This window comes from Centroberyx gerrardi, chromosome 1 (assembly GCF_048128805.1).
Source record: "Centroberyx gerrardi isolate f3 chromosome 1, fCenGer3.hap1.cur.20231027, whole genome shotgun sequence".
NCBI classification, from domain to species: Eukaryota; Metazoa; Chordata; class Actinopteri; order Beryciformes; family Berycidae; genus Centroberyx; species Centroberyx gerrardi.
Genome location: NC_135997.1, coordinates 21907815 through 21975351, shown reverse-complemented (window position 1 = coordinate 21975351; position 67537 = coordinate 21907815). Strand labels below are relative to the sequence as shown.

General features: G+C 41.0%; 3 protein-coding genes across 3 annotated transcripts in view; all 3 read right to left on the bottom strand.

Annotated features, from left to right (window-relative positions):
* Positions 1-5199: 5199 nt before the first annotated feature.
* On the bottom strand, positions 5200-11090 carry LOC139929182 (uncharacterized). Its single transcript, XM_071921987.2, has 7 exons — positions 11058-11090; positions 9952-10077; positions 9539-9652; positions 8902-8958; positions 8425-8598; positions 7440-7553; positions 5200-6406 (listed from the first exon to the last, which is right to left on the bottom strand). The coding sequence occupies exons 2-7, from the start codon at positions 10072-10074 to the stop codon at positions 6368-6370; spliced, it is 621 nt and encodes a 206-aa protein (XP_071778088.1). The 5' UTR covers positions 10075-10077; positions 11058-11090; the 3' UTR covers positions 5200-6367.
* An 11795-nt stretch (positions 11091-22885) lies between these two features.
* lpin1a (lipin 1a) lies at positions 22886-49844 on the bottom strand. Its single transcript, XM_078284103.1, has 23 exons — positions 49713-49844; positions 45133-45333; positions 44806-44901; positions 39744-39840; positions 39416-39632; positions 37845-37925; positions 37372-37464; positions 36945-37053; positions 36325-36553; positions 35219-35371; positions 34879-34972; positions 33741-33940; positions 33336-33429; positions 32422-32491; positions 30187-30279; positions 29898-29962; positions 29585-29723; positions 29062-29210; positions 28658-28744; positions 28198-28350; positions 27948-28062; positions 27445-27548; positions 22886-27298 (listed from the first exon to the last, which is right to left on the bottom strand). The coding sequence occupies exons 2-23, from the start codon at positions 45322-45324 to the stop codon at positions 27130-27132; spliced, it is 2799 nt and encodes a 932-aa protein (XP_078140229.1). The 5' UTR covers positions 45325-45333; positions 49713-49844; the 3' UTR covers positions 22886-27129.
* Positions 49845-61284: 11440 nt separating this feature from the next.
* The window catches only part of greb1 (growth regulating estrogen receptor binding 1), a 21750-nt gene continuing 15497 nt past the window's right edge, over positions 61285-67537 (bottom strand). The window contains exons 23-33 of the mRNA XM_071921979.2: positions 67362-67464; positions 66151-66306; positions 65620-65756; positions 65171-65332; positions 64012-64216; positions 63725-63887; positions 63484-63602; positions 63101-63333; positions 62583-62783; positions 62262-62400; positions 61285-61448 (exon numbers count right to left, since the gene is read on the bottom strand). Of these exons, the coding sequence (XP_071778080.1) occupies positions 61285-61448; positions 62262-62400; positions 62583-62783; positions 63101-63333; positions 63484-63602; positions 63725-63887; positions 64012-64216; positions 65171-65332; positions 65620-65756; positions 66151-66306; positions 67362-67464 (1782 nt within the window). The remainder of the gene's footprint in view (positions 61449-62261; positions 62401-62582; positions 62784-63100; positions 63334-63483; positions 63603-63724; positions 63888-64011; positions 64217-65170; positions 65333-65619; positions 65757-66150; positions 66307-67361; positions 67465-67537) is intronic.

The following is a 67537-nucleotide window of genomic DNA, read 5'->3' as shown; positions in this document are numbered from 1 at the left end:
GGGGTTTGTGCTGAGGGAGGGGAGATGACTGAGTCACCTCCGCTCCTTCTGAGCCTTGCCCTATATGGAGATTGTTTTTATATTTGTATAACACTGTGTCATATAATCTCATGTGGAATGGGCAATTAATTTGGCATGACACAAAAATAAAATTTTATTGATTCATTGATTCACTGAGTCATTCATATAACAGTGTGAAAGTAAACCAACCAGTTGGATGTTTAGCTAGTTTTTTCATTGTTGGGAAAAAAAGATATAAAGTATTTTTAACAGATTTTACTTGCTTTTAATTTAGATCCAAATACTGAATATTTGTTGAGTAACTGTATCTAAGTTAAAGGGGAAGACCTGGTAACAGGGTGGGAAATTGACGCCCGCCACCTACCAAAAATCAAGAAAAAGGGAGACCTTTTACTCCCACAGTGACACTCATGCCCTCTGTCTACATCCCATATGCCATTAACCAACAGCCTCACCGCCCTCTTGTCTAGCCTGAGGCTGATAACTGTCACACTGGCAGCAAGGTGTGGCAACATGTTGGAATTCAGAGCCAGCATACAAGAGAGGAGGTGCGCTGCAGCGAGCGAAGGTTGAGACCTCAGGGCCAAAGAAACATAAAAACAATGTGTCAAGTGATGACATGACGAACAGGGCAAGCTGCGCGGCTGGCTGGTTTTCAAACCGTCAAGCCAAACCATGCATCAGATTTATCCTTTAACACTGATTTTAAAAAGTGGCTGGTGAAAAGTGTGAGTGGCTCGTAGAATTGAGGAATCTACCAGACACAGTGGCTAGTAGATCAAAAAAATAAATTTCCCACCCTAATTAATATTATTTATGAGAGAGTAAACGTTTGTATGTTAGAAAACACCTTGGCCGTGTCTCATTCAGAAGGAAGGCTCTTTTTGCCTTGATACCTAAGGAGATCCTTAGGCAAGTGAACAACGTCATGACAAACAAAAATGTTGAATATACACTATATTTCTATATTTTGTTGATGTGCAATAAGTAGTATGAGAGCTCCGTGGTGTTCGGACTACACAAGCCTCATTTTTAATCCACACACTGACTGCATGGAGTGAGTCCTCTTTCCAGGAATAATTTAATGGTACATAAAAGAAAGCAGAAGCTGTGCTTGTGTCAGTAGTGTTAGAATAGATTCTCTTTGTGGGACAGTAAACCCTTTTTTTTATTTATTTTTTGACGTTGACCACTTTTTCTACAACCACTTTGGATTCCCAGGCTTCTTTGAATGAGTTTTTGATTTTTATTCACAAGCCAAGCATCTTCACCAAGGCTTTGTTCCTGTTATTAATTTGCTGTCATGACCTCAACTTAATTTGGTCTACTTGATATTATACAGTTGTTGGTTTCAACCAAACAATTTGACTGGCGGAAGGTCATTCACCTGTGATGCTATTTGGACAGAAGTACATTTTTTCATCTTCGTAGCAAATCAGTCTTTTCTTTCAATCATTTTATTTATTATTACAGTAATATACAGAAAAAACAACAACAACAACAACAACAAAAAACAAATTAACATCACATCACGGCATATATGGGTGGTCAAAACAATAGCGCACAAAGTACTAACAGAAAAGAGCACTATACAATTATTTCCAATAGAACACACCCACATGCGGACCGAAACGCCCACAAACTCATAAACAGACAATCTGACCCAACGTGCTAAGTATGCATGCATGCATACACACACCTACAATACACACATATATAGCACACAACTTAAATGGGTGGTCACATCAATAGCGCACAAGATACTAATAGAATAGAGCAGCATACATAAAAAATACTTTTCAAAGAAACACACCCATATGCCAACCGTGACGCCCACAAGCGCATAGACAGACACACACACCCCGACCCAACGTGCTGAGTATGCACGTGTGCATGCATGCCTATACACACCTACACTACACATATACATACACATATGCTAACATATACTCACCCACTAACAAGCAACAAAAATAAAAATACTACAAAACAAAAAAGATACCCGTGAAGGGGCTCAAAACCAGGGGTAAGGGCTATTAGCTGGAGGGAGGGAACACAAAAAATAAAATAAGAAAAATAGAAATAAAAATAAAATAAAATAAAAAATTCCAAACTCTACAGTCTTCTCTATACAATTGTATTCTCTACAGTCTTCCCAATACAATCATATCTGTGGTAATATAACCATTATCATATCACTAAGTTTTACAAAGCTGATGCTGTCTCTGTTACCTGGTGCAAGCATGAGTATTTATTGTTTACCAAAAGTGTACATAAACCAAATATATATTTATACATACAACATTATAAGAGTTCTTGCTATTCATTTGATATTAGTTCATATTTACAAATCCTCTGGTAATTATTTGATGATTTTCTTTACCTAGATATTTCAAAAAGGGGCACCATGTATTGAAAAACAAATCAATATTTCCTTTAAGTACATAAGTGAGCCTTTCCAAGGGTAGAATATTCATTATATTATTAAACCAGCTAGAAATTGTTGGTCTAGTATCATCCAACCAACATTGCAGAATGGAAAGCCGTGCACAATACCAGAGTATGCTCAGGATCTTTTTGTAAGATACCAGATTTAAAGTATTTGATTGCAACCCAAGTATACACTGTAGCGGATTGAGTTTTTGACTATGGAGCAGATATGGGTAACTACTTCAGACCAAAACTTTTGGATTACTGGACATGACCACATAAGGTGTACATAGGTTCCAGTGTGCTGTTTATACTTTGGGCAGACTCCCGAGCATCCCACATCATATTTGCTCCTAATGTACGGGGTAGTTTGTAATCTATGAATGATCTTGAACTGGGTTTCATGTATTTTATAATTACAACATATCTTTTTAGCATTAATAACAATATGTTTCCATTGTGAAGCATCAATACAGACTCCCAAGTCTCGTTCCCAAGCCAGCCTACTATTGCATGTTGAGACATTACTGAGTGACATCAGCCTTTGATATATGCTTACCCCCGATATATGCCAGCCCCTTACTGCTTCCTATAATAAGATGTAGAGTTTACATAACTTCGAAGCTGTAAAAACCTGAAAAAGTGTGAATTTGAAATACCATACTCCTCATGTAGTTGTTTAAAAGATTTCATATTGCCCTCATGAAAAAGATCATTTATAACCCGAATACCCATTGTATCCCATTCTTTAAAACCCGCATCTATACAAGAGGGAATAAAGTTGGGATTGTTAAGGATCGGTGCATAAAAAGAATATTGTATTGACCTTTTGAGTTTTTTCTTAGCACTGTACCATGATTTAATGGTGTTTGTGACTAGAAAATTCTGGTTAATGCCTTGGATTCCTTTAACATTTCCCAAGAAAGGGAGACTAGAGAGAGAGACAGAAGTACATCCTAGTGTTTCTAAGTCCAACCATGTAGAGTTGGGATCCTGAGCCACCCACTCAGATATAAACTTCAATTGTGTTGACCAATGATAATACTGAAAATTGGGAACTGCCAGACCTCCCCCTTGAATTGGAAGATTGAGTTTTTCCAGTTTCATCTTGGGATGTTTATTTTTCCAAATGAAATTTGATATGGCTTTATGCAAATCACTAAAGATCTTACTAGGTATAAAATTAGGTCTCATTTGCATTTTATATAAAATTCGAGGGAGTATATTCATTTTGACAACAGCTATACGTCCCAACCATGAAAGTGGTAGCGATGACCATCTACACAGGTCAGTTTTAACCTGCTGTATAACGGGGTACAAGTTGGTTTTCAGCATGTCATTCAAATGGTAAGGAATATGTACTCCTAGGTATTTAAATCCATTGAATGACATTTTAAAAACTGAATTTAGACCAATCAGTCTTTTCTACTTTCAAACTGGAACAAGAAGACAGGTTTTTCCTGAAAGATTATAGCTTTGGGTGTCCTGGTGGCTCAGTATCAGGTTTTTCTTATTATTATTATTGATAGAATTGAGGAAAAAAAGTTGTTGGTGGTATATTTATATTGTAAGCTGTAACAGTCAGCCAATCTGGTTGGGGATATGGCTAGAGCAGCTTCCAACAGATCTCAGACATTTAGCCAGTCCTAAATACTACCAGTCAATCCAGAATATCATCCAGAAAATTATACTGCTACAAAAATCAAAGCCCTTTTTCTAAAAATGAATTGTAAAAACAATTGGAAGCATGCTGTGGGCAGAACATGCACTATATCTGAACCATACAGCTGCTACTGAATGTAATGTTATAGTCCTGCAACTGCAATTGCAACTGAGTTTAAGGTTAGGATGAATACACATTGCAAAGGTAAGATTTTGATGAGCTTTAGACTCAATTAAGCCATCCAAAAAATGTTTGAAGACTGGAGTTCAAATCCCAGTTTTTCTCAGACACTGTGATCCCAAAAGAATTGGCTTGGAGTAACCATTATGTTTAATTAGTTCTATGGAATTGGGAAGATGTTACCACTGTAAATTGTATCGATCACTTGGTTGTTTTTAATTTATACCATATGCAATACCTTATGCAATATGTAGTTTTGAGAAGAAAAGTGACTCATTCAACTTTCCTCTACAGTTGCTAAAGACTTGCTTCCTAGCAAAATTTCCAAAACTGCTACCAAAGTCGGCCAAAAGTGAGCCCATGTATAAATGTGCTGGGAGGATACGGCCAGCACACTGATACAGCTGATTGTTAGCTTTAAAGAGTGACGAATATTTGTCTTTATTTATTTTAAAGAACATATTGCAGGGTTAACAAAGAATTATTTTAGATGTAGATTTTGGGGCTTCAAAAAACAGTAGTATGAATAACAATATGATCAGTGGTTCTCAAATTCTCTGGTGCTGAGGAACAAGCGAACAAATGCCTTGAGAGAGGCATATTGGAGAAAATCATTGTCAAACAGGCATTTTAAATCAATGTTAATATTCAAGCTGCTTTTGTAATATTTTCCCACTCAGCTCAAGTTGTCTATTGTAATATTTCTGCACTCAGATGTTTTTCTCCTCGGTGCATTTTTTGTATTATTTTTTGCTACCTGCTCTTGTGTCCTACACAACATTAGATCTGGTATCCAGATCTAGTGTTGTCCAGACATGGTTGCTGGTTGGTTCAATGGTTAGAAATAGACACTCTAAAATCAATTCTTGCCCCAACCCCCAAACACAGACACAGAAAACTGGATGTAAAAAGTTATACATATATACGATTTATTAGTTTTGTCTTATGTGTGACAGACAAGTATTTATTGTGGTGACCTTGATTATAATCAGAACATGGTAACATATACTTCATTAAGGAGCAAAACTTTTGCACACCTGTAGATCGACAGGTGCGTAGGAGACGACCATGGGCCGACTGTAGTAGAACAAAGGACTCCCGCACACTGTCTACTTCACTTGCAATTAGAAAAGATTTATTGGGAACAACATTTCGGTATACAGACCTTCATCAGGTTATATGATACATAACCTGATGAAGGTCTGATGAAGGTCTGTGTACCGAAATGTTGTTCCCAATAAATCTTTTCTAATTGCAAGTGCAGTAGACAACATATACTTCATTGCAAGTTGTGTTTCATTCATTAATTAACACAGATAGCTCGTGTGTCACCACTCTCATTTCATGACGCTGAACTGGATGCATTGATCCAACCATTTGAACAACACATCACTGCTCTTTTTTTTCGGTCCACCCACCTTTACTATTTTTATTCATTTTTACTTATTTCCAAATCGTAAAAACAAGGAAGTAACCAGGAAAGGGCACTTAACAGTCAAATAACTGCAATCCCATTACACGTTATCTGTCTTATAATTTGGGTGGCAGGGTGGCCTAACATCTAGAGAGAGCATCCTTCAACCAGTAGACTGTGTTCAAGCCCCCATCTTAGCTCCCCTGTATTAAAGACACAGGAGCATTATTTTGTAGACTATCAATAAAAGTAACACCGTTTGTCTGCAGCCCTGTACACAGAACTGTTGATGGGGGGTGTAGTCATGAGGAGGCGAGTACTACTAGTGGATGGGTACACTTCAATGGAAGTAATATACTGTGGGTATACTCCTGGGGAGGTAGGTAGAGTGCTGAGGTGCTGGGTAGTGGGAGTAGTAGTAGGGAGTGGTGCTGCTTTATTGATCCTACAGTGGAAAATGTCCCTTTTCACAGAAACACCACAAGACAATACGTAATTATCTGTATTATCTGTATTGCACTGTATAGCGTGACCCCAACATGCTATTGGGAATTGGTTAGTAAGTAACTGTGCCCAGAGAGAGATATGCTTTGTTGTCTTAAGCTCCAAACATTCTCTCTGCTCCACTCCTCACAGTTCACACCTTCTCTCTCTGCTCCTCATTCAGTCGGTGGCGTGGCGGTCATCACTACAAGTGCCTGAAGAGAGAGAGAAAGGAAGAGGAGTCTTATGCTGCCTTAGTCCATAGACATGTCAGGAATCACACCGAACCATAATGCTGCCACACAAATCCTGTTTTCACTGTATTGTGTAACACTCATTTTACAGCCCATGCCCATGTAGAGCCCTTATTTAAGCTCAGCAAATGCTTATTCTATCTTATATTTAATTATTAATATTTTTAAACTTAATTACTTAAATCATTATATAAATAATACTTATTGTTATAGTTATTATTATACCACTACTATTATTATTTTTATTCTTTTTGTATAATTATAAGATTTTATTGGGTCAGTCCCCCAGAATAATTTTAGTTCCTATCTGTAACTGTTGTGTTGGGGACGTTTTGGAGAGACCCACAAATTCTCTGTGCACATGTGACAAGCTAACGCAGAGTTGTATTACCTGCTACTGATATTGCTGTTTTGGCCCGGAATTAAAAGAAGATAAAAGAACCACTGTTGCCCGATTGTTACCCACAGCCCCGAGTGACTGGAGTCATTATTAACACACCTACAACTTGGGGCTCCCACTGCTGCCGTGCGATAATTAAAAATCTGTTTGAAGTACAGCCTCCTTTTGATGAAGATGTAATGTTTTTAATTTTCAGCTCCTGAGTGGTGAAAGCATGCTCAGATCTCAGCACTGTCTGGAATGTGCAAAAGTGGTTTGGGAATATTCTCAACAAGGCCAAAAGAGTTTGCAGTAAAAAAAAAGAGTTCCATGGCACTCATGAAAAGTTAAAAAGCCTATATGAAATTAGCTAGAACATGACGTAGCAGTTTTTAATATGTTGTAGCCCATTTAATAAAGTTAACTATTTTCTGTTTCTGTTAAACCTGTTTCCAAAAGGCACCACTAGTCATGTTTTCACACTTTGTCAACTCTTTTGCTAAGGTCAAAAGTGTTTAAGGAATGGCTAAAAACATATTCCCAGCATACACACTGCTTTACTCCGGTATTTCCTTTATCTTGTCAGTTTCCTGTTTGTATGTGTGTTATCATCACCTGAGTCTTGCTGGAACGCAGGGCGGCCCCGGCCAGTGATGACATCACAATGAAGATAACTGCACCCACAAAGATATAGAACTCGAAGATCGCCTCCAGAGTGAATATCATGGCCTGGAGACACACACGCACACACACACAGACACACACACACACACACACACACACACACACAGAATATAATGTAGTTTCTAAGCTGAATCGTCAGGTTCTCTCTCCAGGCTTTTTGTATTTCAGTGTATCTATATGAGGTTTCAGATGTGATTATCCTCGTTATAATTATTACCTCTGCCAAAAATCGTATGTTTTCGCCCGTTAGTTTGTCTGTGTGTTTGTCAGCAGGATATCTCAAAAATGTATGAATGGATGGAATGCATTTCCATGAAATTTGGTGGACAGATTGACCTTAGGCCAAGGAACAATTGATTATAGTGGTGATCCAGATCTGGGGTTTCCACCATTAGACGATTATAATTTTTTGGCCATAAATATGAAACTAATGGAGATAGAAACCTGATTCAAAGTCCTAAAGGTATGTTTGCAGAGTCAAGAAATCAATTTCACTTAAAATTTAAGTGATAGGAATGATGTCTTTGGATGTAACAGCAAGTTGGAGAATTGTTCAGCATTGGCAGAGGTTTGCACTCTCCGAATGCCTTCTAGTTTCATAGTTTGCACATTCCTTTATGTGCTGATAAGTTCTATGACCCAAGAATAAGTGAAACTGATTTAAAAATGCATGTTTGTCAATCTGAGTTTGTTTCACAACACCAAATGTACAAATACTGTATATAAGGTTTCCTGTTCCTGAATTTCCTGAATTTTGATAATGACACTGAGTTTTTGGAGATATCAAAAGTTTTCACAATGCTTTGAAATACATAGATTATTGAAAATCATATAATGAAACTGGAATACTGGGTGTCAGTGTCAGTAATGAACACTGCTACGAATACTACTAATAATAAACAATTCATACTCCTACCTCATAATGTGCTGACCAATCAACCTCCACAATCTCTGTGCCGTTGTCGTCATGGTGAATAATTTCATAACTCCTCAAGTAGGAGCTGTGGGCCATGCTGGGAAGGATGCTCATGAAAGCCGCCCAAAATGCCCCCAGCAAGGCCACGATGCTTAGAGCCAAAGATATGGTTACCTGGAGACAGAGAGCAAGATGGAGACACAAAGACAACAGGAGAGAGAGACAGAGAGAAACTCACAGGTGTGGGTATTTATTTATGCACCACATCCATAATGGCGATCCATAATTTTTACAAAGGATTGTTGAGGATTTTTTTCTGCAACAAGATTTGGGATTGACAGCCGGGATAAAAGCAATGTGGATAACAGAATGGGTTATGTAGGGAACAAATATATCAATAAAAATAAATGTTGTTGGTCACAGACCCTGGCAAAATTGCCAATCTCCATTGCTTCAAAATGTTACAGCAGAACTTACTGTTTTCTTGGTTGGGTTGTGCTCTGTCAAAATATATAGAATCCCACATGTGATGAACTACAAGAGGAGAGGAGGAAACGTTGTTTTAATGTATTTTAATAATATCAAACCACTTTTGCACATTCCAGACAGCGCTGAGAGCTGAGCATGCTTTAATAAACTGGATTTGTTTTGGATTTGACTTGATTTGAAAAGACAAAAGGCTTGCCGCACTTGGCTCTCTGAAACTTAAGTATTTGAATGTAGTATATCCACCATATCTAATCTATCAAAGTATTTTCCTAGCCCTAAAATAGATAAGATCTTGGAAAAGGTACATAATCTATTAAAGAGGAGGAAAACATTAATTGTTGGTCTTACAACCTAATACCCAGCATACCTGACAAAGGTTGCAGGACCTCTGGATTGAATGGAGCTATATTTTCAAGCTAAAGACAATGTTTGTCTTTAGTCTTCTCAGCCACCAACCAAATCTTAAATTCATTTTGGGTATGGCTGGTAAATCTCTTGATTGTACTGTAGCCATTTCTATTCTAAAATCTAATTTAATTTCTAATTTTAGAAATGAAATTGGCTGGTGAAATTCTGAATGCACGAGCCACTGTGATCAGTTGATGAAAAAGTTTCTGCTACCAACCAGTGCTCCCAGCCAGAAGCCAGGTGCGAAGCTTCTCCACACGTTGTGAAAAGATCCCTCCGCCATGGAGATGGAGAGGATGAAGAAAGACGAGCCCAAGACCAGCAGAACAATCTAAGAGAGAATCAAAAACAACTCACATCAGCATCTCTAAAACTCCTAAACTATGGGCTGTGGCCCAAAATGGGTCTCAAATTTGTGACCCAGGTTGAACAGGAACCCCTGACTGCTAGAATAGAATAGAATAGAATAGAATAATTTTATAATGCTAGAAAATACTGCTCATATAGCTTTTTAACAAATAAACCATAATGACCTGAAAATTGATATCTGTGTGTGTGTGTGTGTGTGTGTGTGTGTGTGTGTGTGTGTGTGTGTATGTGTGTGTGTGTGTGTACTAGTGTGTGTCTCACTCCAATAATTTTGGGCTGCCCCCGAATGAAGCGGTGTAGAGGTTTGCTGCCCCCCACTGCAGTGCTGTGGAGATTTGCATTATTCCCATGCGGTCCACTCGCAGAATACAGCTCAGCAGACATCTTCTGGACAAACAGACAGGGACCAAAATATTCAAACTAGCAACATACATTTGGGACACTGTTGGGACAGGGGCCTTAAGTTATTTGCATATTTGCTGTTTTCATTGTTTCTACACATCACATCACATTTTTATGTTGAATCCATATTACACTATAGATTATGCTAACAGTAAGATGAAGTTGTTCTTATTTGCGTTTTTTTTCTGTGTGCTTTCACATGAACTCCAGTAAAGAGCTGGCAGTCTGATATGGACTCACATTCACATTTTTATGTTGAATCCATATTACAGTATAGATAAGTCAACATCATAAAACTACTCACTAAAAATTCTCTCTAACAACTCATTGCTCCAATATTTGTTGTATTGACTGCATCCAATTTAGATTTGGTTTCAAATATTGTAGCATTACATTGTAAATATTGGCAGACTTAAAAAGCTTCAAAAGTGGAAACATCTTTTGACATTAAGGTGAATAGTTTTTCTCTCAAGAAAATATACAATTCTAGATGCAGCTTTATAACTGACCTTGTCCCCAACATGTAGAACAATATTTAATGACCGTGGGACTGAGCCAATCCATTGATAATGCACTGACAAAATGTCATAAATCATCATCGAACTGTTTTTCTCAACTCCACAAAAGTTGACTGTGGAGATTCAATGGTTTAGAAGGACATGAATCATATAATTTGGCATGAATGAACCAGTCAAGATGACAAGATTCATGATGTCAGACACGTAGGCAGCTTGATGGATGGACAGATACTCACATCTGATATATATATAAAGTTTAGTTTAGATTAGTGTATATAAAACAAAAGCCACTCTCAAATCCAGAAACAAGATATACTGTTGCTAATGTCAGCAAGGGAGAAATGTCAGAGCTGCTCTTGGACAACTAGTTATTCATCTTAAAGTGTCAAATCCTGAACAAAGACAAACGACAGAAATGTTAGAAAACAAAGGAAAAGAGTTCCAGACCTTGAATGCGGTTGAGTGCTGCCTTAGCTGTTGTAATCTCTCCCAACTGGAGCATAGCAGCGTAGAAGTGATGTGTGACTTGTGAACGATTTGTTCATTTTGAACTATCCTAGAATTTGGGGATGAGTGAATTGGATTTGTCACAAAAAAATAAATAAGAGGTTTTAGGATTGTTGATTGCTTGAAATCGTCATATCATTAGTGGTTCATTGCTTGACATCATGTAAAATGGGCAATGGAAACATACAGTTAATTATTGCTTGACTGTATCTGGTGTATGTGTGTGGTAGTGGTGGGGGTGGTGGGGATAGTAAGGGGTCATTTTCCTTTCACAAAGAAAGTAAGGTGCTGCTTGAAATTGGACATATTGTCCCTTTTAATGAATGAGAACAATGACGAAGCAACAACTTCTTGTTTAAGCGTTTTGAAAGGGTTGACTCCCAAAAAAAGAGTCAAACTTTCCTCCACTCCAGCACAAACACAGGGGAGAGGAAGTTGGAGAGTGGGCTGTGTGTGTATGTGTGTGTGTGTGTGTGTGTGTGTGTGTGTGTAGGGGGGCGGGGGGATTACATGGGGTTACAAGGGGTGGAGCTGAACTGGAAGTTTGGTCACAGAAGGAATGTGATGGAAACATAGTTGGAGGGAAAGAGAAAAGGAAGGAGAGAGAAGATTTGACCTCTGGGTTGCTGTTCTTCAAATTCCACAACTGACAGCTGTCTGCCCTTGTGTCGCTCCACCCAACTGGATAGAGAGAATGAGATAGGAAGAAGGAGAGGAGGGGAGAGGAGTGAATGAGGAGAGGAAGGAGGGATGGACATGAGGCGAGATAGAAGGGGGTCACTGAACACAGGAAGTGGGGATGAGAAAAAAGAGGTAGAGAGCAGCAAAGAAAAGGGGTGTGAGAGAAGAAAGGAAGAGGAGAAAGACACGGGGGGGGGGGGGGGGGGGGGAGAAGAGAAAGCAGAGAGATAGAGGGAAAAGAGAGGAGGAGGGGACAGAAGTTTTACCAGGAAAATGTCCAATTGCTTGGCTGAGATTGGTTTCAGAGGAGTGCTTAGTTTGAAAACTAAGAAACAACTGCTGTTTATTAGGTTTATTTGACACAACAGCAGCAACATGTTTCTTCCATTGCCTCACCTTTGCCCCAATCCTCCTCTCCTTTCTTCCTAAAAGCAAAATGTGCCAAAGGATCCCTGCATCAACAGGGTGAAGAGGTTCCGGGGCTATAAATTACAAGCTGGGGTCATGATTTGGGGAAGTAAACAATTTACTTGCTGTGGCTAAAACAAGTCCAGCTTGTCTGCTGAAACAATTCCACTTCCAGTGTTGGAAGTGGAATTGTTTATTATATTGTTATTTTAAACACCTAACGTTACTCAGAAATTGTATGACATTCTGTTGAGCTAAAGCTTTATGTTACTCGGCCTGGTACAAAAACAGTCAGTGAAAAAGTAACATTAAGAAAGAAAGAAAGAAAGAAAGAAAGAAAATACATGTTTAAACCATGTCCAAGTGTTGTGTCGTTTCACCTTAGACCCAGCAGGTTTTGGGTGTATCTTGACTGATTTTAATGTGTCTTGAATATTCATCCCACATGGGTCAGGTCGGTGGTGGGGTGGACCCTGGACCCAGCGCCCGTGTCGTCAGTTCCTCCAACCCAGCTTTGGGTTACCGGTCTCGTCGCTAGCAGCAGCAGCAGAAACAAGAGTGGAGCAAGACGCCGTGGCTGATCAAATCGAAAAGGTAACCGAAATGTATCTGTAATGACATGGAATGTTGTGTTCACTGACGTTTTTGTCCACTTTCTGAATTCAGTGGCTTTACATTAGCAAGCACCTGGACCCTGAAGTCGCCGTTTTCTAGCGCTGTGTGTGGTAACGCTAACGTAAAGTTAGCTAGCTTAACTATACGAGCGTGCTAGCCTGCTAGCTAACCTTGCTAGGTATTTAAGCGAACGTAACCTCCATAAAGTTAAACTCTGGCTGTGGTTAGTTTATTCCTTAGTCCCTCGCCCTCACCGAGTCAACTTTAGCCTTCTCCCTCGGTTACCCAATATCATACTGGGTACTTAAGATTGCTATTGGGCTAACGCTAATAACCCTGAGCATTAGCACATAAGCACGTAGGCAAGCCAGTAAATTTACTAGCTACCCAGTTATCATTATGCAGCTAGCGACGCTAGAACCAGCTAAATTAGCTAACGTTATTTAACTCAAGGCCGTGCGACTGTGCCTATGCGCATATTGTTGCTGTCTTGTGTTTTGGGAGGTCAGAAGTGACTCGCGGTAAAATAATATTTAAAAATCAATGGTACAGCCAATATTCCTTTTCACTGTATCTCCACATTTGTTTGATACTGGAGTGACGCTACGATACCGTAACACTAGCACGCCCAACTTTAGTAGCATCAGAGACAGTGTTGGTTAACATGCCGTTCTCTATAGTATTGAGAAATCGTCGCGCCAAACCCCATTCAAAAATGTCGCAATTCAACGCGGACTTGTTTAGCGGCGAACGTACATAACTCACACAACACGACTGACGAGCTTTTCTGAATCGGCAAGGTGTAACGTTACTAGGAAGTAAGGCATAATGTAATCTAAGAAGCGCTTAATGTCAATAAGTTCTCAATTTGTAGAGTTGGTTCATACTGCCACCGCCTTCCACTGTCTGATTTGTTAGAATACGATCGATTATAAGGGGAAAAATACAGAAGAAAGCATTATTGGCATCATGTCGCTTTGTAAACATTGTTATTGCGAGTCATCGATTACACGTGATCGCTTAATGTGCTTGTTATTGCAAATGCGCATCAGAAATTAATGGGGGTGGGGCAGCACAAATTATGGGCTATTACTAACCGACAACAGATCTATGGGGTTCTATCATGGCCAGGAAGTTACGGTACTACCAAAGTTCAACATCACTTTAGCATTACTTAGGAGGCCCTGTGTGTGTGTGTGTGTGTGTGTGTGCGCGCACGCGCGCATATGTGTTTTTGTATGGGTGCATAAGAGAGAAACGGGATGATTAACCAGTTTTAGTTTTTTCTATTAGAGATCCCATGGACAATTTTGTGCGCGAGACGCTGTCAGCATGGAAGCTTGACCAACTCATCTCGAGGTTTAAAGGTGAGTTTGTGTTTAATCAAGGTGGGGAGATAAGTTGTTCTACAGTTAAACCACAATATCGGTCTCTAATTTTGAACCTGTGTTTCACAACTTAAATAATTTAACTTATTGCGACTTAAATAATTAAGCATGTGTAGTTTTTTTCTTTGAAACATGAAGACCTGGTCCCCAATGCCATCCATAAGTGAACCTCACATTCCACACGATACTCATGTTTTCTGAGATTGAATCCATCCCACACCCTGAAATCCATTGAGACCTGTTGTCAGCTTTTGTTGGCTAAAAAGGCAGAATAACTACTATTTTGAATGGTAAATAATGTTTAAAATCTATAGGTACAACCTGAATAAGACATATGAGCAGCATAAGATATGAAATGTTGATCAAATATTTGTCAGGGACACAATTTAGCTCTAATGAAACAAGGGGTGTACTTACTTTTGCACACCCTATTTTTCATTTATTTGAATTATGTAAAAATATCTAGAATTTTCTTATTACTTTGGTAAAACTTTGTATAGGTCTCACACAAGAAAAAACAAATAATTTAATTTTAAAATCATTTTGTAGCCCAACAAATTGTGCAAAAACTCAAGGGGTGTACTAACTTTTTCACGGCACTGTAAATCTTCTCAATTTAAAGCTGAGCACTGTTTTCATTTGTTGGCATTGGAGCTTAAGAAAAAAAAGAGCTTACCCACCTCTTAGACTTGCATTCCATATTTTTATTTACTGTTTTTCAGATGAGGAGATAGATGAAGAGGCCTTCAGACTACTAGATCGCCCCACAATCGCAAGTCTGATCCCAAAGATTGGCATCAGGCTCAAATTTGAGAAGTATCACAAAGAGCTTTTAGGTGTAAGTACCTAATCAGGATGAGAATGGGTTGTATTTTCTGTTTAATATGTTTGTTTCTGTGTAAATAAACTGTTCATATATCATCCCGTCCCTACAGTCAGGCCAAATTAATTGCCATAGGACAATGCAGGAGATGTGAAAAGCCTATACAATCTTTGTAATTATTTAATTTCCATGTACCCACCCAGTCACCAAAGCCTAAAGCACTGCACAAAGGGTTTTTGCCACACATTCAACCTATTCTGATGCACTCCCAACTGCTTTTGGCCCCTTCTGCCTGCACAATGTCTCTTTGAAGTGTCCCCTCTGCTCCGCTGCACTTGATTGAAAGTTTGTCTGTATTATCATAGTTTGTATGCATAACATAACCATTTAAAATGGACTAACATATTATTGGTCTACAAGGATCAAGATCATGAACAAGCTTACAACAATCATGTTATCACACCGCCATTAAGAGACAAAGCTGCGGAGAGTGAAGTGCCGCCAAAGTCAGATTCTGGACATGAGATGACATTTGTAAGTTATCATACTTGGCAGTCATTTTCAGAGTTCTTATTGTTTACAGATAGTCATAATCTGCATTTTTGTTTCAGAATATAAGACGGGTGCTCATGGGTACGCACAAAGGACAATCAATTCTGTCCAGCCTAGACAGAGATAGCTACATCTCTATAAAGCAGCGAAGACTCATGCAGCGTATCCTTGTGTCGCACCTCATAGAGAGGTTTGGAGAATAGTAAGTGGACAAGTTACATCAATTGTGTTATCACTTGTTTGTGTTTTAATGCCTGTTGCACTTTGAACAGTGCCCGTGTCTCTTGGATGACTGTTCTGGGGATTGTCCATTTCCTGAGCTGTCCTGTGTAATATTGTTACAATGACTGGACATATGGTAAACGCATTGTGTGCATTACATATGTTGTCTTTTGTGTATCTCTGCTTTCAGCCCAACATCTGATACTAAAAGAAAGTTGGCAATGGCTGTTGTTGAGCAGTTACCTTGCCTCAGAGACAACAGGGGAAACGGCTATGTAAGCTGAGTTGATTTTGCTACTCATATCACTATCTACCATGCATCCATATTCATGTAACTATATGTAAATATCTTTGACAGTCTTTTTGTGATTCTTCCAAATCCTAACTATTTTGAAAACTTTTTACTCTTGAAAAATAACTCATAACTTATTTCTAGGAGGCTTGGTACAGCCTAGGCATTCAGCAACGTCCTTCCACCGGCTTCTTGGAGGAGTGCCTCAGGAATCGACGAAAGCGGGCCCATAAACCAAGGCGACGCGACACTTGTCCAGTGCAAGAAATTCAACCAGTCATGGGTGCAGTCTTGAGTAAGTCCCACAATAAGGATGCTGTCACGATTACTAGGGAAGCTGGTTTTGACCAGGGGAGTGAAACTGGCAAAGTGCTGGTACAACAGTTTGAAACTGTGTACTGTGTACATGGTTCCTACACAGGTCTGGAAATGTATAGAAAAAGAATTTGGTAATTTCCAAGTCTTGACAAGTTTAAATTGTCTCCTCTTTAATGGTTGAATTGGATCCTTTTTATTTGATGGATCAACAAAGACCGTGCATATTCAACTCACACATGGACACCTGGTGCTGGTTTGAGTGAGGCTAGCACATACTGAATGCTAACCACCAGCCAGTGGCCACTGACCGTCAGTCACATGGGCCTAAAATCTGTAGAACTTTGTTATCTGACACCACATCATGCTTGATGTAAATTAATGCATGTGTACTGACAAGTTAACTTTGTGGCCATTTAATTTACACCAACTGATGACAAACAGAGTGCTCTATATTAGTTTTCTTACATTTGGTGGCTTGAACAAATTGTACTTCCATGCATCACAGAGCAAGTGTTCTTCTCTTTTTATCACTTGCAGCTACAACGGAGTGCCTCTCTCATGCTTATTCATACACACACAATCCATTCCTTACCTTTTTCCCATAGCCTTCCCTTTACTGACTTGCTGGCTGATACATTTGATGCTTTTCTCAACAGAGTCAGAACCCACCTCTGGTGACAGTGCCACAGACATGACAGAATGGCTGAAGATTAATGTTTTTCCTCTTGACCAAGTAGCAGATTACATGAAAGAGACAGCCTTTCATAGAGCTAAATGGATGAGAGATGGCCCCAAAAGTGTGGCAGAAGTAATGACAGAGTATCCACGTTTACTGGATACCCCAGGCATGGTAGGTCCCATTCATTTTGGAATAATATGAAGAGTAGACACTTCTCTACACTAGACCTCACACTGACCAGCTGTAGTTGTCTTCATCTTTCATTGTCATTTTGTATCCATTTTGCAGATTGCCCAAGACTTTTTCATAATGCACCCAGAAGCGTCATCAAAACTGACCATTAACTGGGTTCCAGTTTACAGTGAGAAGATGCTTAGGCTCGCCGACAAAGAAAAAAGTGCCCGGGACTTTCTCTGGGACTTCCACGGAGATACTGCCTCCACAGGTGCATAATTATTCAGGACTCATTTAGACATGGTGATTAGATTACAAAAAGGGACATTGCAATCTCATGACGTCACATTGCATCCCTGTTATTTTTAAGTAAGTAGTTTTCAGTGCCCTATTTAAAACTTGCTTTTCTGTTCCGATTGGAATCGCCTGGTCTTTTTCATTGCTCAGGCTGTCTTTGTGCATCCCATAACATTTAAAATGGATCAGCCAACATTGATAAAATAAATATGAATGGAAAAATATTTACTCATCTTGACCCCTTCCCTCATAATTTTGCCTTTGTTTTTCAGATATGAAAGGCGACATGGCCTTAAGGGTCCTGCCGTTTCTCCTCCCATCACCATTGTACAAAGTGACCAATAAGACAATTCGACCATCTGTGCATGATGCCTTAGAGGCGTTTATTGACTGGCAACCTGTGAGTATAGACATTAACCTTTCCTGAACTGTAAGACATAGTTTAAGTGTTGGAGAAGACATAGTAATGGAGTATGTTATGGTTGCATGCAACAGAACAGGTGACAGTTTGTGAGTGTTTTTTTGAGTGTAATGTTGTTGGTGTGCCTTATTTGTCTGAAGTGATTTATATTCTGTATTCCAAAGTAATCTTTCTAATTCACAGGTTGGAACAAACATGGCAGAGTACCTGGAACAGGTCAAGACGACTAGACCAGAACCTTTTGTCCTCATTCTGGGGGACAAATATGTCTACTCCCAGGCATTTACTGTGATCGGTGGACAGGCTCTGCAGCACTGGACATTGCTTGGGGCAGTTGACGTATGTTTTAAATCTTTTCATGTGTTTGGTATCAGCTACCCTAAGAAATGTTCCCCTGTGTGGGAATTCTTGCAGTCTGTTGTTTACCAACTACCTGGTACAGAGTCCGCTGGTGTCAGGTTTCTTAGAACGTCAATTACATACACCTCAAATGCTGTTGTGTAAGTGTGAACACATTCAACTTGTGTTGTATTGACACTTAACTTTTAGGGTTCTGCAGTCAAGGCGGGGTGTCCTGTCAAGGTGGCTCGCCTTGATTACAAAGCAGTACGGTAAACCCTGGGGTTCATCAGAATTATTTATCTAGCACAAACTCTGTAAGTTGCTATGCATCATCACTGGAAAAAAGTGCACATCTAGCACATCCCTGTTTGTTTTTTGTTTTTTTAAAGACACCTGTTGCTATTGCTACATATTGGATAGGTCTTTTGTAGCTGCCTTGGAAAAAAAAAAAAAATAGGTTAGCCTATATTGACTGTCATAAGTTGTGCTACCATTAATATTATAATTCAGGGTTTCCTCAATATTCATTCAGTAGTGGTGGGCCACCAAAGAAATTCAAATTTAAAATGCATTACAATATCATCCAGTCTCCCGTAAAACACATACAAGAATATGGCAAAGATTTAGAAATTACACTTTATCACAATAAAATACCCAAATAAGAACAGTTTCAACATACTGTATACTCTAATACTGCAACCTGCAATAGAATCATATTTTTAAAAAATTTGAATGGACGTGAGAACCAAACCCTGACCACCACAGCAACAAAAACTATAGCAAAAGCAGTCATAAATACTGCCACTATAATGAATAATGCTAAATGAATTTATTTTACTGTGAATTAGACATATTTCACCTTGCAAGTGAGAAATCTCAATATTAGAATTTAGGCAAAAAGCATTTGATTGATGGGCCTAATGTGGACTAATGTCCTGCTTGACTTTGGTTATGATCATGCAGGACGTCTAAACAGCTCTTTTGATATTTTATGACTGGTTAGGTCAGGTTTATAATGGACTTGTGTTTTGCATTAGTTGCATGAGTTTCTTATTATCACTGTAATGTTATTTTTATAATATGTAGATGGCTCTCTTATATGCCATTCTTAATATGGCTTTGACCAAAGAACAAACTGAAAACAATATTTGAATATTTTATTTTGAGCTAGTTTTGGAGGCATTCTTTATAGTTTTAGTTATGTTTTTTTATACACTATTTTTATACACTAGTTTTTTACAGTGTTTTTCCTGCTTGGTTGTAGTTTTACTCAGTTATACTAACCTTCTATTTGGATGAACAGGATGCAGCCTAATATAAATTTCACATGGAAAAAATAATGCTGACATTTTCAGTGTCTCATGACTGATCAAGATGTAGCCAACACATTAACCAAATACAACATGGATTCAAAGAATTACGGCCTATTGGTTAATAAGGCTGGGTATTGGCAAGGACCTCACGATACGATACGTATCACGATACATGGGTCACGATACGATTGTATCACGATACATTGCGATACGATACATATTGCGATACATTGCAATACTCAATAATAATAATAATTTACTGAATTTAAAAATAGAGCTGAAAATACAACTTGCTGTGTACCACCTGCAGGCCTGGAATTAAGTCATTTTTAGGGCAAGGCCACTTTTGCCTTTGATAAATACAAATTTATTGGGACATCAAGGCCAAAATGTAGGGCACCAAGGCCAAAACCAATGGTTATTAAAATCCTTTTTTCAGTCCTTTTTCCTCAACAAATAAATATCCTAATAGAAAAATAAAGTGCTGCAGTGTGATACAGCACATATGTAAGATGGCTCAGACTGCAAAGTTAGTTACATGTCCAGTAACACAGGATAACGTAAGTGTAACCCAGGTTATTTTCTGTACCTACAAATTACAGATGTCCCCTAAACGCCTCATGCAGACTATCTGTAGACACTACAATTTGCCGATGTTCCCTAAACGCCTCATGCAGGCTACCGCTACTGATAGCGTTTTTGCTGCTCTCAACCCGGTTAATTTAGCTATATTCTTAATTACAGCAGCTACCCGCTGTACATTTAAACTTACACTAGTTCTGCTCAAGCACTCATAGCTCTCTCCTTCTTTTAGCGACTTTCTCGCTAATCCCACAGTTGTTTACACGCTTTTCAGATCTGCTAGTTACTTAGTTTAGCAGTTAGCGATGGCTTCTCTCTCTCCCTCTCAGTTTAATTAATAATTAGCTGTTAATGTTTACGTTAACGTTACACATATATCTGCGGGAGTGGGAGAAATCTCGCGCTACTGTTGATGTCCAGCGTGATGACGGAGACACTGGGAAACGTGAGTTTGTTTATTTGCTGCGTTGCATGTAAATGAGGAAATCCGCAACTTTCTTTTAAGGGCACAACCTGGGCACAACAGCCAGTTCAAAACAGGGCATGCCAAACTGGCCGTTTGGCCGTGGTATACGTTAATTCCTGCCCTGCACCTGGGTAGTCTAATATGTACATCACATTATATTGATAACTCAGCGGACAAATTGAGTCAAAACTATTTAATTCAAAGGGATTTGAGGGAAATTTAAGGACATTTTAAATCCGTTTAAAACATGAATTTTTTTTTTTTTAATGTATCGATATGAGGGGCTGGAAAATCGATACAGTATCGTGGAAAAAAATATTGCAATACTCAGCTGTATCGATTTTTTTGCACAGCCCTATTAGTTAATGTTCTCATCAGCTTCTGTGTCTTGTTCTTTGTTTACTTGTCTGGATAGTCTGGCAACTGGCAACTATTTGTAAAAATTTTCACTTTTTAAAAGTTTTTTGTAAACCCAGTGTAAAATTCAGTGTCTTGAAGTGCAGTGGATTAACATTTTATATTTCAGTTTTAGGACCATTTCATGAATGTTTAAGGGTATTTTGGCCCAGGGTCCCTATTCAAATCCCACATTGCACCATAACATTGTAGTTTGAACACATTTATTGAAACATTAATACTTTATATATTGAAATGGGAATAATTTGACCTTATTTGTGGTTTGAATTTTGATTTTCATATTGTACAAATTTACTGATTTCTTGACCAAATTGATATACTAAGTGAAGCTTGCTTTGCTTTTTGATCTCACTGACTTCAATAAAAATTGATAAAATGATATGCGGGCATAATTTGTTTTCAGTGTTGTGCATGTTTATATTTAAGTTTCATGTTGATGCAACTATAAAATAAGGTAGTGGTATTTACAGGTTCTTTACAATCTACAATTCTTTACAATGATATTTAGTCGAGGCAGAGTTGTATAGTAAGGCAAATGCTATGAATTGCTATGAATGCTATGAACCAAAATATGTGAATGGGACTTGCAATGGCGTTGGTTTTATTATTTTGTATTAAATTGCTTGCACCTACAGTTGGTCACATTAAGTTTGATCCACATACATCTACTCTTCAATTAATACAGGACAGGGTTAATACAATATGCCAAACATGTTGAATTTAATGTCTCTAAATATTTAATTTCCTGCTGTCCTTCTTATACTGCTCATATTCTTACACTGCTCATTATAGTTTCAGAACTTTCAGTAGCTATTTTCAAATGTAGTAAAAGTTCTACATAGTTTATCTCCGTAAACTATGGCAGTAGTCTGTTTTTACTAGCATTTGCTAGAGCTGCTTCTCTCTCTTCATTTCTCATCCTCCTAGGCTTATCTGCTACCTTTGACACCGTCATCCAGTTGCTCCTCACCATCCTTGCTGACCTGGGGATGTGCAGGTTTATGCTCAGGGTTTGTCTTCTACTTATCAGATCGCATTTATGCATTGTTGAGAGGAACTGTTTTCATTCCATACTGGGAGACCCTGGCGTCCCCCAGGGCTCAGTCCTGGGCCCCCTGCTGTTCTCTCTACTCAAGATTGTTGTCCTTTACATTAAGTAAATAAGCGGCGCGAATAAGCGGCCAATATCTATGAATCGCTTTGTGTCCTGTGTGCATGGGAAAAAATTTCACCACTTCTCTAAAAGGAGAAGCAAATTTTTCTCAAAAGTTGAGGTGATCTCAACTCTGGCGAAACTCGCTGCTGGGAGAAAAACGGATATGAATACACCCTCACTTCTGCCTGCAGCTCAATACAATCTATATCACATAACTATTATTTGATACCATGATGTTGTGGAGGAAATTTACCCGGAAAAATTAAGTTTGTATTGTGATTGTGAGGAAAGTTCTCTAAGAAATCAAATCTACTGATGAAGAGAGTTTCCAATTTGTAATTACCTGGAAGATAATGTTAAACTTTACAAAAAGTGGGAACTCATAATTCCCCTACATCATGTGCTCAAACCTTAAAGACCCTTTCTGTCCAGACTAACACAGACACTTTACCAGTCAAACTTATGTAGGAAAGGGACCTCAAACACTGGTTGTTTACCTGCCAACGTGCCATGAAGAGAAGACAAACTTACCAGCTGCAGCCTACATTTACCAGTGTTTGGTTTGTGGCTGGTGTTAAGTTCTCAGCTTAAGCCAGGATAAATAAAACAGTGCAATACAAAATAGCAATCAGCTTTGAGTTTATTGAAAGATGTGTTCATTGTACATATTTTTCAAACTAGATTGTTAACAATAGCTTACATTGCACACTGCTTGGTAGGCTGCAGCTAAGTTTCAAAAACAACCCTATACCTGTACACAGCATACTGTATCAACCTCCATGTCAGGACAGAGACAGACTGCATAATTAGCCAAGCACTTTGACACATCTTTCACAGAAAGAATAAAGTGACATTATAATCATGAGAAAGATGGTTTACTCTAACATAGTTGGTAGAGATCTGGTGACAAGACATTGATGATTAGACCCATGTGAATATACATCTTAACATTTGAACAGTATGCTTCCTATTCCTTTTCTATATCCAAACTACTCAGGACTGGAGCATCCCCAAGAGCATCATAACATCTTAATGGTTTAAACTTTTTTCCTTTAAGCAAAGGCAATGGTGCTCAAAGGTGGTCATAAATACAATTTTCCTGTTGCCTAGGTCAAATACACTTTCTAATTGTAATGCTTTATTTCAGTATATATTTCACATATATATTGAGATGCCATTTTGCAATGGCACTGCATCATCTTTAAAAAAGTGGGATGTCTTTCTTGATATTATCTGTTTCCCTGTTGGCTAGGGAGAATTACAAATTGAAATTACGACACAAATACAAATTCAAAGCTCTGTATGTTATTTCTTATATCTTATTTACATCCTTCTTGCCGCTGCTGCAATGACCCAGTTTCCCAAAGGAGATCATTTCAGCTTCATCTTATAGTCTTGGTACCAAGATACTTTTGGGAAACTGGGCTCGATCACTGGAAGCGGAACATACAGTAACAACATAATCAGTGCTATGACCACCACATTGTGATAAATACTATTTTGCATTGCATTCCAAGATTTAGACCCATCCATGCCAATCACAATATAGCATCAGACATCTTCCTATGTACATATACAATACAGACTTGGTGAGAATCAATCAGAGAACCTTTAATAGTCTCTTGTGCTCTGGGGTTTTGATTTGACTGCTCCTATATAGGACAAAATTAATATAAGAGCACAAATATCACTGTCCAATTCTAACTGAATTACTTTAATTACTTTGAGAATTTGCTAGATCCTATCTAAGGGACCTGTTGGTGCAATTTGTGCGGTTTGTCACAAGGTAGAATTAGAAGGCAAAACACAATTCATCTAATGAACAGTTCTCTCAAAGACATTTCAACGTCTTATTTTTTACTTTCCTTGCCCATTTCTCTGTATTCTTGAAGCTATAATCTCTTAAGTGCTATGCATTCAAGGCTGCCTTCAAACATACCATTTTGCATCTCTAATTGAATATTTGGGTCGCTGATGCCCTCTTGTGGGTCATAGGGAGGACAAGTATTCTAAAACAGTTTTCACCTACAGTCATGTAACTAGCTGCCTTGTGGCCCATGATGGATCAAAGGCAGCAAGCTGTTCAGAAACAGTTGACATTACATCAGGAAAGAGGCAGTCGATAAATCTATTGGTTTTATAAAATATGCTGATCTATTGCTTTAGTGGTTACATGGTGAAAATACCATCTGTTCGTGCAAAATATGACAGCTGGTTCAGATGAGATTTCCACTGAAAAACGATGTTTCCTCTGGCTTTTAAAGCATGAAATGGCTGCAAGTGCATCTGAATGAGCACCATAATACATACAACACATAAGTTCTCAAAAGATTAACACGGCTCATTAGCAAAAGGCTCACTTCACATGCTTGCAAATTAATCTTATTCACTAATCAAAGTGGTTTTCCCCATCTTGATGTTACACAGGTAGTATAATAAACTGACAGACTGCCATCTTCCATAGTACACAATATGACTGCAATCCAGTAGATGTTTGATTTTCTACTACTTGATTAATGAAAGGAAAACATGAACATTTGAGAACTGAATGAAAAAATAAACAACATAAATTAGATCTGTTTGAATAGACCCAGTATCAGAAGAGAAAACCTAACATCTACAAATACTGTATTCAATTTTCCACCACAGGACAGATCAGTGCTGCACAGAAAAGTATATTGATTAATCCCTGCAGTGGAATTTGCCAAACTGACAACACGCCAAACTGTACTTCTGTTCGAGCTTATAATTGCTAATTGCATTGATGAGCATTAGTCATTGGAATAACATACACAGTGAGTGAATTACAATCTATTCTACCATATCTATTTAGAGTTAAGTTATTTGCACATATAAAAATGATAAATGGAAAGAACAGAGAAAAAAAATCGGATTAAACGTAATTGCATTGTTCTGCATTAATAATGAATATTAGTTTCTGAACACCAAGTAGAGAATGTTTCACAGTAGTACGGTCACAGACCACACACACGTTTAGCTAGCCTTGCACAGCCAGCTAGGAGTTTGGCACAGATGATGATACTGGATACACTATCTGTGCTATTTTTGCATGATCTGGATGGTTGTACAGTAATGTAATGTAACGTACTGTTCCTAGTACAATTCGTTCCAAGTGTTGTGCTGCATCTGTTGTGCTTGAGGTCAGAAAAGTCAAAAACCTTGGCCATCTCCAAAGGTTCCCTCACTATTTAGTAAACCTTTAACCAAGATACTGAGTCACTACTTTCTATTTGGTGGATATTTTGCATGTGATAGTTGTTAAATTTTTTTTAGCTTCTTACAGAAGCTAAAAAATGAGTGATGCACAAACATATCAGTAGACAATCGGTATCAGCCGATTTGGGCTCACAATCGGAATCAGTCTGGTTATATTTTTACAGTCGATTGTTGGAACTGATTGTGTATAAGTGACCTGGAAGTGCCACTGTGCGTGTGTCCATATGTGTGTGTGTGTGTGTGTGTGCAAGTTCTGCTTGTGTCACTGAGCCAGTGACTTCCAAGAGGAGGCAGCCTTTCATCTAGCCTTGCAGTGAGTGTGTTAACTTTGTACGAAAGCCTAGAAAATGTCGGTGTGGGATTTCTACAAACTGTCCGAGGAAGACAAAAAAAGTTAATTTCTTCTTTCATTTACATGGTTGAGTCACGGTAACACTTGATTGTTTGAAGATGTCTGAAAAGCTTATCCTGTTTTGTACTAGCCTTGCGAGCTAGACCTCCCATCCAGCTGGGTCAAACAGTCTTGTTGGGACCAGGCTGGTTTTGTACATGTATTTGTACAATCCGTATTGGACAATATGAGTGGAGAAAAATCAGATAGCGGTGAACAATCTTCACCCTTCTGTGTATGAGCAGTGTGTGATTGCTGCTGTGCGTTTCCTCCCCTCTCCACCAGTCCAAATGGAGAGCGACGTGGCATGCAGGAGAGAATGGTGGACTGTCCGCCTGTGAACGTTCAGAGGAATCTCTTGGGGAACTCGGATGCATACACACTCCGCTTGTGCTTCTAAATGTTTTATATATGGAATGTCTTTGCATGTCTGACTCATCTTTGTGTGTGTGTCTGTGCACTTGCCAACATGTGGTATGAAATGTGATGTTTTGCTCAGGCTATTTCCTCCCATCAGGTCCTGCGTTTTTGAGTTATAATGCTCCCATCCCTGAAAGTTAGGCTACATGAAAGAGTTGTTCTGACTGCAAGCATCCTCGTCTCTTCTCATTTCTCTGTCTGCAGCTTCCTTACAGTATGGGTGGATTTCCTCATGACTCTCCACAGTGGGGGAAATGATTTCAGGTAGAACACTGAAAAATGTTCCTTGGAGGTTTCTGCTGAACTTAAGCACATTTTTCTTTCTTCTGAGCACCTGTATAGATTTTTCCTCGGGGCTTCCTACCTTGGGGAATTATTGTGTATTGGGTTTTCCTGGACTGCTTGTGTTCTTCCTGATTGGCGACTGCAGGCTGAAGTGGACACATCACTTACAAGGTAAAAGGGAAGGTAAATCAAGTGCTTCCAATGCGGCAGGTTTTGTTTTTTTTTGCTGATTTTCAAAACACGTTCAGCTACACTGGACAAGGTAGTCGTAGTTATCTTAAGTACTGTCTTTGAGTCAAAGAAAGCTCCATCCATTTATCATGTATAGTGATGGGAGGAGGTGGATGACTGTCTCCCACACCTCACTGTCTGGATTCTAACCTCAATCAATCAACTGCTACATCATCACTCCTACACTTGCTGCCTGGTTCACGATGAATCACGAAAACCACGGAGCAAAGTGTCGTGCCTGACTGCAATGTAGGCTAAAGCTGGATCGCAGCGGCCTCAGTGTCAGGTCTGGCGGGGTTTCCTCAGCTGGTCTCCAGGGGCTGTGGGTCGTCCTCCTGGTCGGTGACATCAGGAAGTTGTTCCCTCCAGTAGGTGAACTGGCTGAAGGTGTCTGAACAGGGGAAGTCTGATCCCTCACCGCGGATTAGGAGCGGGAAGACATGGTCCACCACCTCGCACAGGCGCCCATAGCTGACAGGGAGACACACACACACATATACAGTATTATATATAAAACATAGAATCCAGGCAATCGGACATTAGTGACATACAGTCATACAGCAGAGTCACATTACGTGGATGAAAAGCTGGAGAGAGAAACAGAAAGTATGGCTTACGAGGAGATGTTGGTCTTGGCGTGTTCCTGTATCAGCTCCCCCTTTGGATTGACAGTGAATATTCTGTTCAGAGGAACTCCCACCTCCTTATAGGAATACACATCCTGGAGACACACACACACACACACACACACACACAATCATAATCATCACCAACAACAGTAACAGCCAGTGTTATTGAAACTTGATTCAAGAACATACACATAATCATCATTACAGTCACCATCAACGTTTAAAAAATAATTACTGATACATACTTGATGACACAAAAATGACATCAAGACCAAAATGCCAGATAATTATTCAGTGCATTTTTCCATAGATTATGTTACAATCCCTTATATCATGACACATAAAATTAGAATTTTTAATTGTTTTTTTCAGCTGCGTTAACAATTTTGACACCTATCACATAATTATTTTTATGGCAGCTGGGAATCACAGGCGATGTGAGTACATGCTTTGTATGTGTGTGTGTGTGTGTGTGTGTGTAGTGGCCTCACCGTAGCCCTGTTGCCAAAGGCGGCGTAGAAGGGTTCAGTGTTTGGGTAGAACAGGTGCTTGATGTCTGTCAGACACTCGATCTTAAACTTCTCTGGTTTCTTCTCAATCACCTCCCTACACAACAAGGAGGCACGTTTTATATATTTATAGCCTTTTCTGTCATTGTGTACATATATGTATGTATATATGTGAGTATACTGTATATAATGTAATGAAATGCATCAAGATTTATGAGTGTGTGTGTGTGACCTGTGCAAGGCAGAGAACAGACTGCTGGGGCTGAGCAGCACTGGGCCCATGGGCAGCATGGTTCCCCTCTCGTTGACCCAGTGCAGGTAGCCTCGCGTCATATCAGCCATGCCAATGGCCCTCGCCGAGCAGTACATGAACTTATAGCCGTTCCTGCAAGAGAGAGAGAGATTTTACACTTAGCTGTGCACCTTGGTTTTATTCAGAAATCCTTAGAATGCTAACAAGCCATGGAGGATAAATGTAGGAACTTCTTCTCACAATATGTTTCGGGTGAAGAAAAATAATGAAGTACAAATTCAAAACGTCAAGGTATTCCTTTTAGTAGAGACAAAAAAACAAATATTTGTGGTGTTTTTGTGATTTTTAGAAGTGATTTTGACTTTGCGGCTTAGCCAGATTTGAGCCTGTTAGTGTTAAGACTGGACTCAGTATATGCAGGGTGTGAGGCAGCACTCACTGGCTGACTCTGTGGTAGAGCTGTGCGATGCCCTGGTGGGTCCAGTCTTTACCCAGGGTGGGGAGGATGTGGCCCAGGGTGTCTGACCTACAGAGAGACAACATTACACCATTTCATACACATGCACACACACATCCTGTCCCTACATGGATTACAATCCCATCTACGACATACCTAATGCATGTATTTAATGCATGTAGTTACACTGTGGACTAGGTGTAAGACTAAATGATAATTGAAGCCACATGACATAAAAGCTCTCAGCTGCCCCCTTGTCCTCTAACATCCAAGCTAGGTTCTGCACAGGCACTCACACTAAATAGTGCAAGGAAAGGTTACATGAGATTCTGTGTATTGGTAAATAACCCCAAATAATCCCCATCCACACACACGCCCCTCCCAACCTGGTGATGGTTCCATCTATATCGGAGATGACTATCTTGTCGTCCCAGCTCCAGAGGTAGATGGTGCCATTGCAACGACAGGTGCCCTGATACTGGGTGGTCACACTGAACACCACATCATTAGGACCCTCCTTCAACTGTAGGCTGGCCTGTAGACACACACACACACACACACACACAGAGAGAACAGAACAGAATAACTCTCAATTCAGAAACATCTTCAGACTCTTGACAGCTAGTTGTCAGGTTCTCTCTCCATGGATTTTGCAGTTCAGCGTAAATCTGAATCAGCTGTATCAGATTTCAGCAGTGAATATGCCTGGCTCTGAATTACTCTGCAGCAGCATGCAGTCCATGTTTGGGGTGAATCAGTACAAATAAACTTGAATAGACTTGAGCAATATTTTCACAGTTCAACAAAAGTTCAACAGAAAAAAAATGTAGGAATAAAGAAAGAAGAAAGAAAAGGAAGAAAATGAGTAAGAAAGAATGAAACAGTAAGCAAAATGTTTTTGATGAATACCAGTTGCTCTGAGGTGAGTCGAAGGGTCTTCTTGTAATAGACACTGCTAGGGGTCATGAGGGGCTCCGGCTGGCAGGATCCTGACACCTGATTGGACGATCTGTGCTCCTCATCGCTGGAGGACGACTCATCCTTCATCCTGACAAATCAAACACAGCAGCTTTGGTAAAAGAAACAGATGGTGTGTGTGTGTGTGTGTGTATGTGAATGAGAGCATGGGTGTGTGTGAGAGAAACAAACAAAGAGGGAGAGCAGAAATAAGTGACGAAAAGAGACAGAAAGAAAGAAATAAACAAAGTCTGTCTTAAGTCACCTGTTCACTGAGCCCATACTGAGTGAACTCTCTCCTCTCTCTCCTCCTGCCTCTGTCGCAGATTCCTGAAAGACACAAAGGTCAAAGGTCAAAAGACAACGCTTCCTAGTTGGCCTAATGAACTAAGGTGTTTATTATGTGCTGATGTTGTGGGTTGAAATGTGGCTCCCAACCTTTGCCACTTGCTATACCTTCTCTCCCCTCATCTTTCCTGTCACTCTCTACTGTGTACTGTCTAGTAATGTATAAATGCTGGAAAATTATCTCACTAAAAAGTGTGTGTGCTTACGGATTTGGAGTCGCTGTTCCTGCCTCTCCACGAGAACCACCAGCGTCCTCCTTTCCTTGGCATCTTCTCCTTCATGATGTTCTCCACTGAGGCCTGGAGACAACCGCGCACATACAACTCAAAACTGACTGAAAAATGTAACTCAAAATTGACCAAAGAAATAACTCAAAGCAATTAACAAAGCTGAAAACACAGATAAAAAAAACCCATCAAAACTGCAAATCAACCAAAAACTACAAATCAGGTGAACAGTCACAACTGTAACTTAAAACGTAGCGTAAAAAACACATCTCAAACCACACTGAACGCCAACCAACTAACCAAACGAAAATGCAATTACAGGTGAAAACATAATGGCATGCAAATAAAAGGCCAAAAGGATGCAGTGTAAAACCTGAAAAGAAAAGACTTGAAAGTATGTGAGTGGATAGCAATGAATCTTGGGACAGATGCAGGGGAAGACAGGGAGACGCACCAGAGAGAGAGACAGAGACAATATCGACTTGGAGAGAGGCAGACAGACACATAAAGAGGCAGAGAGAAAGGCAGACAGACAGACAGCATCATGCTCTGACCGACACCCAACAAGTTAAGCCAGAAAACAACATACAGGTTGGGGCAGACTGGAGCCAAACAGAGCAGGGAGGCAGTAAGAGAAGAGGCCAAAGGCGGAGAACACATAACTCAAACACCAACACTTAAAAACACACAGCAGACAACGGGGGGATGGTGAGATGGATAGACAGAGAGAAAGAAAATATATATAAAAAGGGGAAAAAATTAGGTGGGGGGGAAAAGACATGTTATTTGAGTGTTAGGAGAACAGTTAGATTTAAAGCAACATTCCACTGTGGTCGTTTTGATGCGAGTTTCCCCATGTGTGTTCATAAACAGTCAATTACCATTACTGGCTTTGTGTCCATGCTGGGTATCCATAACAAAATCACACATCGAATACACACAAAAACTAAAGTGGGCGTCTTCTTGTTTGGAAACATTGATTTAGAGAACCAGAGGAAAAGTGCCGTGGTGAATACACATTCTGTGGCAGCGTTTGAGAGGAAAATGACGATGTTGTAACAAATTGAAACATCACTTTAAGGAGAACTAATTCCAAAGTGCACAGGAGAAACTGATGATGTAGGGGATTGCAGAACACAAAAACACACCAAACAAAGTGTCAAACTTGGCCTTGTTATTTCTTTTTGAGCCACTCATCCTATGCTCTATCTCATTTATCTGAAAGACAGTTTTGTTATAGATATAAAGTGATAAATTGTAATCCCAACATAAACAAAGGGGAGCTCCATAGCAGGGTGAAAAACCAGGACAGGAGACATTGTTTCAGACAAAAGTGGAGTGGATTAAAGTCAGTATTTAATGCATAAATATTAATTTGAATTTTAATATTTTAACAGTCTACTAGGCTTGTCAAGGTTTGCTTTGTTTTTATATATTTTGGTGTTAAATAGATTCATTTTATGTGGTAAGAAAAGTTCCATACAGTTAAAGCTGCACTAGGCAAGTTTGTAGGTTGGCAGCCTCACATGACAGCGAGAGGTAACTGTTTGAACTCTAATATCCAGACATCATGTAACATGATGTGAATAAACTGCACACAGCACGCTCATGTTCACCAACCCGGCGGCCTGTGATGCTTTATACCAAAGGAAACCAAAGGGACAAGAGAGGGAAAAGATCTAATGAGTCCAGCTTTCTGAGCGCTGCTCACTTCTGTTTAGGAGACACTTTGTATTTCACTCTGAAGTTTTAATTTGTTTCTTCCTGTGGGTAGAGAAGTGTAAATACCTGAAAGAGAACTTCATTCGGGAAGATAGGGTGAATTTTTGGGCTCTCAATTGGTGGGCAAGGGATGCTCTTCTTTATTGCAGCCCCACTTTGTGATTTTGGCTGCTAAGGCAGCTGCATTTTTACATAACAATCTTGCCTAGTACAGCTTTGACAGTTCTGAACAATACTTTTCTACAGTTGATAATTTTATCATTTGTATAATCTATACATCTGACCTTTTTTCTATCTGCAAGTTCTATGCTGGAAATATTTTATCTGTTGACGATACATCACAGACTTTACACCACAGTAAGATAACTTTCATGACTGTTGGAGAACATGCAAAAATAGAAAAAAAAACAAAAAAAACAAATACAACATATAGCCCACTGTAAACAAAGCAGAGACAATCAGGTATCAATGGATGAATCAGTGTGGTCTTACCTGCGGCAGGGGCTTCTGGTAGACCTGCATGGCCAGCATGAGAGGAGCCGCAGTGCTCCAGTTGTAATACCTAAGACCGACAGAGAGAGAGAGCGCTCTAAACATCTTCACACCCAAAACTCAAAACACTGACAATTTTTACTGAAAATCTAAATAACATTGAAAAAGACAGCAGACTTTCTTTGATGAAAAAGGAGGAATTATGACTGCTGTATTGTAGATATCTGTTATTCATGGTTCTCCCTGCTAAAACACTGTCACCCCATTAACAGTGATTTATTGGATTGAATATATTTTTTACTTTTTACTTTTACTAAAATGTATTGCCTTAGCTTTTGATAGAGGGACTGACAGTATGTTAATGTTAATGAACACTGGAGTACAACAGACCTGTATTTTGAGCTATAATAGACTACAAACTATCTTAAAAGCATATTACTCACCAATATATAAAACTCTTCATGAACATTGGTGGTAATACTGAAACTTTAGTTGTTTTATTACATTTTGCACGATATCTTGAAGGCAGGCAGGGATATAAGTAATGACAGTCACTGGTGCCCATAAATATTATTTTAATGTGCAACTTAAGTATGGATGTGTCCTCTTACCTCTATGAATCTGGCACTAAAGCTAGTATTTAGCGTTTACAAATATGAGGACCACCTTCCATTTATTGAGTAGCACCTCGTTTTGCACAAATTCATGTCTAAGTTGTCTCAAGGCTAAAAAATCCTTCTTCGACCTGTCTCCTCCCTTTCATCTACATCTCTCCTTGAACACCGAAGGGGGTGCACATGGATTAACGTAGTCGGTCTATTTCAAGAGAAAGAGCAGATGGTTCTCACATTGTGTTCACTCAGTGCCAATGTGTAACACACTTCCATATTAAATACTTATGTAACAGCACATACTTGGTTCCTATCTTGACCACCAGGTTGGGGTCATCGATGACGGACGGGTTGTCAGAGAACTGCTGGTAGGAGATGGCCTTCTCCTGGAACTGCTCTGTGGCAGCCAACACACACACACACACACACCCACACACACACACACACACACACACACACACACACACACACACACACACAAGCAAGCACAGATGCACAAGAGAAAGTTTAAAGAGAGTTCTTGAGGCCAAAATTCTTTTTTATGTTTTGTTTTTTTCCTTACACATGTAAGTTGAATAGTTAAAACAAGGAAACATATCTAATTATTATCACCATTTCAGGTGATATATAACATTGTCATAGAGGTATGGAGTCAAAAAACAAAAAAACAAAAACAAGATATATCAAATGGGCTCCTCATCGCTGTACCTCTTGTGATCTCCCTGTTGTCAGTGAGTCCTCCACACAGAGAGATGGCGACGTGCGGCAGGTCTCCCAGCTGGTCTGACAGGCTGTCCACGCCGCTGTCCATCCCACTGCTGCCCACTGACTGTGGGGACTGGTTGGCGCTCCGCACGCCCATCATCATCATCTCTGAGCCCCCCCGCATCGAGCTGCCCCCACCATCACTGAGGAGAGAGAGCCACACACACTCACGTACACATACAGGGTGTATAGAGGCTTGCAGTTGTGTCACAAATCTCCTAGCCACCACAGCGGGCGCCATGATGGAGGTCCATTAGAGAATTTGGTGAGTGCAAACAATGGCTAAATAAAATGGTTAACAACCAATCTGGGAAAAAGTGATGTGATGAAGAAATCCAAATTTCAGACAAGTGTTGTAGAAAAAGTGAACTACTTGTAGCTAACTCACTAAAAGGTTTCCCATTATATTTACAAACGGAATTTGCCTAAACTGGCAGGTGTGCCAATATGTTGGTAGCATAACACAGTCAGCTGACAGCTAGGAAGTTAGCTATCTAGCTAGCTGCAGCTGCTAAGGTGGTTGATCAATACTAATGACTCAACAATTAGTTCACCAGGTTCTGAGATTTGTGGCTTTCAAAATTCACTTTCCAGCCCATACTCTCTGTTTCTGAACAAAAGCTCTGCACCTATGGGATTTCAATTTCAATTTAGCCAAGCAACCAGAACTTAAAGTTAACATGCAAATACTAGCCACCACTAACACCAGGTTCCACAAGATACATTAGCTGGGGTGCAAATCAGATGTGTTTACAACAAGACAGTAGCAGACCAGATACTATGGTTAGCTAGCTAACAAGCTAACATCTTAACACAGGGTTACAAAAACAACCAGGTGAAATGATCAGTTCCCAATCAAAAACAGCACAAAAGTAAACTATGTCTATTTAACTCTGTTGAGACTGCCAAGTCGACCAGCTGTTCACAGCTGTTGCCTAAGTGTTGAGGACTTCCAATATGGCCGCCAGAGGGCCCACCTGAAAGCCCTCTATAGGGGTTCTGTACCTGTATGAGGGCATGCACAGATATGTGTATGTTTTGTGTGCACAGCGGTTGCACCTGTGTGTGTATGTCACTGTACCTTTTAGGGAAGTAGAGGGCAGCGACTTCAGGCTCCAGCTCTGTAATGTCGTCCAGGTAAATGCCGTCAGACCCCAGGTGCTGGCTCCTCTTTTCTAAAAGCAGACAGTATCACATCATCAGGAATAAAAGATGGAGGTATTAGGGCTTATAGGCACTTGAGCTCAAGTTAATCTTTTCCTGTTATTTACTCACTGGCAGTGTTTAGATTGATTTTATCAAAACATGAACAGGAGGCAAATTAACTGTCAGTTTTTAATTATGGCTCTGCCTCCATGTTAAAACTAATACTTAAGAGTAAGAATATCTTTTATATTCTTTGAGAAAGTAAGTGTCCATACCTTTCCTCTTGGATGGTGAATCAGTTCTTCTGATGGGACTCCCTCTGTTCCCGCCCTCATCCAGATGATCAAGGAGAATCCTGGGAGACACTGAGGAGGCTGCTAACCCCTCCAACTCTCCACATAACGCCCCCACACTTTCCACCTCTCTCCCTACAGGGGAAAAAAAACAAGAAGGGGTCAAGCAGCATCATAGCAGAGAATTTATTGCTTTGTCAAGAACAAATTCATGGGGCCAGCAGGACCGACTGATATGGCAGGTTATTATTGGGTTGACCCTCCAGAATTTACTGCAGAAAACAGGCTTCTCGTGGATTTATGGTTCATCCGTGGAAAAATGAACAAGTCATGGAACCATGCAGAATTCACTCCCACAAAACCTGATTTTCCCAAAAAGTACCATTAGAGGTCACTAGGCTATTGACCTAACCCTAGGCCCTAGGCTCTGTAGACCTACAAGACCCTCATACCATGGAGCTGTTTTTGTGACCCACCAGCAACTCTAACAAATCCTAATTGGGGAACATAACTCAAAGCTAACTCATAACTCATAGCTCAAAGGGCATCATCCTATAATGACTGTCATAAAGATCAAGAAATCTAGTTGAACAGGAGTACAGATGATAGTTCAGGCCCTTTTAAAGAAGCACACTCACATTAAGAATGTATTCTTTGACAGGCTCTTGCTTAACTGCAATATTCTACAATGTTACTACAGAGAAGTTATGCATTTGATAGTCTTTTTTACTTGATTAATGAATATAATCAATATATATACATATATATATATATATAATTGGTCATTTTAGGCTGTTTTTTCTTATGCCTGCAAAATATTACTTTCAAGATGCAGAATTACCACTAAAATCTGGATTGTTATCCATGGAATCCTAGAGGAACTAAGGCTGAAGGATGGTTTCCCTTGCCACTATGCCACCCTACTGCAAAATAGTCATGTCAGTCAACTAGCCAGAAGATATTTGTCACACATGTTGACATTTTATACCTGGATGTCAGATTTCTGAGAACGCCTTTCACATGAAAATCAAATGATTGTGGGATATATACCAACCACTGACAATACCTTCCTCCATGTAATTAATTACCTTGCTCTCCTTCAGCCTTAGATGGCAGTCCGACTCTGGCTCCATTTTCTTCAGCCCCCTCCGCCCTGTCGTGAGCGCTGGTGTCCCCGGGCCGCGGGACATAGAGACTGAAGGACGGGGGTCCGGTGTCTGGGATGGCTCTGAAGTGAGTGCTGTCAGACACCGGGATGGAGACTGGGGAGACTGATGAGGCAGAATCCTGCTTCTGGTGGGAGGCCAGGAAGGAAGGCTAGAGAGAGGGAGAGAGAGAGACCAATTGAATTGAATTGAATTGAATTGAATTGAGAGAGACCAACCATTTCAAGCCAACATTTCCTTTATATCATTTTACACCTCTATGTCTCTCCCTGTCCTCCCCTCCTTCCTTTTCCCTCCCTCCATTCCTCTCTCCATCCACCTGTCTCTTACTATATTAAATCTCCCTGTCTTTCCCTCCTACTCTCCCTCCTTCACTCCCTTCTTGCAAAAAACATACATCTTAGCATCTTTTTTATTTCTTATATTGACTTAAGTTATTTGTCATTTACTTAAAGCAAGTGGAATTATCTCCAGACAAGTGAAATTTCTGCAGTGCTCCCTCTGTAGTATGTGTGTGTGTGTGTGTGTGTGTGTGTAGATACCTGGGCAGCGTGTGGCAGCTCCCCCCAGGCCCACAGCATCTCGGGGTTGTCTTTGTTCTGATTGGCTAGCTCCGAGTCACTCTTCGGAGTCGATGACCGTGAGTCGCTGCTGGGTAAGAGACAATGAGAGACATGAGTTAGTTCAGTTTATATTTCAGAGTTTAGTATATTAGTTAATTTAAACATAAATGATGAAAGTAAATAATTAAAAATGAATATTTCAAATCATTACCTGTGACTGACATAATGATACAAGAAGAATATTTGAAAGAAAAATACTAGAACAAAATAGTAGGCCGACCAATACTAGTTTTTGGATAATTTCCCTTGTTCTATTTTCAAATTCATTTTATCTACTTCCTGCAGCATGTCTTCCTTTATGAGTGTTGCTTACAGCCTTTAGAGAGGGCAAAACAGTAAGTGATACCTAATAAGGGAAGTGAAGTGAGAGGTCTGCTGAGGACAAGAGATGGACAGACCACTGGACGGAGGGATGGAGAGAGTCTCCTCAATCATAGTGCTAGAGAGAGAAAGACAAGACAGAGACACACAAGCAAGAGAAAAAAGAGATGAGGAGAGATAGAGACAGTGATCTATGGCCACTATTATCTAGTCACTGTGACGACAGAATAGTGGAAAACACTTATTTGCATAATACGAAGAGTAAAATAATAATGAATTGAAGAAAAGAGGGAAAGTAGAATATAGAATATAGTAGACAACTGAATAAGACAAGGATTATTTTATTTGCCATTTCAAGACAAGCCAATTGTTGTAGTTTCACATATCACTCCTAGATACCTAACACTCCCCTGCATGTTGGCATTTGCACATATGCATTTTATTTGTGTGTGTGTGTGTGTGTGTGTGTGTGTGTGTGTGTGTGTGTCCAAACAGTACCTCTGTGAGCGAATCCAGTCAGTGCTGGGGTGTGTGTAGGTGCTGCTCAACGCTGTAGACCCCTTATCGCCGTACACAGCTCTGATCACAAACACACACATACAGGGAGACATTAGTTGTATATACACACACACACACACACACACACACATGCACCATACTATATAAATACAAAGAGATCTCTCGAGGCTCAAATGAGAGAAAATGTGGGCCCTAGAAAACGACAGTAATATCCTCTACATCTCCCCCTTACTTTGAAATAGACTAATAATTGCTGACCAATCCACTATGAAAGCCTTGCAGCCTGCCTGTGGTCAGCTGTCACTCACTAACCAGCCTAAAAGATTAAGTATGACATGACAGAGCCACACACGTTTTTCATGTGCATGGGGTTACAGGAATTTTCCAGCCTCAACATGGGGTCACCTGCCAAAAAAAGGATTGGGAACCCCGGCACAGAGGACAGAACTGAGAGTCATTATTCCAAAAGAGGCAGAGAGCACTGTGGGAAAAGGACCAGTCACTGGAGCAGTTCCAACAAACACAGAGCTGGCATTCACAGAGCTACACACACACACACACACACACACACACACTTGACTCTCCTCTGCTTAAGTTGCCTATAAGCATGTATCTGATCCTCTGAAATTCCACACTGAATCCAAACAGGAGCTGCATTTTCTAATAATAATAATAATAACAGCCTATTTTGTTCCACACCAGTTCTGTGGTAAAGACACAGAGATGCTGGGTTAAGTGAATTTGTGAGTACATTCCACTGATTTACATTAATTCCCTGAACCTAACCCTGATTAATAAATGTCTAACACTTACCCTCTTATCTTAACTTTAATTCTAACACTATAACTCCTCCAAAGTCCTCAGTTTAGTTGAAAAGGCTTTCCTCATATTTCTGTCCTTGTGATACGCTCGGTGCAAATGTTCAAGCCCTTTTTTTAGACAGCTGGAACAAACGGTAGTATCATCTACGCATGGAAAAAATAAACACACAGTCACACACACACACACACACACACACACGCAGTCTCTCCTCTTAGACACGGTGAGAGGAGTTATTGGCAGCGGTTCATCTGCTTCACAAACAACATTGTGACCGCTGACGAAGGTTGTTTACCACAGCAGTGGAGCGGACAGGCTCTGGCATTTAACCACCACACACACACACACACACACGCACACCCACATGTTCACACACACACACACACACACACACACACATCAATACCAACACACATAAAGAGGAGCCCTAGCCAAACTCCTCACACACAAGCTGACAAAATGCAGAAATAAAAACAGAGAGACAGAGAGAGAGGGAGAGAGAGAGAGAGAGAGAGAGAAAGAGGAAATCCCATAAGCTGTTCTATTCCCATTGGCTTAGAGATACTGGCAGCCAATACTAAAGGATTTTTGGCTGTTTTCTGCCATTTCTGAAGGTCTAAACCATTCAAACTGAAACACACACAATCACACACACTCTCTCTCATACAGACACTCACACACACACACACACACACACACACACACACACACACACACACAGGAACACACACCTGCCACTGTCGCCCTCTCTCTCCTCATCAGAGCTCATGTCAATGGTAAACATGTCCTCGTCCTCCGAGAACTCCTCCCCGCTCTCCTCTCTCCTCCCTCCTCCTCCTCCCTCTGGCCGTGCCTTCCTCCTCCTCTTCCTCCTCTTCTTGATCATCCCCCCATCACTTTGCTGCGGTACCAGGCTCTGGACAGGGAGCGAGGAGCTGGGGACGGGGTCTGTGCGGTGAGAGAGTAGCATGAATACGCCATACACACACACACACATAGATCCACAATAATTTTCACAAATTCCAACATTTCTTTTTCAAAAGGTTTGCGTCCTCATACCTTGGTGGCGAGAAACACCTCTGCCCAGCTGGGATTCCATTAACTCCGCCCCCGTTGACATGATGGGTGATGTTGCCAGGTAGGACGGCACTACTTCCTGTCAACAGAGGAAGTGACATCATTAGATTGGATTAAAAGGTTCTGATCTTCACAAGACTCCACAAGTCCATGATGTCTTCATGAATCTTTATCATTAACTTCTTCCACAGACTGCAATTAAATGCATTTGAGTGTAAATAATGGATTCCATTTTGCTAGAAAACATCAACCTAGATCCCAGAAAAGAAAATCGAGTAAATCAATTTCAAACAGGGACTTCATGCAGAATGGAAACGCATGTAGTCTGGGGGCAATTTGTGTGATGATCATACCCTTTCCTAGCCCAAATTATGACATGCATCTGCTTTACTTCCTTATCATCCCTTATCATAAATTTGCACAAATGGACCACTGAACACAGTATAAACAAGTGTTAGTGAGAGATGAGGCAGAAAAGGTTCGTTTGTTTCATGAGGGGGTCTATGTAATCTGGTAGGGATTTGGGTTTGGACTCAGATTAGCAAAAACACACAGATTTGCTCAGCTGAGCCTATGTGTGGGACTGAGCCAGAGAGAGAGAGAGTGTAACTAGGCTACAAATATGCTACAGAGCTTCAATTACTAACGCACACACACACACACATACACACACACCACAGAACAGACTGACACATGCCCTGCAGTGCACATGGCATAACATAGTCCAACACAGTCCAGTTCATTTGTTAAGAGAGACAGAGGGAGAGGGAGAGACTGTAAAAGCTCAGGATGTGTCAGCAGACCATGCCAGGTCACGTCTCATCAGCTCACAGCTCTGGCCATGATGGGATATCCACCCAAAACAGATTTCACATGGGTCATTTGTTTGATCATGGATACTTAAGTCTCAATCTGTCCACATGACCAACTCTCTTTCAAAGCTAGAACTGTTATTCCTATGATCTTTGACAGTTCAATCACTGCTGTACATATGAAATGTGAAACCTTTCTCTCCCACAGCTAGAGACCAGGAACACTGAGACTGGACTGACCCATCGAGACACACGGTGGAGTTCTGCTCTGTTCAGCTTTTACATTCAAATGCTTCTTTGGAAAAGACATATTTCTCTGCACAAAACTCGACTGAATCACCAGGATCAAAGAAATAACAAATGTGAATTCTGTTTTAGGATGGACTTTTACCTTTTTAGACAAAACCACTTTGACCCAGATACAAAACCCAGCATACAGCATTTGTTTATATATTGAAAAAAAACATGATGGCTTGATGTAATAGCTGAAGCTACACACTAAAAGCCAGTTAACTGTTAACCAGGCTGACATAAGTGTGCTGCAGAAACTTTTAAGCCAAAACAAAAACTAATAATAATAATACACAAAAGGTTTAGGTGCCTTGACTGCAATGGTTCAATCACCTTTAGTCTTTAATCTGTTTTGGCAGGACACAAACAATGCTTTCACATAGTTTTATTATGTAAGCTGCCTGCACTTGATTTCATCTAGACTCTCAAACAGCATCAGAGGTGAAAACACCATGCCAAGATAACCACATCAAGATAAACTACAGCATGTGGGTGTTTCATAAAGATTTCAAAAACACTTCATGCTCTAGCCTGAAGAGTAATTCCAGGTGGAACACTTGGTTAATGTTTCACACGCTGGACGATTTGCCAACACACATGCCCAGACAAATCCTCACTTTATACTTTATACTCCGAGGACCAGAGAGAGAGAGAGAGAGAGAGAGAGAGAGAGAGAGAGAGAGAGAGGAGGCACTAAAGACTGGGCTCGATGCCAGTGGGTTCTTTGAAACTCTTATTGTTGATCTTGTCACGTTCAGATGAGAAAAAGAGACTCAGAGAAACAGGGGAAGCCAATTTACTAAGAAACAGTGTGACAGACAGAACTAAAAATGTTAGAAGAGAACCGAAAAACTGTGTAAGCAGAACAACCTGAAATAGAGTCATAGACAGTCCTCGAGCAAGCAACAGACCTTCCCCTCATCCACCTGTAAAAGCTTTCTGTCTACCTTTTATTCAGTATCCCTGTCTATCTGTATGGGAGCCACTCTGTTCTATATGTTGTATTTATTGTCTGTCTTCCTGCCTGTCTGTGTGCCTTCCTGTCTGTGGCTTTGTGTCTGTGTCTTGTCTTTCTGTATTGCTTATCTTTCATTCTGTCTGTCTGTCTGTCTGCCTATCTTGTCTGTCTTCCAGTCTGTTCGTTTATATGTATATATCTATATAGGTGTCAGCCAGTTTCTGTGTGCTGTCTGTGTGCAACAGACTGTGGAGCAGGTGAATTCTGTGGTGTTATAAATAGCCTTGTGGTGGTTTTCCACTGTGCGGAGGGAACAGCTATGTTTAGGAGAGGATTAGAAACAAGGTCCCGAGACACACATGCTACAGTCTTAGACCTGGGTCAAACTGAATTTGCATAATTATCAGCGTTTGCTTTAACTTGCTTGGAGACCCATATGGGTTACCGGCATCAGGACAATTCAGAGAGTGTCAGGTAAATTGTCAATCATGTAAAATTATGCAAAATTAACTTTTAAATGCATTAAAAATTATAGAGGCACATCTGAGGCACTCTGTTGTGATGAACAAAAGTTAAAAGCCTTTATTTCACATTGGCAACTGAATAGTTAAAAACTGACTGGAGCGTTTCAGATCGAATGAGCCTGCATCAGTGATTCAGGGATTTTTAATATATTCTTGCAGGAGCCATTCCAAAAAGCACCTGCTGATTGCTTCCTGCCATGGACATTTCTGGTCCCAGGCATGGCTCCTAATCTTTGTTTTTTTCCCAAAAAACTTTTAAATACTTCCCTGCGATCTGCCATCTGGTGAGAAGAGCAGAGCAGAGATACAGTAAGTAATAAAGCAGAATTAGACCAATCTAATCCATCAGATTATGAATTAAATCTTTCAGATTATGACAGTTTTGTCTTAATTCGCGGCTGGGAAACACAGCCAACACTCATCCTGCTCATCCCTCATCCTTCAGACAAGTGCTGACCTCTCCCTCATCCCTCTTTCCCTCTCTCCTCTCACGCTACTCGTCCATCCACTCATCCACTCATCCTTCCTTCCACTCATCTTAAAATTGCGAGAAACAAAAGGGAAATGTCCTCACGTCAGGTAAATTAGTACGATTTTTTCATTTGTGTAGCATGCATTTATGGTCATGTAATGATACTGTGGCCACAAACAAAATGTCAAAAGAGCTGTCTTACTAAAGTTAGAGACAAGTTGCTGGCACTGAAAGTAAGTACTCTGTAAAAGTTATTTCTAAGGAAAGCTTGCTACCTACTCTAGGCTAATGGTGATACATGGATTACAAACAATATAGCTATAAAACTAGGATCCAATATTTGTCCCAGTCCGTTGCTTCTTGTGAGGGTGACACTGCAATATTGGTAGCTGCAGTTCTGTTGAAATGTTACCCCAATCGCAAATAATTCATGCTTGAAAGATAACTGTTCAGCAGACTGGAGCAAAACAGCAGCCAAAGGCAATAACACTGGATTGCCTATCAATTGCCTGTTTGTCAAGTATATAGGCCACATTTATTCATTATGGGGCAACAGTGGCTATCTGTTCCTACAAAACCAACATACTATATACATTGTAACTGTCGCTATACCACGTGTCTCTCATTATCATAGGACTCCATTGATGAGACCATGGTACAGGCTGCAATGGACAATTCCCCGAACCGGTCTAGTCCATATCTGTGTGCCTCCTCTCTCCTTTCTGCTCTGCTGTGTGTGCATCCCATGTAACATAAGCCACTTGGAGGAGGATTTTAATAAAAGTGCGTCATGGTACTGTGAGTGCATGCATTTTTAGTATGTGTCGCCCCAGTGGGAATCCAACCCTGAACTCTGGTGGTGTTAGTTTGACATGCTACCCATTGAGCTACACACAGGGCCACATTGAGATACAGAGGAATCCAGGAATCCAGAGCTGCAGGCCACATGCTCCTCTGACTGCTCAGACTTGCACAACGCACATTAATAAAACAGCGGGAAAGTAAGAGAGGTAGTTTGTATTAGATAGAAGTAACCCAGCATCTGTGCTACTACGGAATAACAACATGATACTAGTTACTGTAACCCACTTGTTACACATAGACACTGAACGAGAAGAAGACAAATTATGATTGTCCACTGCTTGTGTGTGTGTGTGTGTGTGTGTGTGTGTGTGTCCTTGGCGAGCCAGGCAGGCTGACCAGTATGTGGTCATGCTTTCTGCCTGTCCTGCTGGTTTGTTTCCACAAAACTAAAGTCATGTTGGCCAACAGGACAGAACCTCTTGTACCTCTTGTATTTCAGAGCTGTTATCTCCTCATGTACAGAAGTGCAGACAGCAAACAAAACTCTTCTGACTGTTCCAAAGGACAAATTAAAGAGTAAAGGTGATTGAACCTTTGCAGTCAGGGTGTCTTTTATATACTTGCATTCAGTTAATATCTTGTTTTATGTTATGATCTTTTGGTTGTTTTGTTTTCCATTCAAAATAAGTGGATGTCATTTGTCGGTGTTTGTTTTGTTGCATCTTGTAACTTTCCCAATGCATGTGTTATATGTGTATAAATTAGTAACTAGGAAAAATACATGTTTGTTTTTGTTCTTTTAATTGTGAAGAACTTTGTACCTGTGTAAGAAAATTGCAATAGAAATAAAGTTTATTATTATTCTTCCCTGACTACTATGTACTAGTCTAAATCACCTATTCCAGCGTCCACCAGGATCTCTCTGTTTCCTTTGTCCACATTTCATGTTTGTAATTCTCTTTTTTTTTCTTTCTCTTTTCTTTCTTTCTCTCTCTATCCCTTTGTTTTTGTCAGTGTGCTGCCAGTGTTTTAGGTCAGGCTGCATGCCCATCATGTCAATAAGAAGACCTCTGTTCTGTATTTGTGTGTGTGTGTGTGTGTGTGTGTGTGTGTATGTGTGTGTGTGTGTGTGTGTGTGTATGTGTGTGTGTGTGTGTGTGTGAATCTGCCGGTCGTTACTCACCAGTGTGTTTTCAGTCTCTTTGACGAAGAAGGCCTCCCCATTCTCCCCCAGCTTCATCTGCAAACTCACCGGCTCTCCATTTATCTCTATGTCCACCTGCGGGACAGAGGAAAGATTCAAACTTAGATTAAAGATTAAGATAAAATAATTACCTTAATCCCCCCCCCCCAAACATTGACCTACATTTACATTTACATTTACCTTAATCCCCCCCTATTAACATCATGATGATTTGGAATAGGAGACTTACGAACACTGAGTCGTTATTTTATTGTTTCTCAGTGATATCAGAACCACCGCAGCTCACGGTGCTAATCTTAATCTCACCACTTTCTCGCGGGAGCGCAGCACGCCCATCTTGCCGAAGCGGACGTGGAAGGGGGAGCACTGCAGGGAGCCATCGGGCTGCCGCACCACGATGACGTCTATACATCCAGACAGCGTCGCCGGGTTCAGCCCCCGGTACAGCTCCTTGACCTGGACAAACACCTGGCCCGCCAACTGACCCACATAGTTCATGGTCTGGGACTGGTGGTGGAGAGAGGGAGGGGGAGAGAGAGAGAGAGAGAGAAGAGAGAGAGAGAGAGAGAGAGAGAGAGAGAGAGAGAGAGAGAGAGAGAGAGAGAGAGAGAGAGAGAGAGACAAAGGCAGAGATTTGAATTATTGTTGATTTTCATTTCTTAATGCATTGAGCTTTTTTCTTACTTTTCTATCTCTTTCTTCCTTTGAGTAAAGTTTTATTTTTTACATTTCAGGCACTTAGCTGACATGCTTATGCAGAGCTTAAGGACAAATGACTTTTAATGGACCCACTGGCTTTTGTGGGGATCAAACTTGTCAAAGTCAAAGTCAAAGCGTTTATTGTCATATGCACAGTTAAAAACAAGTTTCTCCGTACAATGAAATTCTTCCTTTGCCTTCCACTCTGAATGCCATTTATCAAGAAACACAAGGTATAAAAAAAGTAGAGATAAGAGAGAATAATAATAAATATCCAAAGAACACTATGTACAATATACAGAGTAATATTAAGTGACAAAATGTCTGTGCAAAAGTCCTGTATGCAGATAGTGGGTAAATGTCTGTGGGTGTGCAGTGTGGAGTGTGTATGTGTGTGTGTGTGTGTATGTGTGTGTGTGTGTATATGCTTGTGACTTTCAGTCAGTAGTTGGTCTCTGTAACCACTTGGCCACAATCCCTGTCATCCTGCCACATTAAAATATAGTACTGAGCCACTTGTTCCACTTAGTGGTTTGCAACTTCAAACGCTAGGTAGGTTGCTGAAAACAAAAACACACTTGGCATACAGTTTCTCCTTCTTCTAGTGTGTGTGTGTGTGTGTCTGTGTGTCTGTGTGTGTTTGTGTGAGTGGTAAACTGTGTTGATGTGTGGGTGGGTGTGACAGCAGGTGTTTTTTTTTTTTTTTGCTTTGAGGTATTTTTTCCTGTGTTGTTTTAAAGTGAAAAAAAATCAAAGGTCCTTCTCTCTCTCTCTCATACATTTACACTGCTAGCATCTGGGAGGAGATTAATCATGTCATGTCATGGCAGCGACTCTGATCCACAGCCTCTAATGCTCTCTGACGAGAGCGCCAAACATGGAGAGAGAGGCAGACAGGGAAACTCATTCACTGGGCTGGGAGTTGGAGGGGTAATGGAAAAAAAGAGAGGGAGAGAGAGAGAGAGAGAGACTAGATTATAGGGACAGAGTGGAAGAGAGGGGGGGAGAGAGAGAGGGGAGGCGAGAACTAGAAAACACATCCAGGAGAAAAACTGAGTCTTTTAGAATTGATTAGAATTGGAAAGGTGGTTTGCAGCGAATGCCGGCCATATTTCCTGCTTTCATCTGAAGACAAAAACAAAATGCACTTGGCAGTATTCTAATGCACTAGTGGCCACACAACCATGATGGACACCTTATACATGGGAGCAACAGCATGTTTGACATTTGTGGGAAGTCATGGTGGACAGATATTTTACAGACAGCATGTCAGAACGTCCAAAGCCACTTTTGAATTTGTCCAGGCTGATCATGCCAAGCCTAGGTCATTATTTATTCAGCCAGTGAGTTTTCATCACTACTTATCACATAGTTTCTTTATTGAAAAAACAAAAACAAAACATAATTTTCTGCATTTCCATTCAGCTTTTCTAATTCGATACATCATAATTCACCAAACTCCTTGGATGGAGACCCCGACTAATGAGAGGGAAAGAGAATGATGGGGATCACAAGGGAGAAAAACAAGCACAAGAGAAAGGAGAGGGATAGGGAGGAAAAGAGGAGGAAAATAGTTGAAGGAGATGGGAACATTGGGAAGGGAGAGGAGGAGGGAGAAAGAGGTCGAGCAAGACAAGGGAGAGGGGGGCGAGAGAGAGGGAGACTTTCCACTTTCACACATTTTAGTTATTTGATTGCTCATTAGCAGCACCTTCTCTTTGTTTTGCTCAACACTGCAATGCATTTTTCATTACAAAAGGTCAATGTGAATGTACACACACACACACACACACACACACACACACATACACACTCAAAACGCACAAGAAATGCAATATCTCTGTCTTGGCTATAAAACGCACTGTCCCCAAAAGTCTCCACCTGCTTGTGCTGACTCAGAGATGCTGGCACTCTCTCTCTCTCTCTGTCTCACACACACACACACACACAATTACAGCGTGCCTAGGGGACAGATGGCTTAAGATCTTGGCGGACCATGTAAGATCACTGTAATGATGAGGATAATTTGTTAACACCCGTTAATTACTGAGGATCAGAGATTTGTTCTGCTCTAACGACCGATCCTTTATATTGTTGTGCTCCAGACCTGCAGCAGAAACATCAGACTTGTTCTGACCGGCCCGCTCTGCACAACACACCGCCATGCTCTTAACCCACAGACGCAACACGTCCTAGGTCAAACCAAATTCATTTGAAGCGCATTTTACACAGAAGTGTCACGGTACATTTTATAGACACTGAAAATATACATAGAGGTTAAAGAAATGACAATATTAAATCCACTATAGAGCAAACAAGAACTAAAACAAGCAACATACAGAAAAAAGAGCAAAACAGGCAACAACAACGTCCTTCTGAATGTAAACAGAAAACTACAAACTTAATAACAGTGAACTGCTTCATGTGTTTTCTATATGTTTTAGGTACTTGCCTATCTCTTAATCTCTTTGTGTGAGTATTGCTCAACAACTAGGAGTGGGACTGTTGGAGAGTGATTACATAATTGTTTGTCCCCTGTCTCACACTCTCTTAATCGCCCCCCTCACTCTCTCTATCTCTAAAACACACACACACACACACACAGTCATGGACACGCCACAGACTTGATACCACTATAAACATAGGCCACGTGTGAACAGAGGACTCCCATTCACACACACACACACACACACACACACACTGCCCACACACACATAAGCCTGCCCACTCTTCAAGGACATCAACCCTCTTCCTGGTTAATAGCCAATCACAACACATCTCCATTTTGTGATAACCAATCACGAGACAACTCAAGGTTCATGACTGTCATTCCACACACTTGCTCTACCATTTCAAAATTCCAGGAACAAACAAAACAACAATATAGGAATCTTGTCTGACTGCTGTCCAACAGTTATTGATGAGGCACGTGAGCCATATAGAGAATAAAATTAAGCCCAAAAAAAAAATATGCTTGGCAAAACCTGCATTGTCTCAAAGTGCCTGTGTAAGGTGGTGTTTAATAGTCTGTCACATGAAAACCCCAGAGAGGTTTATTTTTTTATTTAACAACTTATTGAAAGTAATTCAATAAGACTCTTGCTGCCAAACAACAGACAGACAGACAGAAAGGACTCACACAGACATGATGGCTACAGTCCTGCAGGATTATCCAATTAAATCAATTAAATCAATCTGCTCTCTCTCTCTCTCTCTCACACACACACACACACACACAGACACACACACACACACACACACACACACACACACACATTAAACACACCCAGAAAACGACTATCATTCCATTGGCTGAAAGCCACATTATACACAGTAAAACCCATGTGACTAAAGCAGGCCACCACTCCAAGTTTACTGACTGCTACAACGGAATGGCAATACACGGTGGACAGAGAGAGAGAGAGAGAGAGAGAGAGAGAGAGAGAATGGGAGAGGGTGGGATTCATTTTCTGAAATGTTGGTTGATGATTAATTTCTTGCTACATGCTTTGGCAATACTGTTTGTTTTTAAACTGCCATGCCAATAAAGCACATTGAATTGAACTGAATTGAAATTGAGATACGGTATATATATATATATATATATATATATATATATATTTAGAGAGAGAGAGAGAGAGAGAGAGAGAGAGAGAGAGAGAGAGAGAAAGAGAGCTCATATCACATTGTTTACAAAATAACATGGGGGAAAAAATAGCATTTTACACATGCATTGTGACACCATTTCATCCTCATTCTCCATAGTAAGACCTGATCTACCATAGCCTACACAAATGGGCAACAGGGACATTTTTTGTTTGACATAACCACATTTTTGCTAAACATAAAAACATATAGTAGGCTATAAAAATAAAGCACGCTGTGTGTAAGTCCTCTCCATGCTGTCATGTGAGCACGCTGCAGTGTGTCGTAGCCCGTGAGAGGACATGTAAACATCTGCACACGGGGTGAGGCTCTGCTGTCTGTGGCTCTGCGTTCATTCAAACAGGCGCACGGCGCACGGAGCAAAACAAACTCGCGTCGATGCAGAGGCTCGTGAAAACAGAGAAAACATACAGCTGCCAGTTGCTGTTGGTGGTACATTAGCACTGGCCTGAGAAACATCTGCAAATGTTTTAACATGCATCTACAGTAGGTTCCATTCGGGCGGACCAGTTCATACTTACATTATTTATTGACGCCGCTTGTCGCTCCGGGATCTTTCCGCCATCCAAATATCCACCAAACGTCCAAAACCTCCTTTATATTTCAGTCTTCAAAGGAATCATTGTCGGTAACGGACAAGGCAGATTGGCTTTCCTGACATTTGATCTCGGACTCGCTCTGCTCAAGGCTGCCTCGGTATTTAAAGCACAGTTAAAATATTCCTCCCATCACCACCGGACTGGAAATAAAGACCGACCCCGGTAGGCTGAGCGGCCGGTGACGTCACACACCGCTCACGAGACTCTGTCAGTATATTTCCCCCCTTTTTTCTTTGACATTTTTAAAAATGCACATATTTAATCATATTTATTTAATTACTATTTATGCTTATTTTCAGTGAATTCTTTTAGTGTCTTTAGTGTGTACTTTTATCTCTCTGATGCTGTACTTGCATGTAAGATGCTGCAGAGCTGTGAAGCAGCTGCTCTTATTGATGTTTCTCTTTATCATTGCTCTCAGTATTGTTTCTCTGCTGTGTTCTCTGCCTCTTCTTTACATTTGTATTTGTCATTGTGCTGCTTTTAAAGCACCATATGCTGAATTCTAAGGAAAGTACTATATGAATAAAGGTTAAATTATTTTATGTAGATAGATAGATAGATAGATAGATAGATAGATATTTTTTTATTTATGTGTCACTCCTCAACATACAGGACAAACAGGGCAACAAACACAGTACCCCAATAAAAAAGAAGGTTGAGGACCACTCATTTAGAGTTATGAGACACAGGCTAAAAATAATACACATTAAAAAAATACTAGAATACTAGAATATGTATGTTTCAAAATTCATGCAGTGATATATGTCCATTACTGTTATATTTACAACGCCTGTAATTTCTACATTTGTCTCATTCAATAACAGAAAATAGGACTGACAGTCAAACTTGCTAAACACTACTTCAAAAAGCTAAAGAAAGATATTGATGTAAACAGAATTGCATTTACTCTGTTTTGAAATTGCACACAGGTTAATATATTTTAGAAAGGCATTTGTAGATACATTATTGACATATAGTTTAAAAATATCCCTAACTAACTAACTCTAACCCTATGCTATTTTAATAAGAAAGCTGTGAAATATGAATAAAAGCTCTCCAACCCCTTTCATAGTCATACCTTAAAAATTTATTCTACCTTCATTCTCTTTTTAACCATGAACACGATTGTAGTAAAAGTGAAGTTAAAACACAGAGTTGTCTAATTTAAGTAGCAGTAGCCTAGTCTACATAAGACATATACAAAGAATTTAGATTAGGTTAGACAACTTAATCTCAAAATCACAGGCACAATATCTTAATTTTGGGCAAACGTCCTGTGTGAATCTGAGAGAAGAACAGAGGTAAAATGGGACTTATTCCCATTCTAGAGAAAAACAATTCCAATACATGGAGCAGAGGAGACAGGAATAGTGCTGACATTCAGGCAGCCTCTGAGGCATCTGTAGCTGTGCCACGAGAGGAGGCCTCACATCTTTTGACTGAGTGTCAGTCATGAAAAAGTAACTCTACCCTCCTGCCCTGACATACAGAGGGCAGCCCAAGTAATTCTCAGCATGTTAATGGTTCTTAGTATGTTCTGACTTGCTTGGAGTGCCACATGGAGGCTTTAGCCACATAAGGCCAGAAAGTTTAGACTATTTGACATGACATTTTGCATGTTTTCTGCAATTGATATCTTGTCTTAGAATGAATTGTCCTGATGAACACCACCCAACTGCAACGCCAAGTCGGTTAAGACAAACGCTAACAATTATTTGCAAATGGTATATTGTGCCCAAACTGTGTAGAATATAATGAGGCCTTTGAGGAGGTTCCAGGTTATCCCCTAAAATATGAAGACTACACATCTACAATATTTTCAACATGTCCTTGAAGGTAGTCAAGCAAACATTTCATTACATTTCCACACAACCTGTGTTATATGAGGGGCACACATTGACACACATGTTGACAAGTAATACAAAATGTGTGGTGTCCAAAAACGACACTCACAGATGTGTTGAAAATGCTGCATCCTTTGAGCATAGTTTAAAATTGTGATTGTTTATCTCTATAGATGGCATAGTATAACGTTAGCTCAATTTTCTAAAAAAAATAAATAAAGCCTCTGTCATCCTCAGCCAAATCCCTGTCTTTTGGAGGAGCTTGTGTGAGCTTTTAATTCAGCAACGTGTTTTTGAGGCACGTGACACACAACATGTAACCTATATTTATCCACATCCACTGTCCTACATCCAAAGACTTGCATTCATACAGTATATATAGATATGTGTAAGTCTAGAGCACTGCTGGCATGGCTTGACATGTATATACCCATCAGAAGGGGGGGGGGGGGGGGGGGGACAGACAGACAAACAGGTAAACAGAGTGAGGGTAACAGGGTAAAAGAGTGAAAGATGTCTGTGTGTGTGTGTGTGTGTGTGTGTGAGAGAGAGAGAGAGAGGAGAGAGAGAGAGAGAGCGAGAGAGAGAGGAGAGAGAGAGAGAGAGAGAGAGAGAGAGGGGAGAGAGAGAGAGAGAGAGAGAGAGCGAGAGAGAGAGAGAGAGAGAGAGAGAGAGAGAGAGAGAGAGAGAGAGAGAGAGCGAGAGAGAGAGAGAGAGAGAGAGAGAGAGCTGCCTAAACAGAGCGCTCAGTACATCCTGCAGGCTCTGGTGGTGACTGCAGATGAATCAGATAAACCAGAGCTGGTAGAAAAGAAGCGATGGCACTGCTTCCAACAGGCAGACACTCTCAGACACGCTTAGATACGCCCAAATAAGCATGCAGAGAAAACAGTTTTAGGCGCACAAACACACATAAAACAGCCATGATGTTGCAAGAAAAGAATACACTCTTTTTAAGGAAGGGAGTGTAGCCCGGGGCAAGTTAGCCTACATTCTGTCTTACTTTTTAACAGCAATAGCAAAAAAATAGGTTATGCATAACACAAGCCTTGTGCCTTTTGTTCTTGTTCTCAGAATAAAAGGAAGACTTACAAAAAGTTTTTATATTTTAATGCTCAGCAGCAATCACAGATAAGTGTATTTCAGAACTTGGCCTTCATTATTAATGCAGCAGCACTGTGATTTTAAAAGCACTAATTCTTTACTTATGTGAGTGTGGACATTTATTTTGTTGCTGAGTATGACCACAAGCAAGCAGCCAGTGTCCCTATTAAAGGATTGTAAGTTCATGATGTAAACCATTCCTTTGTATTGAAGAGTTTTTCAGCATTGCAGATCACAGGTCTAACCCTGAACCTCTGCAGGCCAGACTTACTGCTCCCACTTAATACAAACAAACACAAAACTTTTGTGTATTTCCACTAGTCCCATCAAACGATCCCAATCTCCACCAGGAGGGTTGGAACAGTTACTTTTAAATGCCTTTTGCCTTTTAACCATCTTTGAAAATAATATCAGCAGGAAAATCACCTAGTTTTCAAAGTATCTGCAGCCTGATTGCTGTATTTTTAGTCACTGCAGACAACATTCATGACTTCTATAATCAGATTAATGTAACTTTATTATGTAATCTGTTGTTGACCCTAGTATATGGCCTGGACACACCGTTCCCACTTTGGAGAAAAAAAGACCAACGAGCCCAGTTTCCCGTGGCACGGTCTGACGGCTGCTTTGTTATTGCTCAATGATTCTTAGAACCAGCTCCGGAGTTTCACTCACTGTGACGTCATCACGGCTCCCGCCACGGCCGGGACCGCCACTGTCTGTTATTCCAGCCCTTTTTTAGACAGTGGGACCGCACACACACACACACACACACAAACTCATACACACTGCGTATAGTAACTGTATCAGCATGAGGGCTGCAAGAGTAGTAGATGGAATGCGGTCTCTCCAGGAACTAGGGCCGAAAGTAAACAGCCACAGTAAGCTAAAAGGAGAGACTCTGTGTGTGTGTGTGTGTGTGTGTGTGTGTGTGTGCGTGTGCGTGTAAATCCAAACCCAAAATGTGGTCACAGTACACACCCCTTTCGGATACATTTGTGGCGCGAATCAATACATACACACATACACTGCATCCTCATTGTACATGTGACTATTGGCTTCAACACAGCGTCTGTATTTATCTTGCCTATCTGGCAGAGGTCCATCGACACACACACACACACACACATACACACACACACACACACACACACACACACACACACACACACACACACACACACACACACACATCAACACCACACACCCAGAGAGGGAACAAGGAAACACGTGCTGAGTTTTCTAAGAACTGAGCCATTCATCAGGGAGTGACAGGGAGACTAGAAAGAACTAGAGAGAAGAGCGAGAGAGACGGGGGGGGGTAAGGAAAAAGGGAGAGAGAGATAATGTGGAGATAAGAGAGTGGGCTAGACAGAGAACTTGCAGAGAGAAAGAGGGAACTGTTGAGCAGTTGATGGTCATGACCGCTGGGTCAGGGGGATTTTCTCAGGCTCGGGGGCAAAGGTAAAGTTTTACTGTAAAACTAAATAACATGGCCAAGTCATAATCACAGAAAAGCTGTCAATGATATCATCCTTATTGTCAGTGCAAGCAGAACATCCCGTCTCTTATTTTGTCTTCTTTTTTTGTAATAAACCAATGGCATGTAGAACACATTTCATGCAAATGTACTGAACTGAAATGTATTGTTAAATGTAATATGAATTGAATTGAAAATGCATTCATAAATGTCAAAAATACATGGATGCCAATGGGAAAATCAGCTGATAAATTGGCTTTTTGATTATGCAGTGTTAGTGTAGTAGAGAAACTAAGTTAGAGTCTATTTACTTTATCACAATAAAACAAAATACACTGATAAAGATGTGTGTACCTTTGTAACATATGCACAGTACAATTAGGTATGACTTCTATAATCTCACAGGAATCTCATTCAGGACAACACGTGTGTGAACTCTTTGTTTATATGGGTGGGTTGATATTTGCTCTTTGTGTGTGTGTGTGTGTGTGTGTGTATGTGTGCGTGTGTGTGCTATATGTTTATGCAGGCAGTTGATGTTTTCTCTAGCCCTCAAGCTATGGCCCCTGCAGCGTTTCCTCATGTCAGACACACACGTGAGAGAGGAGGGAAGGAAGAAAGGAAGGAGGGAGGCGGTCTGCTGGGACAGAAGTAGCCTGATCTCTCCCAGGAACTCCGGGGTCAAGAATGCATTCACTTCGTCACCACGGAGACGGGGGGGTGGGTGTCGTCAGGGGGCTGGGCTTTCTGAGCCAATCAGAAAGCCCGGCTGAGCCACGCATTATGAATGAACTCCTGACCCCTCCCCCGCCCGGTGTGGGGTCCTAACAGACAAAGCATAAGAAGCTCCACAGCCCCAGAAAAACCTCATTAGCTCTGTTTCCACTGCAGGGCCGAACAGGGCTAGCAGGGCTTACTTACCATTATATGAATCCCTTTTATTCCAGACAACGTTATTCTTTTTTTTATTTTGTTTAGAGAATTTATGTTGAGACAATTTCCCTTATGATTTATTATAGCAAATAAACAAACAGTGCTGTCAGTCTCATGTTAGAAATAGTTTGACTTGACCCCGGCTAACCTGCTGTAGAAAAGGGGCATGTGTTTACAACTGGTCACCTATTGTCCTTCTCAAAGAGCAAGCACAAGCTGTTCTGGTGTTAGGATAGAGATATAGATCACATGCAGTGAACACACACACACGCACGCACACGCACACACACACACACACACACGCGTGCGCACACACACACTGACTTACTGGGGAGGGGGATAGACGGTACAAATCCTGTTATATAATGTTAAATAGTTCTTGTTACATTCCAAGATTTATTAATCTCATAAATGACTCATCATTTTCTTACTTTTTCTTACATAGTGCATGTAGACATTGTCTTATCTTTGGTGATATGCAGCAGGCTATGTTATGATGTTTCTGATTTGCTTGGTGGCCTTGCAATCAGAAGAGTTGTATGTGTACATTTACTTCATTCCAATCAGAGAGTGAAATAGAGCACATTTAGTGGGGGCTCTGACATGAATCTAAAAAAAATACACTTAATTTCATTTTCATTTTAAATCTAAATTCCAACAATTATACATGCACGTATCTGTGTGTGTAAATGCAGTTCCAAGAATGTCCTATTACTGTGTATTTCCCTGGTTTTAATCTCAATTTTCAACTCTTAATTGATAGATATAGACAGTAGGGCTTAATGTGAGTTTTACACATATAGTTTGAGGCTTCAAATGGTTTGTTTTGTATTTGTATTGTTTGTAAAAGTCATATCAAAATGGACCTGTATTGAATTACGGTGAGATCTTAAAAGTTGCAAACACATCAGCAAGTCTTACCCTTCCAAAAACGTTTCTATTTCAGTCCAGTGAGTCAAACCCCATGCAGGCAGGCAGGATACATAGGAAGTGGCGAGGTGCTGCCCGGCCCACAGACTCGCTCACAGGGACGAGTGTGAGGTGCGAGGCTCCTGGCACCGTGTGACTGTTATATAACAGAGCTGCTATTGGTGGTGCAATGTGCCATAATGCATTCCTCTGTAGGCTTGAGGTCATATGAGCGGAGATATGAGCTGTTTATCAAGCGCATGGTTATACTTCACACACAGACACCAACACACACACAGACGAATACACACATATGCACACAACCAGCATGTACAAACACACACACACACACACACACACACAGAACCAGCCAGTAAAGCACATGGTTTTACTACAAACAGTATGAGGCCTCACTATCAAGATAAATCATTGTGATTAAAAGATAAAGAGAGACACAGCCACTCTCTCTCTCACTTACAAACACCACACACACACACACACACACACACACAAGATGAGCACGTCATTTGATCTCTACAGGGTGTTCTTAAGGACACAGGGATCGTGTTGTGGTTTCTGAGAAAGATGCAACCCAAGACCTTCTGACCGGTCAAGTGTTCTCTCCTCTCATCCGTCCCTCCGTCCCTCCCTCCCTCTCCCTGATCCCTCCCTCCCTCTCCCTGATCCCTCCCTCCTGCTTTTGTTCATGCTATCTCTCTCTCTCTCTCTCTCTCTCTCTCTCTCTCTCTCTCTAGCTCCTTCATCTTTCTCCATGGCAGACAAACCTCAGATGCAACAAGTTGAGTTTAAAGAGCAGAAAATCTGGATTTTTGCCTCTCTTAGTTGGAACTCACCTTAAGGGAAAATTGTTGCATGAGATAAAGAGATGCCCCTCTCCTTAGCTCTTATTTATCTTGTTTCTTTTCCAAGCTTACATGGTCATTCTAGGGTCACAGGGATATTGTCAGGGTCACTTACCCTCATTGCTACTGGTTGCTTTTAATCCAGGTAATCTAGGATTTGAAGTTTTGTTCTGGCTAGATCATACACTAAATGTAAAAAAAGATGAAAATATAAAATATGCACTACAAGGCCCCACAGTTACTCACTGCTATGGGATTCAGGCCTTTTATGAGACAATTCATATAATAGTATTGCCTTCAACGAGATAGGGATTGGTAACAGGAATAAAAATCAATGGGGATACCATAATTACCTTGACATAATTGCCTACCATCATGAACTGATGCAGAGGATTCCAAAAACTATAAGCTAACTGTTGTGGTTTTAACAGTTTAATTGCCTCAAATTGTTACCATTGTACACTGTTCATATGTTAATATCGTTAATTCTTGCTGGATTTAAATCCTTAGTCTTGACAACATGTTGCACAAGACAAAACTAGACACAACTCATCTCTCTCTATTTTTTTCTCTCTTCCTTTCCAAATGCATCTTCATATTAGTATATTTAATTTTCCTTTCCCCAGCCTCTCTAATGCTCTTCTTGCTTTCTAACTGTGGACATATAGACCATAATTTTTTTTACCCAGGACCAGGTGTCATTGGGGCTGTCATCCTCACGGAGGCTGCTGAAGCGTTGTTGTCGCTCGTCCATGCGGATCATGGCTGGCAGAACATGCCAGTTTGAGAGGAAACCTTGTGAATGGTCCAAGAAATGGTTCTATAGTGTCGTCTGAAAAGCTTGATAGGATGTCTTCTGAAAGTGTTGCAGAGGCCAAGCTCGAGAAAAGAGCTGTAGGATTTGAAGTTGGGCTGTTCAGTCCTCTGAGATGTTTGACGTGGATCAAACAAGCTGTGTGTGTTGGTGGTTGAATGTTTCCCTGGATGGCTCTCTATGGGAACAACGGTGGTTTTCTTCGGGACAGCTCCACGATGCCTCTGGACAGATCCAGACTGCTCTTTGATTTCCAGAGCATCCTAGTGGCTCTAATAAAACGTCCTCAGCACAGTGTCAGATAGGTCTTCTGGATGGTTCCACAGTGTTAAGAGTCCTGTGTGATTCCACTCTCTAAATCTGTGGGACTGTTCGACTGAGGAGCTGGTGCTTGTTCGACAGCCTATATGCAGAAAGTGTTTTGGGACTAATTTTACCAACAAGTGTGTTCTGGGAATGGAGTGCTTGGTAGAAATCTGAGAGGGTCCAGAGTCGCTGCTGCTTCAGGTGCCTGAAGCCTCCCCACCCTGCTGCTGCTACACACACATGTACACACTCACATGCACACACACACACACACACACACACACACACACACACACACACACACACACATGGGCTAGCCCTCTTTTGATGAGCACTCTTCTGATTAGGCCACAAGTTGGCAATATTATACTTTACACATCAACAGTTTCCCAGCAAGCATTTTCCAACAAGTCCTAAAATCACATTGCATCACACACACACGCTCACACCACAGAGCTTCCTCGTGTGAAGCACTGAGGGAGCGTCCGAGTCCGGCAGTGTGACCTGTCCATCTAAGGGTCATATTTGCCACTTGACTCCCTTCCCTTGTGATACCTCAGCCAACAGCCATTTGGAGTTTGGAGGCTCTGTATCCACTCTGCCATCTCATTTATCTTACTGACACTCAGCTGCTGCAAACTGAGTTTTCACAGTGCAGGACACAGTCTGAGGGAGGCAGGTTTTAGCCAGGGTGCCTGTCTCTAAGGCCACACTTCAGGCATAAAGAGATAATTCAAATAAACAACAGCAGCTGAGCAGGAGACACAGTAGGTCTAGATGATTCCTTTCAGCTCTAACAGCATTCCTATAAATAATCATTCTAGGGACATAGGAATATTGATATTACTAGTGACAGATCTAAAACCAGCAGCCCTGTTGCCACCACAACCCCGACCCCGATAAGTGACATGAAAATGGGTGGATGGATGGGGATGTGTCACCTGGGTACTGTGGCTTTCACCCTACCTCTCTTTCATGTTGGTTGCTTGTAATGTTGGCAATTTAGGAATTTAAGCTCATTCTAATGTTTCACTCACAGAACTTGAAAGGATATAAAAACTTCCTAGTGCATTAATCATGTGTGATTTACCGCTATTTAGTGCACTAATAGAGCAGCACTATATAGGGCAATACAAATGAGGGAATAGTGATCCATTCCGGTCACAGCCATGATCATTTCCTTTGGTAGACCTAACATGGCTTCCATAGAGTTCTGATAATGCTGTCATGTAAATGAGCATTGTTTCATGTGTGGACAGAACATGAGACTCAGAGAGTTAGAATGTTCGTAACAACTGCCATTGGAATGTTCATCCAAATGATGCTGTTGCCATGGTAACACATCAACTTTCTGAGTCTCATGCACCAAATCAACAGTGATTTCCTTAGTATCATCATCAAACATTCTATGGCAGCCATTGTAAGTGTACCAGCCAAATAACCATTCAAGAGTGTAGATTTGAAAGGGAAGGACCGTTCTATCAATTCAAATTCTATAGTTGCACTAATTGTAAATCACTCTGGATTAAGGGTGTCAGCTAAAATGTAAAAAAAATAATATCCTGTTTTAGCCAGAGTACTTGCCTCTATGTACTGTACTCTACCATTGCCTCACACACAGTTTGCTACCCATACTGTATTTGGCAGTCCATGTTAGTATCACTGGCATCAACACTCAAAAAAATATTATTCAGAGTGTACATAACCTTCCCTGATTACCCTGTTTTAAATAACTGCAGACTAATCTGGCAAATCTACTCAAAATGCTAATTTGTGAGTATTGCATCCAGCCTCAAGTTGGGAAGTTTAAGGCAACAACATAAAGCGAAACATTCATTTCATTTAATCGTTCTGTGGCCCATTTTTGGGTTCTGAGCCAGGCTTTGAAAAACACAACAGCAAAACATAAAAGAACACACACACACAAAGACAATTTAAAATATTCTGTACATTTATACAGTTAGAGGCATACAAAACACATTGTGACATACTGCCAATGCACAGTGGATCCGTGTTTCTGGTAACAGGCACACATACAAACAGTCAGATATGGAGCATAAAACACTGAAAACTTTCAAAAGAACAAATTCTACATCCCAAAATAGAAATAGCTCCAGAATCCATTTTCCTGGACACACAGTGGATAAGTACTTACTTTACATAATACAAATCTGACAAAATATATTCAAAATATTTGGTATGAAAACAGTTACATGCAAAACAAACCTCTACAAAAAATAACTATATAAAAAAAGTTCTTTGCCAAAAGTCGGCTACCACGCCACACAAATGATTGCGTACACTCCCTGTGGAAAGCTTCTTATATTGTGTGCACTTGCAAGGAAGTTTGCAGATGATTGGGATATTGCAATAAATACTTGACATACACCATGCACTTCCAACAACTACAGCTGCAAACCTCTAGCCAGAAATATAAAAGCAGTACCTACTACTAGTGAGTCTATTTTTGTCAAAAGGCGAAATATAAGTGTTAACAATGTTGGCGGGTAAATTTCCCTTCTTGCCTATTTCTTTTCCCCCTTGTATATCTAAAGAGTGGAGTGCAGTTCACTATTTGTGCTGAAAAGAGGAATCTTTTAGGTCCTTTATCCCTCTTTCACACCATTCTACAGTCAGAAAATGTACATTTTTGCTATGGGAAACATTGCTTTTTCCTACATTAGCTAGTCGATTTAAAAACAAAAGACACTCTGAACGATGCAGGTTAGCTTCAAAGTGACTTGTGGAGTGGTAAACAAACCACAGCACAATTCACCAGCATTTCAACTAAGGTTTCCTGAAAAGCCTCCTGAAAAATCCTTAAGGTTTCCTGAAAAACCTTGTGTCCTCCATGACTGAAAACAACACTCGGTCCTCCTTAGTGTTGGCAATCTGAAACCTGCACTTCACCTCCAACTGCTATTAATGTGTGTGTGCATTGAAGGGTAATGGACAAGGTTTCATATCCACTTCCTGATGTGCTGCCAATGTGTCTCATGGGACTAGGTGATATGCATAGTATATTGTCTATTGTATGTCGTGCATTGTCCACTTGCAGTGTATTTAAGGTCTTTTTGTCCTTTTACCGGGTGTCAGTATCTACTGTGTTACTATGGAAGTTGTTGATATGTTTCTGCACCGATGCCAACACGACATATTCCTGTACATTTATTGTATTTGGCGGATAAAGTGATTCTGATTGTGATTCTCTCCAGCCCGCCGTATAAATGTGTGCCAGTCATATGTGTTTCCCGGTCAGGAAGAAGAGCGGTCGGTCCTCCTTGGCATTGGCAGTCTGGAATTCGTCGCTCAGCCTGAATCTCCACTCCTCCTCCAGCTCCAGCCTGCCCACCGTCTGCCTCAAGGAGCTACGATCTGCGCTGATGACGCACAGAGTCGCTCCTGAAGAGAGGCAGGGAGGAGAGAAAGAAAGAGAGAAAAAGAGAAAGAGAAAGAAAGAAGAGAGAGAGAGAAAGAGAGACAGAGTTAAACTATGACCTGGGAAACAAAATGACTTAAATTTGAAACGTGTAGTAGTTTGAAGCATCAATATATCATTGTCAAATTAACTGTGATGACAAGATTAGTAGCCTCTATCTCACACCAGTGGTATTGTTAGTGCTAGTGTTTCTGTCACAAAGAGGTACTTCAGTCAAAGGTTTTCTCTTTCACTTTACTAAGGCAGATAAACATGTTGGAAGTGATTTTTCCATCGGCCGTTCACTCCTTCTACCTTCTGCCATTGTGAGAAACTGTGAAAGCTTTAGCTCTGTTTGTGCATTTGGAAGAACAGCAACCCTCTTCTTGTTCTGTGCCATAAAACAATACAGCAGATTTCCTGTGAAATCCAGCTCGGTAGCACCCAATGTGAAGTGCAGAGTAGAGGCTGCCAATATTCCTGGCGATGGTCTTGTTTGTTAACTGTAATTATATTAATGTCTCAAAATTAATGTGGTAATGTATTAATGTAATTAAAGACCAAATTTCTCATTTGGGTTTCCGGCTGAAAAGAGTGAACGCGTGCTGTATATCATTATGCATTGTGGGTGTATGTGTATTGTTACTCGATAATACAGAGTTGTGTCGCCTATTATATATCTGCCCATGCAATAAAAGGACAAAAGGACATTATGAGTGCTGGCATTTTTTTCTACTATCATCTATTATATAACACATACTGTATGTCTGTACTGTGTGTTTGGTCTGCCTTTGTACCTTTGAGGAAGGTGAACTTCTTGAGGAAGCCAGGCGTGACGAAGGAGTCAGAGAAACAGAGGAGGAGGCCGCTGAACAGAAGTCCTGTGGTACTGATGTTGATGGAGTGCGGTCTGGAACTCACGAAACACACCGTCACCTACAGGGAGGGGGCAGGGAGTGTGTGACCTTCAATGCATTCACATACTTCTTGGTCAAGTCAAGTCAAACTTCCTACCATTTGTAAATATAGGAATACATACATCTTTTTCTGTGTCCATCTCTGTGTGTGTGTGTGTGTGTGTGTGTGTGTGTGTGTGTGTGTGTGTGCGCGCTGTATACCTCAGGTCCCAGGTTGAGGTAACAGTCAACAGACAGCACAGGGTGTGTGTAGTTCTTGGTGCTGAGGGGAAACAGTCTCTGGCTGGTGTGCTGGAGGTATTTCTCCAGGAGGAGCTGGGCTGGTGTGGCCAAGAAAAGGTGTTTGCTGTCTGGGGCACAGACATACTGTGAGGGCCCCACTGAGGTGGGAACATCCGTCATCTGGAACATGTTCAAAATTTTGTTTCATTTAAATACTTGAAAAACATTTATGACTTTTTTCATGTGAAGTTCAGATTGGCCTTTGGTCCTGGGTAATTGTTTAAGTGTTCTGTTTTGTCTTATGACTCATATTATAGGCATTTAGTAGTGGCTAAGTTTAGCTAACATAATTTATTTTGACCTTATTATTGGACTACTTTTCGGCCAATAATCTGTCTAGACATTACATAACAAATCCCCTGAATCCTCCTCTGTTTCTCCGTTGCGCTCTGTAACGAGTGTGTGCTGTTGTGTATTCATGCCTCTTGAGCACCTACCTTAGTCTTGATAATAAAGGTCCTGTATCCTCCTATGGCGATCTGCTTCTTCATGACACTGAAGCTGTTGAATCGGCAGACCAGCAGCCCGGCACTGTGCAGCCGCAGGGTGAAGTCCACATCGTGGCAGGTGAAGCGGTTCTGGTCGTACTGGACGTTCTGACTCAGATCCACATTGAGGAGCAGGAAGTCGTGGAGGTGACCTCTAGAGAACGGCTCTCTGGGCCTGTGACCTGCACATAACAAAACCAAAACAACAACAACTTGACTTGAGATCTTAGGCATTTCCATTTCCATTTCCATTGCATGCTAATTAGTGAGGCTGAAATGCCATGGAAATGGTCCCAGGCATTCCCAGATCCTCTGACCTCCTGGCCACTGACCTGTGAGTCCACGGCTGCTCCACTTCCTGATCCCACAGAGCCCGTAGTGGGCCAGGTCCGGACAGGCCTCCATGTGCTGCAAGACCTGCTTCAGAGACACCGCACGCTCTACTGGACCGCTAAAGACAGCAAAAAGAGCGTAACTTTGTTAAGAACAATGCAATTCAATTAATATTAAGAACATGCTTATTCCTAATACAAGCAAAAGTTGTTTTTTCATATGCAGAATATGTGTGTGTACCTGCGTGCGTCGAGGTCCACTATGTTCCACATGACACACGAGTCGTCAGCCAAGATGATGAAGGGCCAGACGTCCCCCGCTGGCCCCCCTCCCTCCAAACGACGACTCCGCTCCAACTCCAGGTTGTGATAGGACAGCTCTTTGATCAGGAAGTGGGCAGCACCTGGAAGAGATCAGGACTGGGTTATTAACATGGTGGGCTGTACTAAATATAATTAAAATGAATAAACATGATCAATTAATTGTCAGTGTCTCTACTGAAGGCATGATTAGTAGCGATAACGTACCTATCCCAGCTCCATTGAAGACAGTGGGCAGCACCAGCATGATGTGGTTGGGCCAGTACTTCTTGTAGACAGCCATCTCGTACTCTTTGACCACCAAGATATGTAGATGTGAGGCTCCGTCCATGGCGTGGTACAGGTTAAACAGACCGTGCTCATGACGCCCTGTGGTCGGGGTGAAGATGGGACTCTTGATGCAGTCTGGGCTCTGGAAAGGGAAAAAAGTCCAATATCAAAATAAATTTAGGTTTCAAACTGCAATTCATCTAGCATAATTGAAATATAATAGGTATATAAATTTTGACATTTCTACTTAAGCTTGGAAATAAAGAAATGCATATAGAATGGCAAATGGCAAAACACATTCATCTTTTAGATTACAGAAATATTTAGTCACTGCAATGGAGTTCATTGAACTGAATTATTAATTCCATGAGAGAAACTGTGTGCTGACTTTGTCTTTGTTTGGTGGGGTAAAATGAGGACTAGTTAAATGTCACTGTTATTTCATTCATTTGAAGAAAGGATGCAGAGAAAGAATCCTATAGGAATGTCTGGTATGATCAGAGGTCTCACTCTTCTCCCCACCTTCAGTACAGACAGTTTTCTAGTTCTGCACTAAATCACATCCAACAATGAGAATCTTCTCAGACAGGGGTCCCTAAGATTAACTCTTCCTGGGGGTCTGTGAACTACTGTGTACCTATTTGACATGAAAACATTTGGGAATCCCTGCACTAGGGGAATCATCTTGCCTCATAAGGGCCATCAGAGCAGCAGTCTGGCCTATGGCAGCACCTAGTGGAGAAATAAGGGTGCTGCACTATGGACCACCCTGCAATCTGACCCTCTGAAGGAATGCATATGTGGTGGGATTTATATGTTTATACAGAGACACAAATTCTGATAACCTTGTACGCTGGCAAACAAAGGACTCTTAATCTCAGTCTTTAATCTGACACTGCATTCTGGACTGACTGAAGAATGGCTCCAGCATATATAAAAGCTTCAGAGGTACTTTGATTGGATTGGATGAAACTTCCTTGAATGAAAATCCCTAAAACAAATACAGAGTATTGACAATAACACAACAAGCAATTACATCAAGAACAGATTTACAGGTTAGAAGCAGATGTTCAACTGATGAAGGTGTAAGACCTACCCAATCAGAGGTGAGGGGCAGTCTCATGCTCTCCAGCTGGCCCCCTGGTTGGCTGAAGCTGAAGTAGTGCTCTTTAGACTTGGGGATGATGAAGTAGAGCTGGATCTCTTCCCCAAGCAGTAGATGGGAGAAGGTGAAGGCATGCAGTGTTGACTCATACATCTGAATAGAGAAGAATATTTCATCAGAGAGAGTGAGGGAAAGAGTGTGAGAGAGAGAGAGAGAGAGAGAGAGAAAGAGAGAGAGAGAGAGAGAGAGAGAGAGAGAGAGAGAGATAGTCTGTATGTGTGTGTGGGAGAAGTTGAGGGCATGCAGCATTGCCTGTGACATTTACATTATTCACATCTTAAAAACAGCATGAATGTGATTCATCGTATTGTCTGTGTGTGTGTGTGTGTGTGTGTGTGTGTGTGTGTGTGTGTGTGTGTGTGTGTGTGTGTTCCGCTGACCTGGTATCTGGGGTTGAAGCCCATGTACTGGTGACACTGTTCACAGTGGTGGTAGGTGTTGTAGGCTGCGTATTTAGACAGCTTGATCCTGGATGTTCGCCGGCGTAGGTACACATCCTCCTGACGCACAGGGTTTCCTGGGGGAGACAGGAGGGGCAAAGGCAGGTTAGGACGACAGCACTCCAGGGTTCAGTTGTATAATATACAGGTAACTACCAAAGACAGTTTTGTTTTTGTCTTTCTCTCTTTACTGTTCCTGCTGTTGGTGCTGGGCCAGCAGTCAAGGCAGTAGGCTCTCTCCTTTTTCTACTTCCTATTGCTCTCTCCATCTCTCTCTCCCTCCTTCCTCTCTCCCTCCTTCCTCTCTCCCTCCTTCCTCTCTCCCTGCCATCAGTAGTAACCATGTAGTTAGGGCAGTGGATGGTAACGGCACCATATTTGTGGTTGTGGATGGTGTGTGGCTGTATCTGCCTGTCTGTCGGTCTATGTGTATCTCTCTGCCTGTCTGTCTGTTAGTCTGTGTGTGCCTACCGTCAGCACTGGGTTTAAATCCAGGGCAATAGACAGCACTGATGTCATCGTATTTGGGGTCATGGATGGGGTAGTCGAAGGGCATCGTCCTCATAATGCCCGGGTTGGGCCAGGCGGCACTGGGTGGGTGGTACTGTACCCCCTCCACCTGGGCACCTACATACACAAACAGATATGCACACACACAGACACACACAAACAGAGACATGCACATTACACATAAATGTACAGCACTGTGAATATTAGATTAGATTATTAGACTGTTATCTAGTTTGGACACATCCCGATGAAGGCCTGGATGGCTGAAATGCCATTTTAGTTCCCCAATTGTTTTGACTTAAGGCCCTGACACACCAAACCGACTTCAAAGAACCAGCGGCGACGAAGGCCGACTGTTGCGCCTCACGTCGCCTGCGTCTGGTCCAAAAAGTTGCACTTGAACACACCGCAAAGACTACACCCAACGGCCAACTAGCACGTACGTTCTGCGCCTGCGTGAGGGGAAATAACTCTCCATACCTTATGTCTGATAAGAAGTTGCAAATGGCACTGGCGTTGTCAGCCCTTGGTCTTTTGGTTGTGGAAGAAGAAAGGAAGAGGCGGAGGCGAAAAATAAGGAGAAACCGCACTAAATGGGTGAAATCATGAATAACGTTACTCCAGCGACAGGCTCAAGGGGCTTTCCCGAACCTGTGTCGAGAGCTGGAGATAAATGAAACCTGTTCAGTTCCACATGTTGAAGGAATTTATCAGTCCAATCATCCAGAGGCAAAACACGAACTACCAATCAGAGTGATCTCTCTCACCGACGGCTCCGACGCCGATTCAACATGCTCAATCGGCCGAAAAGACGCCGACAGGGTCCGACTAGTGCCGACGGTGCGGGACACACCGCAAAAACTAGGGACACCGACGCTTACCGACGGCCCGACATTGCCCGACGGCCGACCGTCGGCCTGGTGTGTCAGGGCCTTTAACCTCACTTTGACAAAAGACTCTGACATTGTTTTCTTTTCCAACATTAACAGGCTATGATCTTGATGATCTTGCAACAATAATAGCAAAAAATACCCACTAAAAAAAGGGTTGGGGAATCAGTAGAAAAAATTAATGGCACCAGAAAACCTAATCTACATAATTTAGGCATCTTGGTTAGGCCTTGGCAAACCCTGCAGAGAAAAGGTGGCTACTGCTGCTGCTAATATACTGACTGTAGTTGATGTCCTCTTCATCGTAGATGTCCACCTCCATCAGCCTGATCAGCATCCGAGACAGAATACCCAGGAAATGGAGGTATGCTCCTGTCTTACCCACCTGACCATCAACAGAAAACCCAGAGCACAGCATTAGAACAAAGGGTCAACAATGTTAAACACACACCTAGTAT

Bases quoted from the DNA above. Each gene is read 5' to 3' on its own strand.
- LOC139929182 (XM_071921987.2), bottom strand. From the start codon at position 10,074: ATGTCTGCTGAGCTGTATTCTGCGAGTGGACCGCATGGGAATAATGCA. The intron at 8,959-9,538 runs GTTGGTAGCAGA...CTCCTCTTGTAG, and splicing joins GCTTCTGGCTGGGAGCACTG to TTCATCACATGTGGGATTCT. The intron at 6,407-7,439 runs GTGATGATAACA...CTCTCTCTTCAG, and splicing joins TGCGTTCCAGCAAGACTCAG to GCACTTGTAGTGATGACCGC.
- lpin1a (XM_078284103.1), bottom strand. From the start codon at position 45,324: ATGAACTATGTGGGTCAGTTGGCGGGCCAGGTGTTTGTCCAGGTCAAG. The intron at 39,633-39,743 runs GTATGAGGACGC...CTCACCGCACAG, and splicing joins AGGTGTTTCTCGCCACCAAG to ACCCCGTCCCCAGCTCCTCG. The intron at 37,054-37,371 runs GTATCACTTACT...TCTCTTACCCAG, and splicing joins CACTTCACTTCCCTTATTAG to CAGCGACTCACGGTCATCGA.